We start from the raw sequence: 72,089 nt of genomic DNA on the forward strand, positions 1-72,089 counted from the left end.
AATATGAGGTTGAATATAGATTGAGCTCTCAATGGGCCTAACACAGTGGCAACATGTCACAAAACTTATAAGGACAGGACATGTTTGAGTTGTCACAGTTGTCACAATGGCAATGTTATATCACAAAGGGGTTGTCATGTCACAATGGTTATGAAGTCAAAATGTGTATTTGATATGAACCCACATTTGAAATACAACGAAATCACATAATAGGCCTTCATAATGTATATATGTTGTCACAATGACAATGTGGTGTCATAGTGGTATGATGTCATTACAGATTTGTGATGTCCCAATGACCTGATGTTGTCATAATGACAATGTGATGTCACACCAATGCTTATATTGTAAATGCTTTGTGATATTACAATGGCATATCTGATCTCAATTGATATTTCACAATGAGGATATAGATACACAAAAGGTCTGTGATGTCACAAAGGCCATGTGTTTTTTAAAAAGTACTAAAGATGTCATAATGGGTTTGAGAGGTATCAAGATGATTGTAATGTCACAATAGCCATGTGATATCACAATGGCATTGTGATGTCACATTGGTGATGAGGTCACAATGGACAAGACAGGTTTGTGATGTCAGAACAGGTTAATGATATCACAATGGCACTGTGATGTCACAAAGGGATTTTCATGTCACAATGGCTTTGAGGTCACAATGGATTTCTGATATCCACCAATATTGCTAGCTTGTAATAGAATGAAATCACAGAATAAGAATTCACAATATGTCTACAATGTCACTATGGCATGTAATATCATAATATCATATTTAATTTAGTGATGTCAAAATGGCATGTCTAATCTTATTGGTAATTAAATTACCATGAGGATGCAAAAAGTTGCTATGTGCTGAGACCTTCAAAGGGCACATTGTGCTGAATCCATTACACAGGGTTCTTTTTGCTTCTCTTTTTAAGTGTGCTGTGTGTTGTCATCCCAAAAGATTCAATGTTCTGAGTCCTTGAGAGGACAATCACACACACACACACACACACACACACACACACACACAAAACACACACACACACACACACACACAAAACACACACACACACACACACACACACACACACACACACACACAAACACGGAGCATTACTTGCACTTGCTTGGTGCGTGGGGTGGATGGACAAGAGTCTCCCCCAGTGGTTGGGCTTGGGGTATCTTGAGCTGCTGGGGTTGTGGGGAAGCCTTGAGCTGAGGTGAGGCTGCTTCTGCCATGGCCTCGTTGCCCTAGGGCAGAGTCAGAGCAGCACAAAGCCAGGGGTGGAGGCATGGTGGATGTGGGGAGGGTGTGTGACTGAGGGGAGGACAGGGCATGGTTGAAGGGGCACATAGTTGCTGCATCCAGAGGCACATGGGAGCTGGCATACTTGCGCAGCAGGGGCTGGGCAGCCTGGGTGAGAAGTGGGGGCAGAGAGAGAGCAGAGAAGAGCAGGCACATGCACCAGGGGTGGCAGCATCAATGGCTGGCCTCTGCTGCTGTAGGAGCACAGGTCTGGGCCAGGAGCAGAGAGGACACAAAGCCAGTGAAGCAGGCACATCCCTCTCTCAGCCCCAGGGAGGCTCAGAGGCCAGGTAGGCCCTGAGTCCAAGGCCCCTGCACCAGGAGCTCAGCTGTGGAGGGGGCAAGCTCAGCCCTGCCACCTGCCCTCCCCTGCCCCGGCCCCTTCTCCTGCCCTCCCCGTGGCACAACATTTGAAACATGTTGCTGCCAGCTTGGACCCGTGGTGTCTTTTGGAGTCATCAAGCGATGGTGCAACCTTGGCCTCCTTGTGGCCCTGACCGGGTCCCAGTCTCCAGTGGAAGCCCCGCGGGTCTGCAACTCATGACCTCAACCTACCCCCCAACCCCCACGAACCCAGACCCATGAGTCCTTCCCCCCACTTGTGCCCCAAATGTGCCTCCCCAGCACCAGGAGGCCAGCCCTGACTCTGCCACAAATGCGCCCCAGGAGTAGCAGGTTGTGGAGTGGATGTTGATCCTGGGATCCCACCCCCATCCCTAGTGGCCAGTGTCACAGGAAAAGGGCAGATGCAGGGATGGGTGAAGAAGGGACACCACTGAGCCCCTGGCCTAGAGCAGTGAGAGCCACAGAGACATGCATCTGCACTCTTCCTCTCCCTGGGGGGAACCTGGTGGCTTTAATCAGAGGTGGGGAGCAACACCTCCACACCTGCCTTCTTGCTATTTTTCTATTTTTCTGTCAGTGGGGGGTGTTGGATTCAGAAGATAGCGCCCCACTTCTGTGTGAGCCCTTGTCTTTAGTGCTCGATCACCCTTTCTCCTGAGGAGGGTCCCAGAAGAGCCTACTAGGGAGGTGAGGCCACTAGGGGTCAGATAGAAAGTGAATGCCTGGGAAGAACACGCCCCTCCAACACATGTACATCCTGCCTGTCCCCCATCCCCTCTCCTGCTGTCAACAGCATTCACAGAGTGATCACATTTCCCAGCTCTGCCACCATCTGCTGGTGCTCCAGGTCCATCTGGTTTCCTCATCCTCCCCAAGAACCCACCAAGTCACCCAGAAGCATCTAGGCTGGAAGTAGGATGTTTGTCCATGTATGTAGCCTTTAGGACCCCATCCATTTCCCCAACACTGCCCCCACCCCGGGTCAGACACTTCACTGGGGACACAATGACCTCCTGCTTGTTTTCAGTCCAGGCTCTGAAGAGCCACTTGTCTCAGGACTCCTTCACTCAGATTCCTGGCCTAGGGTTTTGGTGAATGGGGATTCAAGGCTGGTTATTCCCAAGGGAAAGTGTCTGGCCCTGGAGAAAGGGAGAGGCAGGGTGGTTTACCATGATTAGAGTTGTGCTTCCTTGGGTCGAGCCCCTGGTTCTGACAAGGGAACTCCCGTGCTCCACCTTGTACATTGCCCCAGATGAGGAACTAACAAACTCAGGAAGGGCACTACTCTGAGTCTGTGTGTGTGTGTGTGTGTGTGTGTGTGTGTGTGTGAGTGTGTGCGCGCGCGCACGCACATGCATGCGCGTATGTGCATGAAAGAGAGAGAGAGAGAGAGAGAGAGAGAGAGAGAGAGAGAGAGAGAGCCCTACTGTGCTCAGGTGAGTGATCCGTTGGCAAATTATAGGTACTGCATGAATGAGTCTACAGTCACTTTTCTGGATGTGTGTGTGTGTGTGTGTGTGTGTGTGTGTGTGTGTGTTTGTGTTCGTTGTTCTTTTTCATCAATGCCAAGTATGAAACCAGCCATAATTTTTGTTTTCACCTTCACTGTTTCATGGCTCCTTTGGGGAAGATTTCAGTAGCAATTTCTCTTCCCCCTTTCCTATACCCCACAGTAGCTGCTTGGCCTGTGTGGGTCTCCCCTAGCAGGCCTGTGTGAACTACAGACCAAAGTGGACACCTTCTGTCTTAAGCCTGAAGGCTTGTGAGACAAGTGTGACCATGGCCGCACTCTTCCAACCAGACAGCCTGCTCTCGTTTGTATAGCTGTAGCTAATTCAAGGGTTGGGAATGTGTCTGCCAAACGTAATTAGGGAAGAGATGGAGGGGGGGAGTAGGGCAGGGGCTGTGAAGTTAGGAGGGTCTGGGAAGTGGTGAATGGTGTGACATTGCAGATGGTTCACCACTACTGAGGATGAGAGGCCAACCTTACTCAGGGCATTGATGGTGTCCATGGGCATCTGGGCAGGGGGCTCTGGGACCCCACTGGTGGTGTAGATTCTCTCTCAGGGGGCATGCACTGGTGGGAAGTCCTCCCTGGAGTTCTGCAGACTCTAATCTGTGTCCTGCCTGTGCTGTTTCCAGCTGGGCAGTGGTAGGCAAGTGCACTCCCCCTGCTGGAGCCTGCTCGGTATCAGGCCATGGCAGTTAGATAGGGATTGCTGAATGTCAGTTTCTGTAACCTGCTGTGGGCTGTTTTGAAAGAAAAGGGGACCATTAACTTTGGAACCGTTTAAGTTTGATTGGGACAACTGAAATGCCACGTTTTCCAGGGTTTTTTCTTGAAGCTGGCAATTTCCACTAACGCCTGGGATTATGGGTCAAATTAGAGGGACCATTTCAGCCAACCATCAATGACGTTCAAAGAATCACAAGCAGAGTTCCCAAGCCAGATGGTCTCCTGCTATGAATGCCGTGCCTTGATTGCTTTTATTGGGCAGTTGTTGATTCTCCTCTGACTCCCTCTAGTGTGACCACCACAGTTGAGTGAAGGGTTAAAATACTTGAGGCAGTGACCATATGTTGCTTGTTTCAGAGCAGAGCAACACGTGGTGCTAAACCACCTGGTTGTGTGCCTTTATAAGACTTGTAAATCCTTAGCTCGGGGCTCTCCTCCTGGGCTCCTCTGTGTCAGAGTGTAGGACGAGGCCCGAGCTGCAGCCCATTAAATTAAACAGCTATAGAGTCTGACACTCGGTGGTCTTCTTGGTGGGGGTCCTGCGACCTAGACATAACATTGAGGATGTCATGGGGAGCAGAGATTGTGACCTCACCATACCTAGCCTGCCAGCTCTGCGTAGAGAGGATTCTCAGCACCTGCACTGGTCTCTGCGAGATTCAGAAACCCAAGATGTCTCGAGGATCCTTCCTCTGCAACATGAAACTTGGGGGCCAGATGTGGTGGGCCATCCTGGCTGGCCCCAGGGGTGGGAGAGTAGGCCGCTTGAGCCTGGCCTTCAGCTCATGGCACCCTCATTCACTCCTGAGTGGGGAATTGAGTGCCACAGAGCTGGTCAGCCTCTGGCCAGAGATCTTTGAGAAGATAGGCATCCCAGAGGCCCCAGAATCCAGCGAGTGCACCATGGATCATGTCTTCAGAGCCAAAACAGTTAAGTTCCTTGGCACCAAGAGGGTGGGAAGAGGGAGGAGGGAGAACTGTGGGAGAGCTACATCAGGCTTTGCCCCACCCACCAGGATGCTTACATGAATGGAATGGGACTATTCTGTAGTATTTTTGTAGACAGATGCCCATTTATTTAGCCAACAAAGAGTTACAGTGTGTGCCAGGTTCCGGAGGGGTCATAGACAATGAGAGTTTCCGGTGCTGGTTCCACAGCACATGAAGAAACCTTGGTTTGAGCTGGATGCTGGTGCTTCATGCCTGTCATCCTAGCTACATAGGAGGCTGTGATGGGAGGATTGATGCTTGAGGCCCAGGCAGGAAAGCCTGTAAGACTCTTATCTCCAACTAACTACCAAAAAGGAAACACCAGAAGTGGATATGTGGCTCAAGCCATAGTCTGTTGGCCTTGAGTAAAAAGGCTCAGGGACAGCACCTAGGCTCCGAGTTCAAGGCCCAGGAGTGAGAGAAAGGAAGGAAAGAGAGAAAGAGGAGGGAAGTCCGGATGGTGAAAAAGAGGAAAGGAAGGAAGAAGGGAGAACATGTGAGCCTTGGTTTGGAGTCCCTGGATCAAGGGAGCCAACCATTCACAATCTATGTGGGGACAATTTCAGAGCCTAAAGCCAGTATGTAGGACCAAGCTACTGACACCTCAGCAACTTTCTGACATCCAGGAGGTGTGTAGTATCCGACTGCAGAGGGAAGCAGCCTCGGGTAGACACTAGGAATCAGGGCAGGTCACCAGGTTTCAATCATCCCTGGTGCCAATGAGTTTATTTTCTGGTCAGATAAGTCCAAGGGCTAGGGAGGTATTGGTGTGAGGGAGTGTTGGGGGGAGGCAAGGGATAAGCAGGAAGATGAAGAGGGAGGACGATCACATGTCAGGAGTGTCAGGAGATTGGAGCCATGATTTCAACTGACATCCTAGACCAAAAGTCATAGAGCCTTTGACCCAGCCACACTGCTATTAAGAGTCCTGGCACATTGGGTTCACCATTGACCACCTGGCTATCGTCCACTGCAGGATGCCTGTGCAGTACATCCTTGGGGACTGGGACTTTCCAGGGCTCAATCTGAAGTTGACACCCCCCCACCTGTTCTTTCCTCCACCAGAGACAGAAGTAAGCTGGCCACTAGCACAGGACATCCAGGGAATGAGGGTGGGAGTAAGGACCCTTGTTGCCCCAGACTTCCTCTAGCAGGCGCTAGGACCCCGTGATTGCCATTCTCAGAGGCAGAGATGGGTCTCTTTGCTGGCTCAGCCTTTAGTCTAGATGGCAGATCTGGGATTCAGAGAGGTCAGACTGAAGGTGGGGCAGGTTTGGATAGAGGCTGGTGGGAAAACCAGAGGCACTGATCTCTGAGCAGGGTTGCTTCTTTGAGGACACTCACAACCCAGGAACATTCCTGGGATAGATCAGCCCTTTTCTCCTTCCTGAGAGGGACCTGGAGCCCTTAAATCTGTGTCCCTTGGCCGAGAAATCCTTTCATTCCCACATCCTGTGGTTGGATAACTAGACCTCACCTCCCTACCCAGTGTAGAGGCAGGACAGTGAGAGATCTTGAGTCTTTGATAAGGCCAGGGGATCCTGAATATGTGATTGTACTTGAACATCCTAAACTGGTGCATGGTACGTACCATCTAAGATTACCATGATGTAGGACATAGAATCTAGAGAATCAGAGCAGGATGGGGTCTGTTCTGGGAGTCTTGAGTATTATGGGTGAGCTTTCAGCTCCTGTATGCCCACTTGCTTCCCTTTCGTGGGTGGGTCTTTGTTAGAAAAAGCTTGAAACTAGGGACTGGGTCCTATCCCTTGTCATTTATACTCAAAGCTAGCACTCTACCATTTGAGCCACAGCTCCACTTCCAACAGGTTTGGGTATTCATAATTGGAGATAAAGAGTTCTCATGGACTTTGTTGCCAAGGGTGTCATCCAACTGCAGTCCTCAGATCTCAGTCTCCTGAGGGGATAGGATGACAGGCATGGGAAAGTATCTTTGTCCGGGTGACACTAGCTCATGACTGTCATCCTAGGTACTCAGGAGGTGAGATCTGAGGATCAGGGGTCAAAGCCAGCCTGGGCAGGAAAAACCCTGAAGCTCTTATCTCCAACGAACAGCCAGAAAAGCAGAAGTGGTGTTGTGTTGTGGCTTAAGTAGTAGAGTGTTTGCCTTGAGTTGAAATGCTCAGGGACAGCACCCAGGCCTAGGGTTCAAGCCCCACAACTGAAAAAAGAAAGAAAGCAAAGCATATTTGCCTGCAAAAGATGGTCCAGCTGTGGGAGGGAAGAAGAGGGGGGTGCTGTGTTTGGGAGACAAGGTGCTCATCCCACTGTACAGACATTTCTAAGAACTCCCCAAATTTACCCCAGCTTGAAGCCACAGCTTCAAGAGGACGTGTCTTGTGGCAGGCAGGGAGTGGGCGAATGGGTGCAGGGGTAGGATTGCTGTGTCTGTATTCTCTCCAATAAAGGATGGATTTGGATGCTTGGTGACAAAGTCTGAAGTGAAGGGTTGCAAGAAGTTTGTGGCCTTATGAGATGGTTTTCCTCTGGGTATGTGAAGGTGGCTGAAACCAGAAGTCGCCAGTGGCTCACAACTGTCATCCTAGCTACTCAAAAGGCTGAGATGTGAAGACCATGTTTCAGAGCCAGCTTCGGAAGAAAAATCTGTGAGACTTGATGTCCAATGGACCACCAAACAACAGGAAGTGGTGCTGTGGCTTAAGTGGGAGCGTTCTCACCTTCAGCTGAAAAGCTGACGGACAGTGACCTGGCCCAGAGTTCAAACTCCAAGAACAACAACAAAAAAAGAAGTGAAGAAGTGGCTAAGTTTTCTGCATAGCAGTGTGTACGATATGAAATGCTATGCTGGTCTATGAGACATTCCAGATAAGTGAGAAGCTCAGTGTTTTTTCTACAGTGGGTCTGAGGTCGGTAGTGCCACCTTCTTGGGGGTAGGATGTGATCCTAATGGAATGAGTTCATGGTTCTATGCTCAGGGACTGCTGAACCCTTGGGCTATCTGTGTGTGTGTGTGTGTGTGTGTGTGTGTGTGTGTGTGGGTGGGTGGGTGGGTGGGTGGGTGTTTGTGTCTGTGTCTGTGTCTGTGTCTGTGTCTCTATCTGTGTGTGTTTGTAGGTAGAAGTGGGCCTTGAACTCAGGGCATAGGTGTTGTTCCTGACCTTCTGAGTTCAAAGCTAGTGCTCTGACACTTGAGCCACAGGTCAATCTCTATCTATTTGGTAGTTCACTGTAGATAAGAGCCTCAGAGCCTTTCCTGCATGGGCTGACTTTGATCTATGATCCTCAAACCACAACCTCCTGAGTAGGTAGGATGACAGACAAGAACCACTTGTGCCAGATTTGTGTGTGTATGTGTGTGTGTGTGTGTGTGTGTGTGTGTGTGTGTGTGTGTGTGTGTGTGTGTGTGTGTGTGTAGAAGTGGGTTGTAACAAGGAGCGCTGGACCCTTTCCTAACTTCTAACTGCTATCTTTGGGGGGTGCATGGATGTTGTGTCTTAGGTTTGGGGCCTGGAAGGCTGAAATGCTTAAATTATAAGACCGAGAGATCTGTATTCCCTAGAGCTGTCTACTACCTTGTCCCTGGTTGGTGGCAGAGGGAGCTTGGGAGGACCTGGGGATGGGACCCACAGGGGGTGGCTCCTCAGTGGGACAGAGAGCATGGCCAGCACTTAGTCAGGATGCCAAATCTGTTAGTATGGAGCTCACTGGATGGGTCAGACTCTGGGTCTTCTCATCATGAGGTCTGATGTGTGAGGCCAGCCCAATTTTAGATCTTGACCTATGATCCTCAGATCTCAGCCTCCTGAGTAGCTAGGATTATAGACATGAGCCTCTGGCACAGGGCCTCTGATTCTTTTTGGTATATTAACGTTTGAACTCAAGGCCTTAGGCTTGCCAGTCAGGTATTCTACCATGAAAGCCAAGCCTTTCTGTCTTGGGCATTTCTGAGATCGAGACTCAATATATGCTCAGGCTGGGCTGGATCACGATCCTCCTGTGACAGGTGTTGGCCACCATGACTGGTTCTCTATGCTAGAAAGGCTAGAAAGGTAGCACCACTCTTAGTCATCAGTTTAGATGGATTGTCCCAAACTCTTAGTCCACAGCAGCTGATTCTTGACCACAGTTGAAGCTCTGGGCCTTGACCATAGGACCTCAGTGTCCTCCTGGGACAGTTGTGAGGAAACAGGGGATCAATATAGGGGGATCACTGGAGCAGGGCCAGGCATAGAAAGAGTGGTCGCCAGATATGGTTCTTGGAAATTCTGTGAGCATATGACAGGAAGATACCCTGTAAGGGCTCAGATGAGGCCTGTTATTTATAGTGCAACAGGTATGGGATTATGAAAGAAAATATGGCTCTCTTTCATCCTTACCCTATCCCCATGAGGAAGTGGATCCTTCACTGTGTTCAGTTTTGCAGCTGGGGAAAATGAGGCATGAAGAAGCTGGGTGACCTATTCATGACCCCCAGTTCAGAGGAAGCTCAGCCTGACTTCTTTGCCATGCTCCCTATGACAATGGCTGCTATTCAGTCCACTTGTTGTGGTGGAAAGTCCACTTCTTGTCAGTCCTGGGGCTTGAACTCTGGGCCTGGGAGCTGTCCCCAAGCTCCTCAGTTCAAGGCAGGTGCTCTAACACTTGATCCCTCAGCAGCACTTCTGGATTTCTGGTGGCTCTTTGGAGATAAGAGTCTCACAGACCATTCCTGCCTGCGCTGGCTAAAAGCCATGATCCTCATACCTCAGCTTCCTGTACAGCATTATGCCTGTGCCATTGGCATCAGGCATAAGTCCAAATCTGTCTTTCTTCCTTTCTTTTTTTCTTTCTTTCTTCCTTCCTTCCTTTCTTTCTTTCTTTCTTCCTTTCTTCCTTTCTTTCTTTCTTTCTTTCGTTCTTTCTTTCTTTCTTCCTTTCTCTCTCTCTCTCTCTCTCTCTCTCCCTCTCTGTCTCTGTCTCTGTCTCTGTCTCTCTCTTTCAGGAACTGGTTTAATGGGTCCTGGAGGAGGTGGCTCAGTGTCTCCATGTGGCAGGGACCTACGGTGACCCTCTCATTCTGGAGGTAGGCTGTGGATCAGGAGCTGTCTTGCTCAGCCTGTTGAAATGGCTCCCTGAGTTAAGCCCCTCTGTGCCTGGGCTAGAAGTTGACGGTTATTCATTGTCCATCCATCCTCTGAGTACTTCCCCACTACCCTCTGCTAAGACAGTTAAAGGAAAGTGGATGAAGAGGCATCATGTCCAACCACACATCACGATCCTGGGCCTCTGATCCTCACCACCATCTATCTGGCCAGACACCGGTTATAAGAAAATGAATTCACTCTGTCTACTTCACTTTGTTGGGGTGTGTCATTTCAGGGAGGGGGCGGTGTGCAGAGGAAAGAATCCAGACCTGACAGTTCTTGGGGTACATTTGTTCTTGTGACAGAGCCAAGTCATTGCTGTGGATAAGGAAGTAGCCACCATCAAACTGATCAGGAATAATGCTCAAATGTAAGTAGGCAGGCTGTTGAAGTATCAAACCCACCCATGATTACTTCCCACTCACAATAATGGGGATGCAGTGCAGGTGGCCGGCACTGGCCCTAGGGGAATATAAATGGATGGTGGCGTTCACCTGCTAGTGGCTCCCACCCATCATTCTGGCTATTCAGGAGGCTGAGTTCTGATGGTCATGACTAAGGGCCAGCACAGGCAGGAGAGTCTGTGATATTCTTATCTCCCCAAAACTACCTCCCACCATACCAGAAAAAGACAGATATGGTGCTATGGCTCAAGTGGTAGTGCCTCAGCCTTGAGTGAAAGAAGCTCAGGGACGACACCGAGGCCCTGAATCCAAGCCCTAGGACTCACAAAAAATGATAAAATAAATGAATAGTGGGCACCTGTTATCTTACTACCAAAAAGAAAGGATTCAGTCTTCTCTCTGGTAATTGTAGCAAAAGTAAGGGGCTTCCTTTGATGCTCCTCTAAACCTCCCCTTCTCTCCATTAGCTCTACAGGCTTCAGTTTCAGGATAGAATTCAGATCATCCCACTCAATGTGACCTTATGTACCCTCCCCTACCCACCTTCCTTGGGGTGGGGATCCTGGATGTACTCACCACTGGGAGGATGAGGCACTGCAGAGATGGGGGTAGGTATTCCCAAAACTCACACACACACACACACACACACACACACACACACACACACACACACACACACACACACTCACCTAGGCCAAATCAGACTAGCCTTTTCCAAAGGCACTTTATCTCCTTGGATTAACTGACCGAGCAGAGGAACTTGATCCCTTGTAAATGACTATTTTAACTAGGGCTTGCTTGTTGGCACGAGATAAACAAAGAAAGGGCCTGATGCCCATCACCTCTGGCTCAGGTTCACGTCTGACACCTGGCTACTTAGGAGCAAAGATCTGAGGATCAAAGATCAAAGCCAACCATAAGCTGGAAAGCTGGTGAGAATCTACTCTCCATGGAACCACCAAAAAGTTAGAAGTGGAGCTGTGGCTCAAGTTGTGGAGCACCAGCCTTGAGCATAAAACTCAGAGAGACCGCTCCCAGAACATGAGTTCAAGCCCACACACAAAAATGGCTCCATCTTGTCACCCCCAGACTGCCTGGGCCTTAAGTGCCCTCTCATAGAGTGTGATACAGCATCTGTCCTGGGTAGTGTATCAGAGCCTTCAGAAATTGGGTGGGGGAAGCCAGGCCTACTACTTCATCTGCTCTTAACCCACACCAGCTGGAAGGCAGAGCTTGAGAAGGCAGGCACCCTGCAGAGCAGAGAAGATTTTGCTCTGCCAGGGTGATTGGAGCGTGTTTTTTAGAAGTAGCACTTGAAAGGGAGTATTGCTTAACAAGGAGAATGTGACAGGAAGCACAGAGAGCAAAGATGCTGTAGATAAATTACAACATAATTGAGCATGTTTATTTCCAGCCAGGGCTGCTGGTGAGAAACTAAATATTGATGTACAAGACTATCCCGAGACAGGCCTGAGGGTTCACAAAAAAACAGCTATACAGGGTTGGGATTGTGTCTTAGAAGTAGTGGGCTTGCCTAGCACACAGAAAACCCTGGGTTCGATTCCTAGGTCCCACATACACAAAAAAAGCTGGAAGCGGCAACATGGCTCAGGGGGAAGAGTGCTTGCCTCAGTCAAAAGAAGCTCCTAGACAGTGCCCAGGCCCTGAAGTCAAGCCCCAGGAATGTGAAAATAAAATAGCACTCCTATGGACCTTGGTGACAGGTGGTTGGCTATGCCCTGTAGCTCTTAGTTGATCCATCCATGCTTAGTGTCTCCTTCTTTGACAGAGGGGAGCTGGACATTTCATCTGCCCTGGACACCCCTGGAGGTGGTTATCAGCAACACTCCCAACGTCTTCCACCGGGACATGGAGTAGCTGGTCCCAGAAATCCTCAGGTACAAGTTGGATGGGGTGTGGGGGATACAAAGCAGCCCCCAGAAGCCCTAGCAGGTCTGACCTGTCCCAGAGGACCAGTCCATCCAGAGGAGGTAGATGGGAGCTTAGAGAGGAGTAGAGATGTGGAGGGGGCTCTTTAATGCCCATGGCCCTAACCAGATTCCAAGCCTCCCTTTGCTTTTTGTGAGGGAGATAGAAGGGTGTCTAGGTGGTAGTGTATAGAGGAGGACTAGATGGAAATTCTAAAGACTGAGACACCATAACCCTTGTGCTGGTGTCTCACGCCTGTCATTCTGGCTACTCGGGAGGCTGAGATCCAGAGGATCTCGTTTCCCAGCCCAAGCAGGAAAGTCCCATGAAAGTGTCATCCCCAATCTCCAAACAGAAATAGCGCCATGGCTCAAAAGGTACAGAACTGGCCTTGAGCAAAAATCATCATCAGGGACAGTTCCCAAGCCCTGAGTTCAAGCCCTTCAACAACAACAAAAAAAAACAACATTAAAAAAAAAACCAGATAGACACCCCTTGCTTGCAAGTGATGATAAAGCAATGGGGGTACTGTGGTTATGAGACCAGATGCTAGCCTAAGTGTACAGAAATTTCTAAGAACTCTCCAGGGTTGCCCCAGTGTGAAGTAACAGCAGGGTGGGCATTGCCTTACCAACAACTCCAGAGGTCGTGGCCTGTCTTAGGCAGTGAGTGGGCTAATGGGAGCAAGGATGGAAAGGTAGTGTCAATTATATTCTCTCCATCCATGGAAATATAGTTTTGGATGCTGGTGTCAAAGTCTGAAGTGAAGAGTTGCATGTGGTTTGTAGCCTGACAGGTTGAGTTTCACCTGCTATAAGAAGGTAACTGAAGCCGGGTGCTGCCAGTGGCTCACAATTGTCATCCTAGCTATTCAGGAGGCTGAGATCTGAGGCTTGCAGTTCAAAGCCAGCTTGGGCAGGAAAGTCTGTGAGATTTTATCTCCAATGAACCACCAGAAAACCAGAGGTGGTGCTGTGGCTCCAGTGGTAGAGCTCGCACTTTCAGCTGAAGAGCTGAGGGACTGCTTGCAGGCCCATAGTTCAAACCCCTGAGCGACAACCAAAAATAAGGTGGATGAGTTTTCTGCATTGAGTTGTGTACAGTAGGAAATGCCATGCTATGTTATGAGCCATTCCAGACGTGTGAGAGGCTGAGATTTGTCTACAGTTGGTCTGAGGATGGTAGTGCCATCTTCTTGGGGTTTGGGATGTTCCGGTGCTCAGGGACTGATGTGTGTGTGTGTGTGTGTGTCCCTCATCTTTCTCTGTCCCCTTCCTGGGTGCCTTTCTTCTTCTTCCTGACCTCGGATGTTGCCCCTCTTCCATTACAACCTTCCCTTTAGCCTCCTGTCAGGGTCTACAATGAGTCCTAAATTGCCAGAGACCTGCATATTCTAGCTTTTCATTGGGGCCCAAGTCCGGTTGTCCATATCTCTGGCCACCGCCAGGGGATTCTGGGTCAGCAGGGCCGGCTGGCATAGGTTCTCCCTTACATCTAGAGGGGTGGGGTTCAGTCATGGGATGTCTTGTCCTTTTCCTCAGCTGGGTCTCTGGGTGCATGTCCCTACCAGCAGGCTGGCAGTGGAGTGGGGGAAGGGTGGTTGCCAACTTGAGCTTGATAGCTGACTGAAGGCTGCCCAAGCAAGAAGGATCTTGGATTGCATGGGAGGTGAGACCCGGGTGGCTTGGAAGTCTGTTGTTGTCTAGGAAATGTCAATGAACATTATCACAGCAAATCTATTTTCCAGCCCCAGCTGGACCTCTTAGGTCTTCTAGACAATTCCGGATACCCAGAATACAGAGGCACAGAATAAAGATTCAAGGGCCAGGGAACTGGGGGATGAGAGACTGGTATGGCCAGTACCTCAATGTTCTGGGGCATTAGCCTTGACCTGGTTATGCCCTCTTTGCGTAAGTTCACTTCTTAACCCGTGGCTGGCCACACACGGGCCATTTGTGGCAGTGCTATGAAAGTGGCAGGAGCGAAAGTGAGATCTAGGATGACCACAATCTGGATTTATGGTCTGTGCGGGTGGGGATGGCAAAGGGTGTCTATTAAAAAAAAAAGAAAAACATCTCAGAGCTGGAACTCAGGGCCTGGGCACTGTCCCTGAGCTAACACTCTACCACTTGAATCACAGATCACTTTTCACCTTCTTTAGTAGTTAGTGGAGAGAAGAGTCTCATGGACTTTCCTGCTTGGGCTGGCTTCAAGCTGCCATTCTAAGAGCTCAGCCTCTTGAGTCGCTGGGATTGCTGATATGAGCAATTGGCTCCTGTTAAGGATGATAGTGGATGCATCTGCTTGCATTCGTGTTTGCGTGCATGCGTGCATGTGTGTGTGCATATGTGTGTGTGTTTACTAGGACTTGAACTCAGAGCCTAGGTGATATCCTTTAGCTTGTTTGCACAAGGTTAGTGCTGTACCACTTGAACTAGGGTAGCTCTGCTTCCCAGCTTTTGGTGATTCATTGGAAAGAAGAGTCTGCCTAGGCTAGATTTGAATCTTGATTGATCCTCAGGTGTCAGCATTGAGTAGCTAGGATTATAGGCATGAGCCACTGGCAGCCAGTTGCAAGAATATCTCTTCATACGCTCTTCTGTTCTAACAGCTGTCTACTTGCCCTGGCCTAGATCTCTGACCTCCACTTCAGCTCCCAGCATCCCCTGACTGTGTGGAGAACATAAAGCTCAAACCTGATCCCATTTCTTTGTCCTCATGGGAGGGTATGTTTCTTCTGTAGCCTGGGGAAGGAGGGTAACTGTAGATGGGTGCTCAGCTGGGGGAGGGGTAGTCTGTTTTAGCCAAGAAGGAAAGTGTGGCCAGATGCTAATAGCTCATGCCCTCCTATTCCAAGCTCCTCAGGAGTCTGAGATCTGAGGATTGCCATTCAGAGGCAGACCAGCTAGAAAAGTCTGTGAGACTCTCTTCTGCAACTAGCCACCGAAAAGCTGGAAGAATAGCTGTGGCTCAAGTGGTAGAGTGCTAGTCCTGAAAGAAAAAGGTGAGGGACAGTGTCCAGGCTCTGAGTTCAAGCCCTAGTACCAAGATGTGTGCACGTATGTGCAAGCATACATACACATACAGACATACACACACACAGACACAGACACACACAGACACAGACACACACACACACACACACACACACACACACACACACACACACACACACACAGAAAAAGGTGGTAATGATGAGCTCAGCTAGAAAACTGGGGGCAGTCCTGAGGCATAGTCATAGTAAACTCTCAAGGCAGATCAAGTAGTTTCTCCCTAAGTCATTCTTGGGCTGAGGGGTCTATGTCATGGCAGTAAGTTCCATGGAACCTGCCCCTCCATCCATTCACGGGGCCTCAGGACCAAGGGAAGGACACTATGGATGCTGGTTTGTAGTCGGCCCACGATTGCCACATGCACTGGCGAGGAAAGTAAGGCTCCGAGCCCTGTGACTCCTGGGATAGAGACTGCTACCAGCAGCAGCCTGCTGGCTGTGGATACCTGAGACTACAAGTCTTTCATGAGCCCAACTCAACACCCGCCCAAGGTGTGCCTGACAGATTCACATTCTTGTGATACTCGAGTGAGTGGGCATTACCTGCTGTGCCATCTTGCAGCTCTGCCCCTCCTGGCCCAGAACCATGGTCTGAAATGTCGATTTATTGCTCAGATCTACAATGCAGCCATGACAGGTGCCATTCTGATGAACAGATTAATGACTTCCATGCTCCAAGGCTCGAACCTTCTCTGATACTGTAGCTTGCTCTGTAGGCAAAGGCCTCCAAAGAGGCTAGTCTCAAGATTTGTAGGATACCTAGACATTGGGAGAGCCTCAGTGGCTCACTGGAAAGTACTCTGCCTAGAGCCACAGAGTGAGGTCCAAGCAGGCCAGGTGTTGGTCATGGGACTTGAACTCTGGGCCTGGGGGCTGTCCCCCAGCTGTTCGCTTACCACTTGAGCCACAGCACCACTTCTGGTTTCCTGGAGGTTCCTTGAAAATAAGAGTCTCCTAGACCTTCCTGCCTGGGCTGGCTTTGAACCATGATCCTCACATCTCAGCCTCCTGAGGAGCTAGGAGGACAGGTGTGAGCCACCAGTGCCCGGCTGATCTGGCCTTTCACCACAGTAGACTAGGAGCTTCTGAAAGCTTTTCTTTATTTTTTTAGGTGCAAGTACTGGGGCTTGAACTCAGGGGTTAGGCTCTGGTCTCTTAATTTTTTTCCTCAAGGTTAGCACTCTGCCACTGGTGCCACAGCTCCATTTCTGGCTTTTGATAGTTCATCATCAAGAAGAGTCTCACTAATTTTCCTCCCCTGAGCTGGCTTGACCCACGATCTCTAACTCAGTCTCCTGAGTAGCTAGGATTTACAGGGGTTGAGCCACTGGTGGCATTGGGCTAGAAGCTTTTCTTAAGCAAGTGTTCTTCCCTGCCTTTGCCCTGACTCCTACATGCAAAGGAGGTCTGACGGTCAGGAGCTGTGAAAAATAAGCTTCCAGCCACAGGAAATGTCTGGGGTCTCTGGTAAAAAGCCAACTAATCTTCCCCCTGGGCCCCATTCTGGGACCCCACCCTCTGCCCTACCTGTGACTCAGGTACAAACCTTGACCCAGCCTTGAATGTCCTCCCAGACTTGTCTGAAGCCACAAAACCTTCATTCCACCCACACCCATCTGCTCTACACCTCAGGACCTTTGCCCATGCTGTACCTTCTGCCTGAGGCTCTCTGTCCTGAATCCACATCTTAGAACTCCTGTGGAATTTTGGCATTGGTTATATCACCTCGTGGAGCAAGTCTTTCCTTCCCTTCTCCCTCTTTTTTTTAATATTGAGTTTCTAGAGATGGGACTTGTGCAGACCGACTGGCAAATGCTCTATCTTGTTGTGTGTGTGTGAGTGTGTGTGTGTGTGTGAGTGTGTGTGTGTGTGTGTGTGTGTGTGTGTGTGTGTGTGTGTGTGTGCATGTGTGTGCCAGTACTGGGGTTTGAATTCATGGCCTGGACGCTATCCAGTCCCTGAGATTTTGTGCTCAAGGCTAGCGCTCTACTACTTGAACCACAGCTCTACTTCTGGCTTTTTGGGTATTTAATTAGAGAAAAGTTTCTCATATAGACTTTCTTGCTTCCAATTGAGATCCTCAGATCTCAGCCTCCTGAGTAGCTAAGATTACAGGGGTGAGCCACCAGCACCTGTCCTCTACTCTACCTCTTATCTATAACTTCAGCCCTCCTCTGAGTCCCAGAGCAAAATATCACACCAGGATGACTTTTTTCTTTTTGACAGTCTTGGGGATTGACCTCAGGGCTCCACATACCCCTGAGCTTCATTTGCTCAAGGCTATCACTCTATCACTTAAGATACCATACCACTTTTGGCTTTTTCTGTTTCTGTGGTACTGAGCAATTGAACCCAGGGTTTGTGCATGCGGGCTAGGTAAGCACTCTACCACTAAGCCACAATCTCAGCCTAAGGCTCCCTTCTAACGGGAGTTATGAGGGTGGGGTTTATTGGCTTACCCCCTTTGGTGTAGAAATCTCTATTTCATATCTTTGCCATTATTTGGGACCAGCCTTTGACTCGGCAATGAAGAATGATAAATGAGTGATAGCCACAGGCCCCAGAAGTCTAGGCTCACATCCTACAGAAGGATAGAGAATATGGAGCCAGAACCTTTGACAACTCTTACAGCCTAGGAACTGTGCTTTCCCTGGAGGCAGTGGCTGGCTGTATGGTGTCCCAATGGGACACCTCGGCCAGAACATAAGACTTCAGTTCTTAAATGGCAGAGAAGGATGCTTTGTTCATGTTGCCCACTCAGACTTTGTATTCTCTGGGGGCTTGTCCCAGCTTGCCCAGGTTGGGGGGCTGGGCATGGGCAACCTGCTGAATACCCATTGTCCATACACAGATACATGGAGTTATTGTCTCCTTTTTTTATTTTTGGCAGGTCCAGGGTTGTACTATGAGCCTAGGCTCTGTCCCTGAGCACCTTGTGCTCGAGAGTAGTGTTCTACCCTTGACCCACAGCCCTATGCATGGGGTTTTTTTTTCCTGTGATCTCTTAGAAAGAAGAGTGTCATGGACTTTCACACCCTGGCTGAATTCAAATAGCCATTCTCTACATCTTGGCCTCCTGAGGAGCTAGGATTACAGACAGGAGCCACTGGCACCTTGCTTACTTTTCTTCTTTTTATTTTTTTAAATCGTAACAATCTGAAATCTTCACGGTGTCATTCCAATGGTTTGCATTCTAATTAAACGACCCAGGCCTGGAGTTTGAATGCTAGGACTGCCATCCACAAATGGAGGGAGAGCCAGACAAACTCATTCCTGTTCATGTGAATGCTTATGGAGTGTTTTGAAAGGAACAATAAATGTGCAGTGGATTCATTACCCTATTTTAAATGACCACACAAAAATTATTGGATTTATGTCTTCCATTCTAACACCATGGTATAATTAAAGATATTGATTAATTTTTAATTAATGCTTTTACAAGTATTCAACCCGGATACTTCATTAAATGGAGGCAAATTTTAATAACTAATAATTGGTAATAACTTATAATTTAATATCCTCACAGTCCCACTCTCTGTATATGTATATATATGTGTATATGTTTATAACTATCTTTCTATCTACTTCAATCTACACATTTATCAATGTATATATATATATATATATACATTGATAATATATATAATAATAATGGTAATAGTGTATATATATACATTGATAAATAAATATATATATATATATATATATATATATGGGGCACTACTGTGGCTTGATCACAGGTCCTCAGAACTTCCTGGCAGCTCAGTTTGCAGGAGACTGGTCTGCTAAGACTGTGACCCTATTTATGGTTTGGGCATTGTAGGTTGTGAGATGAAATCATAGCATGGCCAAAAATTTATTCGTGGAGTAAGAAGCCAATTTTGACACATTATTTACCTTCTCTGTGAAAGTCCTTGGTCTCAGTATGATGTATAATCCATATGCAACTATATCCTATGTGATATGATTTAATAAAAGAAATGTGACATGTGTATATACTAAATACTAAATAAATAAGGGTAATAAATGTCATATGCATTAACCCATGTATGTAAATAGATCTCATATATTAATATTACTTTTTCCAGTGCTGGTGCTTCAATTCAAGCCCTGGGAACTGGTCTGAATTTCTCATCTTCAAGGACAGTGAGCCTTTCCTCTTCACCCTGACCCTGAGTTCACATCCCAGGCCTACTAGAAAAATGGTGCAAATACCAAACCAGTGTCTTATTATTATTGTTATTGTTGTTGTTGTTATTATTTTGGCCAAGCACGGGGCTTGAACTCAGGTCTTGACATCTCTGCCACAGCTGGTGGTGGCATCCTAGGACCCGAGTTCAAATCTCGGGGTGGCAAAAAAATAAAAAAAAACTGTAAAAGAGAAGCATAAAACTGAGAAGTTCAAGGAGGTAGTTTTACTTTTTTTTCCCTTGTATTGTGACCACCCTGGGTCTAAATGACAATGCCCAAAAAGTGTACATTATCTTGCATTGCTGATGTTTGGCGGGGTATTAGGGAAGCCATAGCCAAAACCAGCAACTTAGGCCTGGAGGTCGAATCCCAGGACTGCCACTAATGAATGAAGATTCTCAGAAACCTATTCCCATATATATCCATAGGAATGGAATGTTATAAAAGTAACAATTAAATTAGTAGTTAGCATACGATATTATAAAATTATACACAATTATACCATATTGACTAATTTTCAATTAATACTTTATTATGTATTCAATCATGATACTTAAAAAAGGAAGGGATAATTTAATTGCCAATAATCGGTAGTAATATTGTATATGCAAATTCATAATATACAGACATCTCTCTCTTGTTTTATACATATGCATCTATTTGTCTATCTACCAATCTATACATTTATCTGTTCATACAATTGTCACTCCTGAGGCTTAATGATATAATGTTCGCCTAGTAAGTACAAAGCCCTGTGTTTGATTCCTTTCTACTGTGTACACAAAAAAATCCAGAAGTCGTGCTGTCACCCAAGCAGTCGAGCACTAGCTTTGAGCATAAAAACTTAGGGAATGTGTCTAGACCCTTACTCTAGACTGGCACCAAAAAAAAAAAATGATAGAATGTTCTGACTGTAATGATGTAAGTATTGGACTACAAATACCTCATTACAAGTATAGGACTACAAATACCTCATCACAGAGCAAGCTGGGAGTCTGGTGCTGACAGCTGCAATCTAACCTGACAAAATGTCCCATGATACTAATATCTTATATTCACCACTTAGAAAATTGAAGTGGAAGCTGGGCATCGGTGACTCACGCCTGTCATCCTAGCTACTCAGGAGGCTGAGAGATGACGATCATGGTGCAAAGCCAGCCTGGGCAGGAGATTCCTTGAGCTGAAGAGCTCAGAGACAGCACGGATGCCCAGACTTGAACTCCTCCAACTTACAAGAAAGAAGGAAACCTGAAGTGGAGTGCTGGGACCTTGTGTTAGGGGTAGAGTGTTTTGCATGTTTGAATCCTTAGTACCACATCCCTAGAAAAAAAGTCTGAAGTGGCTCTCTGGCTCAAGTGGTAGAGTGCTATCCTTGAACAGGTGAAACAGGTACAATGCTCATGTCCTGAATTCAAGCTCTAGGACTAGTTTATGCACACACACACACACACACACACACGCAGAGAGAGAGAGAGAGAGAGAGAGAGAGAGAGAGAGAGAGAGCAGAAGTGAAGTTGTGACACAAAATGGTAAAGCACATGAATTCTGCTCTGAGCTCATGGTCATCACCCTGGCCCTGTGTTCAACCCCAAAACCTAGCCACCCAGGGCCTGACTAGGAGAGGACAAAGGTTTCAACACCTGATAAGCTGCAGCAGACCTAGATGACAGGAAGCATTGTGATTTTGCACAAGTGCTTAGATTTAGCAAACATCCAGAATCGTAGGGAGGCACCACCATTGCAAATTAGGAATCTTTTCATTAGGTTCAGCTCCCTAGTTGTCTGCCAGAAGGACTCTTGAATTAATTGTAGCAGTTTGTCCCAACATTGGAACATAGTCTCACAAAGACAAGACAAGTGCAGGGAACTTGGCCTGCCACAGGAGGTGGCACAAATGAAGACTTCCTGTCAAAACAGAGCACTTGGGAGAGAGTTAGATTGGGGTACAAAGAGGCCTTTTTCTCCTGGCCTTCAGAGCCCATCCACACTTATCCTCACTAATTGCCCAGGATAAATTGTTACATAGCTGTACAGGAGTCAAGCTTTTTGTCTGCCTGTTCCAACAGTGAGGCAGACTTCCTCCAGCAGGCTGGGGTGTGCAGAAACCCACAGGATACAATGGGAACAGTGAAGGGAACCCCGGAACATACACTGTCTTGAAAACACTGTCTGTGCTATGAAATCATTCTATTCAAAGCAAATTTCCTAGCTGTGTGCCTTTCTTCATAGCGACCTTGGATGTTCACCGATAGAAATACGTTCATACACACACAGACACATGGAATTAATGGCTCTTTTTTGTGGCTTTTTAATGGCTTTTTTAATGGCTTTTTTTAAGCTTGAACTGTGAGCCTAGACATTGTCACTGAGCCCCTTTTGCTGAAGGAAGCACTTTATTGTCTTAAACCATGATTACCCTAGGCTGGGGTACAGCATTTACACCCACAAATGATCCGGGGATCCTAGGACCCGAGTTCAACTCCCAACAACTGGCAAAAATACATCAAACCAAAAAAAAACCAAAAAAAGGAGGAAGAAAAAACCAAGAAGTTTTACACAACCATTTTATCTCTTTTTTCTTGGCACTGTGACCATCCTGGGTCTCAATGACTCAGCTGGAAAATTGTATGTCACCTTGCATGGCCTAAGGCTCCTGGGCTGTCAGTGAAGCCTGAGCCCCACAGAGACACCTGGGCCCTGAGTTCCATGATCCTGGGACTGCCACCTCCACACGGCTGAAGATCCTAGGACACTCGTTTCTATCTATAGGAACACTAATAGAATGTTTGACAAATACTAATTTAATTACTAATTAGCTAGTCTTTCTAGTATAAGATTGTATGCAATAAATATGTCATTGATTAATTTAACTAGTACCTTATTAAGTCTTCTACCATGAGTAATTAATGGAGGCATAGTTTTAGAACAAATAATTGGTAGCAATAGAATATATAAAAATAAGATATAGAGAGACATCAATTTATATAGTTATACACATATGTAAATACACACACACAGCAATCTACACATCTATCTGTTTATATATTGGCCACTCCTAGGCCTTGATCACAGGTCCTCAAATTTGCTCACCAACTTCACTTGCATCAGACTGTTGTGCTAACATTAACCCATTCATGAAGTACGCCTTCTAGGCCTGGAGTACAAATCACAGAACTGCCAAAAACTTAATCCTGGTGGAAGAAGCCAATTGTCTCACTTGTTTTCCTTATCGGCGAAAGTCCTGGATTTCAGGAATGATGTATAATACATAGGCAAATCTATGTCCAATGTAATATGATGTAAAAAATGTTATATGTGTAATCATACTCATTAAATTCATAAAGATAAATAAAATGCAAAATAAAATGAATAACTACACTAACCACAATATGCAGTAAACGTGCATGTAAATATAAATCATGTTTTTAAAATGTATACGAATATTATTTTTTTTTGAGTGCTATGACTTGAACTCAGGCCCTGAGAACAGGCTTGACTTACTTGTCCTCTAGCACCGTGAGCTTCCCCTTCCCCCACAATGCTGCAGATTTACCCAGACCCTGAGTTCAAATCCCAGGCCTGGCAGAAAAAGTGGCGTGAATTCCAGGCCAAGGATCCTCAATGATTTTAAAATATTTTTAATATATTTATTTATTTATTCATTTATTTTTGTTTTGTCAAGCTCAGGGCTTGAACTCAGGTAGTGGCAACTCTGCCTCAGCTTTGATCACTTTAGGCTGGGATGTAGCCACTGTACCCACAGGTGAACCGGAGTTCCTGGGTCCAAAAGACTGACAGGAAAAAAAAAATGAAAAGACAGATAAAAATCCGGCAACTTGCAGATGGCTCCAGTTTTACATTTGCTTTTTTTGCAAGGTAACCATCCTGGATTTGAATGACATGGCTAAAAATTGTTTGTAACCTGGCGTTTCTGAAGGTTGGCGGGCTACCAGGGAAGCCATAGGCCAACTCGGCAACATAAGCCCTGTGTTAGAAGCCCATTCCTGTCCCTTACCAATGGAGGGAAATCCAAAAAGTCTCTTTCCTATTCATAGGAATACTGATGGAAGGTTGTGAATGTCAAAGTTGAATTAGTTGTTCCTGAAAGATACTACTATTAAACAGAGTGATTTTAGGAGGTCGATGGATTTTAATGAATATTTTTGACACATTAAAATAATACTTTTAATTCCATGGATGGAATAGTTTCAAGACAGAGGTTGATTCAATTAAAAATTCATTAAGGATGGAAACAGTCATATTAATTACATGGAGGCATAATAAATACCCAAGTGTTGGTAAGAATGTAGTCTATATAACTGAAGAATATAGAAACCTTTGACCCTCTATAAAGATCTATATTTATTTGTTTTGTTTTTTTTTCAGGGCTTTTTTGTTAGAATATGCTACAGAGGAGTTACAATTACATGGTCAAGATAAGGAGTACATTTTGTACCAAGCATTGTTGCCTCCTCTTTGTTTCCTCTTCCCATGCCTTCACATACTACCCCCTTCCCCCCACCAGGTCCCCCCCCCCGTACCAAAGTTTTAAAGTTCGTTTTTCGACATAACGAATTGTACATCTCATTGTTGCAATGGGTCCACCTGTATCATTTTTCCTCCACAAATTATACCAACATCAAATACAGCGAAAGCAGGGGTGATACCATGGGGTACAGACATACAATGCAACATAGAAATCATCTTATAAATATGTTAGAAACAATTGCATGAAAGGAAACAAAACAAAAAAAAACATTTGAATACTTATCTTGGGGTTCATTCCCCTAACATCAACTTCATTTGACCTTTTCTGCTTGACTCAGACATATACCAGTTATTGCATATACGGGAACCATGGTACCTATGTTTCTTTGGGCGTGGCTTACTTCACTTAATATAATTTTTTCCAAGTCTTTTTTTCTTTGAAATTGCTCAGTGTCAGGTAGGATGTATAATTCGGGTGCAAATCTATATACTATGTAATAGGATGTCATAAAGGTAAGAAATATCATAGGTGGAATAATTGTCACTACAATAAATGAAAAACAATAATAAGTGATTGAAAAATAAATGATTGAATTAGTAGTGAATCATTCTGGGATAAAATTAGATGGAATAATTATAGGAGGTAGATTAAGTTTAATTAATATTTTATTAATCATTTACAGAATAAAAATTACATAGAGATATGATTAAATACCTAATAATTGATAGTAACACATGATGCATAATTTAACTATATATAGACAGCTGTCTCATTCTATAAAATATGTAATTATATGTATGTATGTATGTATATATATGATAAACAATAACAGGATATTGAGTAATTATTAATTAATGATTTATTAATTATTCAACTGGAACACATCATTAAATGGAGACATAATTTAATACCTAATAATTGCTAGTAATATTATTTATAATTTAATAATATACAGACATCGCTGTGTGTATATAATATTTATATAGAGCAATCTCTAAGTATACCTTGTTCACTCCTGGTTTCGGTGGTTGAGTACTCACCTAGCAAGCACCAAGCCCTTGGTTCGATTCCTCAGTGCCACATAAACAGAATACCGGGAAGTTCTGAGGTCTTTCAATCAATTGAGTGCTAGCCTGGAGCACAAATTCTTAGGGACAGTGTCTAAGCCCCTACTCAAGTCCCAGGACTGCTGCCACAAAAGCTAGGAGTCTGGTGCTGACAGCTGCCACCTAACCTGACTTAGCCAGATGTAAACACTGCAACCCAGCTCCATGGAACCAGACACAACTGGCTCACCCCCATCATCCTAGCTGCTCAGGGGCTTTAATACCCAGTCCTGGCAGGAATTCTGTGAGACTCTTTAAAATGTGGCTCCAAGTGGTAGAGCTCTAGCCTTGAACAAATGTTATTAAAGTAAAATCTCCATGTTTTGAGTTCAAGCCATATGCTTAATCCCCCCCGCAAAAAAACCCACCACTATAAACCATTAGATGTGAACTTGTGTGGTTTGTGAAATGTTCCTCAAAGAATGGTGATAGTGATGAAAGCACACTAATTCAAATAACAGCTTGTGGAATAGAGCTATGTGCGGAGTCCTTCATAAGGTGCTCTGTGCTGAGTCCTGCACATGGTGCTATGTACTAAGTCATTCACAGGGTGCAGTGTGCTGAGTCCTGCATTGGGTGCTCTATGCTGGGTCTTTCATAGGATGCTGCCTGTTGAGTCATGAAAAGAGTGCTATGTGCTGTGTCCTTCACAGGTGCATTCTTTCATTGGGTCCTTGTAAAAGCTATACACGGAGATGATTATGCAGACAAGAATATTGAGGCTCAGATATGTCCCCATGGCAGGGACAAAATTATGTATTACTGAAGACTAGTGAGTTGTCTCTTTCAGACAATTTTTTTTCTTTCTGTTTTTTTACAGTCATGAACCTTGAGCTCGGGGCCTAGGCGCTGACCCTTACCTCTTGGGCACATGCCTAGCACTCCACCACATGGAGCCAAGGACCCCCTTGCAGCAGAGTGCCACTTGGGGTCGATAGCTGAGGTCTGTCATCCAGGCTTCTCAAGAAGCTGAGATGTGAGGATCTGAGTTTCAAACTATCCCAGACAGAAAAGGTCCCATGAGACTATTATCTCCAATTCACCACTAAGAAACCTGAAGTTGAAGCTGGGTGCTTGTCGCTCATGCCTGTCATACTAGCTACTCAGGAGAATGAGATCTGAGTATCATGGTTCAAATCTAGCCTGGGGAGGAAAGTCTTTGAGACACTTAGCTCCAATGGACCACCAGAAAACATGAAGTGGCGCTTTGGCTCAAGTGGTAAGGCACAAGACTTGAGCTGAAGAGCTCAGGGACAGCACCCAGGCCCAGACTTCAACTTCTACAACTAACAACAACAAAAAAGACAGAAGCAAACTAACAAACCTGAAGTAGAGGGCTGGGAATGTGCCTTAGGGGTAGAGTGCTTTGCATCTATGAAACCCTGGACTTTATTTCTCAGGACCACAACACTAGAAAAAGGCTGCAGTGGCTCTGTGGCTCAATTGGGAGAGGGCTATCCTTGTACAAGAGAAACTAGGTACAGTGCTGAGTTCCAGCTCCTGGACTGGCATATGCGCACTCACACAGACACATACACACACACACACACACACACACACACACACACGAACACACACACACACACAGACCAGAAGTGAAGTTGTGACACAAAATGTTAAAGCATTGGTTTTCTGCACTGAGCTCATGGCCAGCACCCAGGCCCTGTGTTCACCCAAAATCTAGCCACACGGCCTAGCTAGGAGAGGTCAAAAGTTTCAATATCTGATGAGCTTCACCAGCCCTAGATGACAGGAAGCTTTGAGATATCCGACATGTGCTTGGATTTCCCAAACTTCCAGAAACCTAGGAGAGGCATCATAGGCATCATGGCATCATCTCCAACAATGAAACATTTCATTAGGTTCAGTGCCCTAGTTGTCTGCCAGAAGGACTCCTGAATTATATTGATCACTGTATCTGAACACAGGAATATAGTCTCACAAAGGCAGGATAAGTGCACAGGACTTGGCCTGCCATGGGAGGTGGCACAAATGAAGGCTTCCTGTCAAAACAGGGCACTGGGGAGAGAGATCGCTTGGGATACAAAGAAGCCTTTTTCTCTTGGCCTTCAAAGTCTGCCCACACTCATCATCACTAACTGACGCAGATGGAGTTGTTTGTTAAACAGCTGAACAGGAGTGAGGCCATTGTCTGCATATCCAGACAATGAGAGAGACTTCTTCCAGCAGGCCTGGGATGCAGAGAAACCCTCAGGCTACAATAGGAACAATGAGGTGAGCCCCGGAACATGCACTGTCATGAAAGCAATCTCTGTGTTATGAAATCATTGAATTGAAAACAAATTTTCTGGATTGGTGCAATTCATAATAGTTACTCTGGAGATTCACCTACAGGAATACATCCATATACACAGAGACATGGAGGTACAGGCTCTTTTCAAAAGGCAGGTCCTGGGGTTGATCTATGAGCCTATGCATTGTCCCTGAGCTCCTTTTGCTCAAGGGTATTGCATTAACATTGAATCACAGCCCCACTTCTGGGTTTTTCTGTGATCTCTTAGAAATAACAGTGGCATGGACTTTCCTATGCTGGCTGGATTCAAACTCAGATTCTGTACATCTCAGCCTCCTGAGTCAGCCACCACTGGCTCTTGCCATTCTTTTCTTCTTCATTTTTTAATCTGTACAATCTGGCTTCTAAACAGGGTCATTCCAGTGGTTTGAATGTATAAGTAAGCTATTCCAATGTTCTTTATAGCTCCTTTCTCTGAGAAGCATTTTCTCTCCTCTTCTCTTCTGGTCACAGGTTTGAAGCCAAAAGTGAGAAATGAGTGTCACAGGATTTGGCAGCTAATTTCCACATTACATGCCAGCTTTGTCACTTAGCCTTGAGCTGCAGTGAATTTACTCTCTAAGGATGAGAGAACCGAAAGCTGGAGCAATCCTCATACTGTCTGCATTGCTCCTTTTGCCGATAAAATGATCTAATAATTATGAGTTTTGTGTGTCCCCAATCTTAATTATCTAGAACACACTAGAAGCATCTGCATGTTTCTGTTTTTCTCTAGTACCTCCCGAGATTTAGACTAAGGTTTTGTGTAGAGGGGCTCCTCAGTGAATCCCTGAGAAAGCTGCTTGCAGTCTCCTGGGGAGATCACAATTCAAAGTCAGCCCGAGTAGAAAAGTCTGTGAGATTCTTATCGCCAATAAACCACCAGAAAACCAGAAGTGGAGCAGTGTCCAAGAGGGTAAAGCTCCAGCATTGAGAAAGCCGAGCAGGAGACACAGGCCAGACCAGGCAAGAAAGCCTGGGAGGCACTTATGTCTAATTAATGACCAGATGGCTGGAAGTGGAGCTGTGGTGGTTGAAAAGCCTCAGCCTTATACGAAACAGCTGAGGAATGCATTGGGCCCTATGTTTAAGCACTGGGATGGCTTCTCTATTCAAAAAGAAAAGGCCAAGTTTATATATCAGTGCACTACCTACTTATTTGTGTATATTACCTCCCTGAGTGCAAACAGACCATATGCAATGCTTCTCCTTTTATTTACTGGTTCATTTTTCAGATATGCTCGTTGCACATACTGCACCATTCTCTTCATTTCAGGCCCATGGCTTTTCTCTTCCAGGGTTCCAGGCCTGTGTCCTTATATGATGCACACTTAAGCTCTCAGCAGTCTTCATTTACATTTTATTATGAGGCCAATGCAGGAACAGTCACAAAATCAGGCAGGGGAACAGAAGATAAGGTTTTGTAGAAATCACTAGTATTCAGAAAATTAAATTTGGGATGTAAAATGGTAGCATACTTATGTAAAAACTACCATGAAGAAAAAGATGGGGATGCGGACTTGGATTACTGAAAGAGTGCTTGCCAAGCATGCAAGAAGCCCTGGGTTTGATTACTGAGTATCACATACACAGAAAAAGCCAGAATTGGTGCTGTGGCTAGACCTGGCAAACAGAAACCTACGTAGGTAGGTAGGTAGGTAGGTAGGTAGGTAGGTAGGTAGGTAGGTAGGTAGGTAGATAGATAGATAGATAGATAGATAGATAGATAGATAGATAGATAGATAGATAGATAGATAATAGAAAGATAAATAGAAAGAAAAATAGATAAATAGATAGATAGATAGATAGATAGATAGATAGATAGATAGATAGATAGATAGATAGATAGATAGATGTGATAGATTAACCTGGTCTTGGATGTCAGGAGGAATGAAGGGAACAATTCCCAGTCATGATGCCTTCTGCAGTGTTACGGCCACCAGCTTCGCCTTCACACAACCACAGAGCAGGAAGACTGTCTCTTTCCCACTTCTCAGGCAGCCAAATGCCCCAGAGCCAAGAGGGCAGAGCCAGGTTCTAACTCAGGTGCGTGGAGACAGAAGAGAAAGGTCCGTGCTTCTCCTTGGACTGGGAATTTGCATGAATGATGTGCAGAATGAAGAAAGGAGAATGGACTGGCAGAGGTAGAAGAATGGTCTTTAAATCTGATATATGGAGAGTCAATACCCCACTCCTTAAGACCAGAGAGCAGGGTTTTTCTTCTCTGTTCCTCCCCTCTCCCCACTAAACTGACTCTCTATTGTTACCCTAAAGATAGCCTGAGGCTCTCTTCACCTGAGGGAGGAAGGTTAATTAGTCATTATTTGAAGAGGGTGAGAAAAGCCTGACCCTGGTGTAACTGTAATAAATGTTTCAGGGTTTCCCCCATTGCTGGCTTTTGCAGCTGACTTCCCTGTTGAGTGTGTACATTCTGCCTCCTAATCCTGCAGACCCAAGTCTCTTCACCTAACCTGACTTTTGCAACCATTTTCTGTCCTTCAATTACCATGTTTCACTGGAGTTTTTCTGCAAACAGTGCTAGGGCTTGGATCCTGAGAACTTCATTTGAATCCAGGATGGTTCAATAATTTTTCTTTCCTGCTTCTATAGCTCAAGAACTCTAAGAACATTTAGAGTGCAAGTAACTTCTTATCACCCAGGGAAACACAGGAAGCTTTTGAACATCTGACCCTTCAGAATTGGAAGTCAGAGTGTCATAGACCTTTCTGCCCTGGCTGGCTTCACCCTGTGATCCTGAGACCTCAGTTCGTGAGCTAGGGTGTTGGGCATGAGCTACTGGTGCTCTTCTAGGTTCATAAATGTAATAACATTGACAATACAAGTCAACTGCTTATCACATAGGGCTCGGGAAGCATATGAAGCCTTTCAAAAATGGACCTTTAAGAACCATGTAGGACACAAGGTTATAATGCTAGAGTCTAAGAGGCTGGGAATATAAATCTGCTACATTTGAACCTGGAGCTCTGACTCCAATTCTGTTGTACATCAGTGTTCTTTTTCCAGAGAATGTTCTCCTAATTAGCAAATAGGAAAATACTTTGATTAAACCTCACTTTTTTCCAGTTGTGTGTCTTGAACTCAAGTCTGGGCACTGTCCCTGAGCCCATCAACTCAAGTCGAACACTCTACCACTAGAGCCACAGCGCCAGGTGGGGTCTTTTGGTGGTTCACTGGAGATAACAGTCTAATAGTTTTTCCTTGCCTAGGTTATCTTTGAACATCTCTCAGCCTCCTGAGAAGCTAGCATTTCAGGTGTGAGCACTGGCATCTGGCATATTGTTTTTGTCAGTCCTGGGGCTTTATCTTAGGGCCTTGGTACTATCTCTGTGCTTCTTTTTTTCAAGGTTAGCCACTTGAACCACTCCACAGCTTCTGGCTTTTCCTTTGTATGTGTCACTGAGGATTCAAACCCTGGCATTCATGCATGCTGAGGGAGCAAGCTCTTTACCACTAAGCCACATTTCTTGCCCCACCCTTAAAATTTTATACCTCAATTTGCCTATCCTCAGGAAAAGGCTTCTGAGTATAAATCATCTTAAGAAATCTATAGGAAGATGTCCAAAGATAAGAAAAAACTCAGGGAGGATGTGAAGGGATGAGAAGGGGAAACAAAGGAGGAGGCTACAATGCTTCATAAGAAATGTACTCATTATCTTGCACATGTAATTGTAACCCCTCTCTACAGTATTTTCACAAAAAAAGAAAAAGAAAAAAAAGAAAAAGCTCATACTTGGAATAGACTCTAAACATGTGAAGACTGTGACAAATGGTTCCATTCAATTATGTACTATGTTTCAACACTTAATAAAATATTAATGAAAAATGAGTCAATGTCCTAAATTATTGTGTATAATTTTATAATAGATGTGCAAAATGTAATAAATATTATGTGTATAATAATACTAAATACAATAATCAATAAATAAATGAATCAAATAAAAATAAAATAAAAATTAATAATAAAAATAATAATATGAAATTAACATATATGTAAGTATATATCATACATTCATTACACATGTATAGAAATATTTTTTCCCATTGCAGTGCCTTCATTCAGGCCCTGGGAACTCTAGCCTGAATTTCTTTTCCTCAAGGACAGTGAGCTTCGCCTTCACCCATGTTGCAAAAGAGTTACCTGGATGGTGAGCTCAAATCCTAGCAATAGCAGAAATACTGGCCCAGTTCCAAGACAGTGACTTAATTTTTTTTAATGGAAGCAGTTATGTTTATTCAGTTCCATACTGAACATTAAAAATAGGCAGTGTAGAATTTTGTACAGCTATTCAGATTTCCTTCGTTTACCTCCAAAGTGCTTCTCTGAAAAGTAATATGTTTCTTTTTTGTATGTTCTTTATTGTAAAAATGTTGTACAGAGGGGTCACAGTTACATGAGCAAGGTAATGAGTACATTTCCCATTGAGCATTGTTGCTTCCTCCTTTGTATTCCCCTTATCATCCCTTCCACCCATCTTGACAACTAGCTCCCCCTGCCGAGGTCAGTGACTTAATTTTTCATTTTTGGTTGGCATGGGGTTTGAACTCAAGTAGTGGCAACTCTTCCTCACATTGCTACAGATTTACCAAGATCCTGAGTTCAAATCCCAGACTTGGAAATAAAACTGGCAGAAATTCCAAAGCAGGGACCTTTATTTTTTTTAATTTTGTTAATTAATTAATTAATTAATTAATTTTTTGGCCAACCATGGCCCTTGAAAACAGGTCATGGAAACTGCCTCCGCTTAGATCTCCCTAGGCTAGGATGCAGTCTCCGGACCCATAGCCGATCCTGAGATCATAGTCCCAGGGGGCTGTCAGGAAGAAAAGAAAAAGCTGGAAAACACAAAAAGTGGCGAGCTGCAGAGGACTGGGTTTTTATGATTTTTTTTCTTTACACAGTGACCATCCTGGGTCTGAATGGCACTGCTGTAAAGTGGACCTGACCTGCCATTGCTGTTGGCTGATGGGCTCTCAGGGAAGCCATAGGCCAACCTGTCAACATAGACCCTAGCTTCAAATCTCAGTCCTGACACCAATGGCAGAAGATCACAAGAGACTCATTCCTATGCATAGGAATACTGGTTGAAAGAGTAGTTCATGCCTTGGTCTAGTCTAAAATTGGATGCAATAATCCTAGAATGCTGATTGATCTTAATTAATAGTTTATTAAGCATGAAACGAATAATTTTCCTTCACTGGCAGTATAATAAATAACTAAGAGTTGGTAGGAACGTAGTAGGTGTCATTCAATCATAGATAGACGGCTCTGGCACTCTTTACTAATATATATTTATTTGTATACCACCGTCTGCCTATCCATGTATCGCTCTTTTGGCCAAACACAGGGGTCAATCTCAGCATGTGGGAACCCCCTCACAGCTTCATTGGCAAAAGGCTGCCATGCTCAAACTCACCCATTCATGAATTGGGCCTGCTAGGCCCTGAGTTCAGATCCTAGCATTGCCAAGCATGATGGAGAACACATCTAAAATCTAGATGCTATATGATAGGATGTAACCAATGTAATAAATGGTATAAGTGTAATCAGAGTCAATAAAATAAATGGTAAATAAATGAATAAAACAAGAAATAAAATGAATAGCCAGACCAAACACAATATGGACTGTACATCTGTATGGAAGTATAAATCCTACTCTTAAAATGTATATAAGGTGTATCTTTCCAGGCCTGAAACTTGAATTCAGCCCTGCTATGAGGAGGGAATGGTGGGAGATCATGAGCTACTCAGTTCTGGACCTAGGAAGAGTCATGGTATGCTATCAATCTCATCCTTGAATGAGTAGTTCGTGCATGATGTGAGTAGGAAATGATAGGGAAGACTCATGGGGAATCAATTAATTATAAAGAAGAGTTGATGAAGGTGACAATAATCATCACAGTCATGAAATGGAGGCATCAGGAAAGATCCAAGAATCGGTAGTCCCATGGTAGATTGGATTCCATCACAGGACACCATCTCTCCTACCCTATACAAATATGTACTTATTTGCATACTACTTCAGCTTATGAATGGATGACTATTGTGTTCTCCACTCTTCCCCCCCTGAAGGGGGACATTTCAATCTCAGGTCCTGGGAATGGCCTAGCTCCTTCGTGGCTCACAGGCTGGTGTGCTCATGTGGACCAAATTTCCAATTGGAACTGCTAGGCCCCGAGTTCAGATCCCAGCCCTGCCAAAAGATTCATCTTGATAATAGAAGCCAATCATTGCACTTGTTTTCCTTTCCTGTGCAATTCGTGGGTCTCAGCTAGGATGGAGAATGCATGGGCCACCCTGTGGCCATGGGAATAAGTTGTTATCCATGTCAGCCCTGTTATACCTGTCATCATATACCCAAGAAAATACACAATACATCCATGAATAACATACAAAAGAAAGAGAATAACTACACTCAATGCACGATGCAGTCCACACATGGATGTGAATATATATGTCATGATTGAATGATGCATTGAGGACTATTTTGGCCTCCTTGGGGCTCAATCTCAGTTCCTGGGAATGACCCAGCTCCTTAGTGGCTCACAGGCTGGTGTGCTCACCTGGACCCATTGTGCAGTTGGGCCTCCTAGGCTCTGATTTCAAATCCCAGCTCTGCCAAAAATTCACCTTGATGTGAGAAGCCAGTCGTTGCACCTGTTTTCCTGTGTTGTGCAAGTTCTGGGTCTCAGCTAGGATGGAGAATGCATAGGCAACTCTATACTCATTTGAATAGGTTGTAATCCAGTTCACCACAGTTATATCTGTCATCCTATACCCAAGAAAATACAAAATAGCCGGGCACTGGTGGCTCACGCCTGTAATCCTAGCTACTCAGGAGGCTGAGATATGAGGATCGCGGTTCAAAGCCAGCCGGGGCAGGAGAGACCGTGAGACTCCTATCTCCACTAAACCACCAGAAAACCGGAAGTGGCACTGTAGCTCAAGTGGTAGAGCACTCGCCTTGAGCTGAAGAGCTGAGGGACAACACCCAGGCCCAGAGTTCAAGCCCCACGACCGAAAAAAAAAAAAAGAAAAAAAGAAAATACAAAATACATCAATGAATGAGAAACAAAATAAAGAGAGTGACTACACTGAATGCAAGATGATGCCCACCTATGTTTGGAAACATAGATCCTCTGTTTAATTATGAATTTATGACTATTTTGCCCCAGACCAGGGCTCGATCTCAGGTCCCTGGAATGACCTAGCTCCTTAGTGGATCACAGGCTGGTGTGTTCACCATGACCCATTCACCAATTGTGTCTGCTAGGCCTTGAGTTCAAATTCCACCACTGCCAAAAGATTCATTCTGATGTGAGAATCCAGTGGTTGCACATGTTTTCCTGTCCTGTGAATGTCCTGGGTCTCATCGAGGATGGAGAATGCTATATAGGCAACTCAGTAGCCATGACAATAGGTTGTCATCCATGTCAGCACAGTTATATCTGTCATCATACTCAATAAAATATACAATACATCCTTGAATAAGACACAAAATAAAAAGAATAACTAAACTGAATGTAAGATGCATACCACACCTGTAGGTAAAGAGAGATCTTATCTTTAAAAAAGGTGGGCTTGCTGTGCTGGGGCTTCAAATCAGGCCTTGGACCAGGCCTGAAATTCTATACCTCAAGGATGGTGAGCTTCCCCTTCTCCCCCAGTGCAACAGAGCTGCCCAGACCTGAGTTCAAATCCAAGCACTGACAAAACATTCATGCTGATGTCAGAAGCCAGTTGTTGCACACGTTTTCCTCTGCTGTGACTGTCCTGTATCTCAACTAGGATGGAGAATGCATAGGCAACCCCTTAACCATGGGAACAGGTTTTCATCCATGTTAGAACAGTTATACCTGTCACCATACTTAGTAAAATATGCAATACCCCCAAGAATTATAGACAAAATAAGAAGAAGTGCACCGAACACAAGATGGTGTCCACACATGTATGTCAATATAGATCCTATGTTTAAGTAATGAATTTATGACTATAGTGGACCACCCTGGGGATCATTGTCATATACTAGGAATGTCTGAGCTCCTTAGTTGCTCACAGGTTGGTGTGTTCACCTTGACTTATTCTCCAATTGGTCCTGCTAGGCCCTGAGTTCAGATTCCAGCACTACCAACAAGTATATCATGGAGTAAGAAGCCGAGTGTGAAATTTGTTTACCTTTTCTCTGAGAATCCTGGGTGTCAGGCATGATGGAGAACATTTCTATAAATCTAGATGCTCTGTGATAGGATGTCATCAGTGTAATAAACGGAATGGGTTTCATCAAAGTACAATTGATGTTAAATAAATGAATAAAACAAAAAATACAAGGAACAACCACATCAGACTTGTATGGACTGAACATCTATAAGTAAGTATTAATCCTATCTTTACAATGATCACAAATAGTATGTTTTCCAGGACTGGGGTTGAATTCAGGCCTAGTGAACAGGCCTGACTTTCTTATCTTCAAGTACGGTAATCTTCCCCTTCATCCACATTGCTGCTGATTTACCCAGATCCTGAGTTCAAATCCAAAGCCTGGAAGAATGAATAGCAGGAATTGCAAGCCAATTAGCTGACATTTTTATTTTTTATTATTTTTTTCTCAGCACAGGGCTTGAATTCAGGTTGTGGTAACTCTGCCTCAGCTCTGATCACCCTAAGCTGCAGTGCACCCACTGGCCCCATAGCTGCTCCTGGGATCCTAAACCCCTAGCCCTTGCCTGGAAAAAAATGCACAGAAAAAATGTGGCCTTTTTATGTTTTCTTCCTTTGCATGGTGACCCTCCTGGGTCTGAATGACACTGTTGCAAAGGGTACTTCACCTTGCATTGCTAAAGGCTGCCAGCCTATTGGAGAATCCATAGGGCTACGTGGCAACATAGGCCCTGATTTCGAATCCCCATTCTGACAACAACCAATGGCAGGAGATATTAAGAAACTGGTTCCCATCCATAGGAATAACAATGGAATGGTGTCAATGAATGATGCTCCTATAAAATTAGACAACATTATTTCAGGAGGTTGATTAATTTTATTTAATATTTATGAAGCATTAAAAGAATATAATTACTTACAGGAATGCAATAAGTTCAGGACACTAATTGATTTCATCAATATTTTAAGGATGAAAATAATAACATTAATTATATGGATCCATAATAAATACCCAGGAATTGGTAGGAATGTAATCTGTATAACTGAAAAATGTATAGACATCTCTGGCACTCTATAAAGATATATATTTATTAGCATAAAGCCATCTGCATGTAAATCTGTTCTTATTTTGTTAACACCTGGGGCTCGATCTCTGATCCTGGAAACAGCCTATCAGCTCAATTTGCCCCAGGATGGTGTGATGACACTCACCCATTCATGAGTTTGGCCTTGTAGGCCATGAGTTCAGATGCCAGCACTCCCAAACAATGAATCGTGGAATAAGCAGCTGATTGTAACACATGTTTTCCTTTTCTGTGAATGTCCTCGGTGTCAGGTATGAAGTAGAATACATATGTAGACCTATATCCTATTTAATCAATGTTATCAATGTTCTATGTGCCATAATAGTCAATGACATAAACAGTCAATACATGAATAAAACAAAAAATAAAATAACTATACTTAACACCTATGGAGCCAACATATTTATATAAATATAAATCATATAAGTAAGTTGTACATGGATAGCATGTTTTCTAGTGGTGGGGATCTATTTCAGGACTAAGAATCAGACTTGAATGTCTTGACTTCAAGGAAACCAGCTTCCCTTTCCCACACAGTGCAACAGAGTTACCCAGATCATGAGTACAAATCCCTGTCCTGGCAGAAAAATGGAACCTTTATAGTATGTATGGCCCAATTCTTAGGTATTTCATTATGCCTCCATTATATGTATGTGATTGTTTAAATGCTTAATAAAGTATTAACTAAAATTGATCAGTGTCCTATAATATAATTGTGAATAATTTTATCCTAGAATCATTCAAGATCTGCTCATGCAATCATGACATATATCACATTCCATTGGTAATCATATGGATAGGAACAAGTTTCTTAATATCTCCTGCCATTTGGAGGTAGCAGGACCAGGATAGGAACTGTAGGCTCCAGCTCCCACGACTTCAACCTGTGGATAGGGAACTCACCAGTCTTTCCAAGAACATCAGCAAGACCAATGATGAGGCAGGCACCAGTGGCTCTCAGCAGTCCTCCTAGATACTTACTAGGCTGTGACAGGAGAATCATGGTCACCCTAGGTAGGAAAGTCCTTGAGACCCCTGTCCAACTTCATTGCCAACAAAGCCAGAAGCCCTGTGTCTCCAGTGTGGAGGGCCAGCCTTGAGCAAAAGGAGTTCACAGACTGCCCAGATTCTGAGTTTAAGGTCTGGAACTGGAAACATACACAACAATCTGTGCAGCTTTTTGGCTAAAGCAGGTCACCCTCTTGTACCCAACTGAATTGGACAGAGTTCTCTGGGAAAAGGGCTGGGGGAGCCGCTGTCATCTTTACTCCACCCATGCTGCTTGCATCACAGAATTCCGGCCACACCCACATTCTTTCATGTTTCTTTCTGAACAATGGGATAAAAGAATGGTGGCTATGCCCACATTCTATGCTGCCAGGTAGCACAGGGATTCATTCTGTTGTTTGACACCACTACCAGCAATTAAGGAAGGCAGTGGTCGCTGAGTGGTGCACAAGGGAATTTGAGTATAGTGGGATATTGATACTCTGCCCGCGCCCTGGCCCCCTCCCCTGCTTGGTTTCATACCTCAAGCAATGGCTTGCTGCCACCTAGCCTAAGGCCTCCACCTGGTCCCTGCCCCAGGTCCTCTGCTCTGGGCCCATGTGTCTGCAATGCTGCTGCCATTGCTGCTCACCCCACCCGGAGCAGCCACCAACAGCTTCTCCCAGCAGCACAGGTATATGGCCACCCCAACACCATCCCTACCCCAGTTCAGACACCATCTAGGGGCATCATGATCCCCTGCGTTTTTCCTCTCCCCAGCTCTGAGGATCCACCTTTCTGTCTTGGGAATTTCTGAGATAGCGACTCAATATATGCTCAGTCTGGGCTGGTTCATGGTCCTCCTATCTGTGACAGGTATGCTCCACCAGGCCTGGTCCTCTGTAGTTGGGATGGTAGGCATGTAGTGCCATGCTCAGTCATCGGTTCAGATGGATTAACCCAAACTCTTACTCCACAGCAGCCAATTTTTTTTTTTTTTTGGTCGGCCGTGGGGCTTGAACTCTGGGCCTGGGCGCTGTCCTTCAGCTCTTCAGCTCAAGGCGAGCGCTCTACCATTTGAGCTACAGCGCCACTTCCGGATTTCTGGTGGTTTATTGGAGATAGGAGTCTCACGGTCTCTCCTGCACGGGCTAGCTCTGAACCGCGATCCTCAGATCTCAGCCTCCTGAGTAGCTAGGATTACAGGCGTGAGCCACCAGCGCCCGGCTACAGCAGCCAATTTTTGACCACAGGTGAAGCTCTGTGTAGGGCCCCAACCATAGGATCTCAGTCTCCTCAAAGAACAATTGTGAGGAAACAAGGAATTTATACAGAGGGATTTCGAGCATGACTAGGCACAGAGGGAGTGGCCTTCAGACAAACTTCTTGACAATTCTGGGAGCATATGACAGGAAGATACCAGAAAATTGCTCAGGTGGGGCCTGTTATTATTCTTGCAACACCTCTGGGATTATTAAACAAAACATGGCTTTCTTTCATCATTACCCTATCCCTCATGAGGAAGGAGATCCTTCACTGTGTTGAGTTTTGAAGCTGGGGACACCAAGGCATAGAGAAGCCAGGTGACCTACTTATGACATCAAGTTCACAGGAAGCTCAGCCTGACTTCTCTGTGATGCTCTCTAGGACAATGGGTGCTATTCAGTCCACTACTTGTAGTCGAAAGTCCACTTCTTGTCAGTCATGGCACTTGAACTCTAGGCCTAGGAGCTGTTCCCAAGCTCCTCAGCTCAAGGCTAGCACTCTACCACTTGAGCCCACAGCTTAACTTCCAGTTTTCTCATGGTTCTTTGGAGATAAGAGTCTCACAGTCGTTCCTGGCCGGGATGGCTTTGAACCATGATTCTCAAATCTCAGCCTCCTGGCTAATTAGGATTAGAGTTCTGAGCCACCAGCACTGACTTAAGTGTAATTATGACTTGCTTTCTCTCCATCACACAAAGGAACTGGTTGAATGGGTGCTGGAGGAGGTGGCCCAGTGTCCCCATGTGGCTGGAAACCAAGGTGACCCTCTCATTCCGGGGGTGGGCTTTGGGTCAGGAGCTGTCTCCCTCAGCCTGTTGAAACAGTTCCATGATGTAAGCCTCTCTGTGCCCTGGCTAGACCGTGATGGTTATTCATTGTCCATCCACCCTTACTGGACTTAGTATTGTTTTCAACATCATTTTGTAGCACCTAGCTAAAATTATGATACATAGTTATGGAATGAAAATGTAATGCCATATTAATAAACTCATTTAGGGCACTGGGATTGTGGTTTCATGGTACGGTGATTGCCTAGCATTCATTGAACCCTGGGTTCAATTTCTCAGTGCCGCATAAACAGAAAAACACTGGAAGTGGTGTTGTGCCTCAAGTGGTAGAGTACTTACCTTGAGAATAAAAAGAAGCTGGGGAATAATTCCCTATCCCTGAGTTTAATCCCCTAGACTGGCAAAAACAAAACAAAAAACATTTAGTTAGTAAATGCAAATTAAAGAAACCATACTTGGAATATATAATTGCTCCTTCCATACTGACACCAGAAAATAGTCCCTAATTCATGTACTTTACTCATATTAGGATACTGTGTTCAAATAAAAAGTTTTGTTTATTAGGTCACAGCAATTAATGCCAGGAAAGTGCTTAGATGTCAGGTGAAGATTAATTCTGGAAATTCAACGATTCCAGGCTTTTGTGTGATCATTGCTAATCACAAAGAGAAGGGAAGTCAAAGTGTGATTTGGAAATCTTTTTGGTCAATCATGGCACCAAAAAGGCAGAGGCTAATTAACAGTTGTGACAGAAGAGAAGGAATAATTCCAGATGGAAGGAATAAAATGGTAGCTAAGGTATACCAGAAGCTGTTCTAGGGAACCATTTTTGATTATTGAAGAACTAGTTATCAACTAGGATTGTTCCTCATTGCCTATAGCATTATTAATCTTTTAGGACAGTTCTTAAGCTCTGTGTGATAAATGTATCTCCTTCACTGCTGTTCTTTCATACCTGATCTCCTTTGCTTTCTAAAAAATCTCAGTCTTTCTGTATTTATCTATGAACATTTCCTGATACTACACATATACAGATGGCAGAAGATACTAATGTAAGGGTCCCATAGCTCATTAGTCATTAATGTAACAACATGGAAAAGGAGGACATATTTATTGCTAACTCAAATTTTCTGAAAAGCTGCAATGTCATCATTTGGTTCAAATTTCCATTCTTTGTCTGCATATTTGCACATAAATGCAAATGTGAGATGGATACTGGTGGTTAACACCTGTAATCCTAGCTATTCAGGAGGTTGAGACCAGAGGATTGTGGTTCAAAGCCAGCCTGGTCAGAAAAATCCATAAGACTCTTATCTTCAATTAACCACCAGAAACCCAGAAGTGGTGCAGTAGCTTAAGTGGTAGAGTGCCCAGAGTCAGATTTTAAGCCCCAAGACCAACAAAAAAAGTGAAATATGACTTTAAGTTTCCCCAAAAGGAAAGACAAGGTCAAAAATCTTCCCAAATAGAAGAAATAATTCCAAAATGATTCAATGCACCTACTTTTGCTGAGCTAAAATTTAAGTTATGGCTTCTTTGCTGTACATATTCTCTTATTTTAAAAATTGTCAAATATTAGTTTGACAATAAATTGCAACTAATAATTTTTTCTTTTCTTTTTTTTTTGGGGGGGGGTCCGGTTGTGGGGCCTGAACTCTGGGCCTACGTGCTGTCCCTCAGCTCTACAGCTCAAGGCTAGCACTCTACCACTTGAGCCACAGCTCTACTTCCGGCTTTTTTTCTTTTTGCTTATGTGGTGCTGAGGAATTGAACCCAGGGCCTCATGCATGCAAGGCAAGCGCTCTACCACTGAGCGACCTTCCCAGCCCTCAATTAATATTTCTTGTTTCAAAGATAAGTCCATACAGTTGATGTCAGTTAGCTTTCTTACTATCTTCGTTCAAAGCCAACCCAGGCAGGGGAGTCTGTCAAACTCTTATCTGTAATTAAACACCAAAAAGCCATAGGGGAATTTTGGCTCAAGCAGTAGAGTACTAGCTTTGGAGGCAGGTGGGCAGGAAAGACAACTGTTCATGGACAGGGTATAACCTCTGGATTCAAGCCCCAGAACCAACACAAACTAAACAAACAAATAGGAAAGAAAAATAACCCCACATATTTTTTGGGACCATTTTTAAAGGAGTACTGGTCTGAGAAGAGGCTCCTTTTGCTGATTATATTTACTGGATCCTGCTTTTTCGGAATCCTTATTGCTCTGGAGAACTCAGGACCAGACTAAAGGAATTGATAACTGTCTCCTGCAAAAAGAGAATCATCTCAGGGGTGAAATATCCATCCATAAGACACTTTAAAATCTCCATGTCTTTGTTTCTTTGCTGTAGAACAATTTTAAAACAACGTTATTTCCTTTTGTTCTATGTTGGCCTTCAAATGGCACATTATTTCTTTTTGTAATACTCTCAACTAGAAGTTTACAGAAAAGTTTTATATGAGTATAGAATACACTTGAAAAAGTCAGGAACAGAGTTTCCTTCAAGCCTTGGGATTCTTTCTTGTACAGCAAAAAGGAAAGCACAAGTTAACATGAACGTTGTCATCCTCTATGTTCATTTCCTCTCCTGGGAGTTTCCACATCCAGTAGCAGTTATTTCCACTAACAATTGATGGTGCTGCCTGAGGTATGATGAAAATTTGCTAGGTTCACTGAAATAACATATGGACACCTTTGGACCTGAGTTAACACGTGTTTCAGAGACAACTTAGTAAAAAGAAAATATGAAATTTATGTTGCTTATAAATACATTATCAATCAGTACCTTGAGTTCAAACTTTGTAATTTCTCTGTATATTAAGGCGAATTTTTAATGGGAAGAAGATTCTCAGGTCATTCTTTTTGTGAGTGTATGTGCTGCGCATTATTTCCCAAGTGTACATGAGTTAACAGTAAGAGAAACAATAGCAATAATAGGAGAAAGAGAAGTTCTGTTTTTAAGTATAAGGGTTCAATACACTATAGAAGACTGTACAAATAAGACAACAATGAAACAATAAAGCCAAGTCCAATATGTAGATTTATGGGAGTGATATACAGAAAGCATTATTCCTAAGTGGAACAAAAAGTATGAGGCCACTCCCTTTCTAAATCACACTTACTACTCATGCAAATTTGTTAAAAGTAGAATGGAAGAATAATTCTTTTTCCAATGCAAGTCAGATATAAGAGCATGGACTTAACTGGGGAAAAAGTCCATCTTGAGAGAGCAGGGATTATACTAGCAAAGAACTGTTGGCTAAGATTACATTTCTTTTTCTTTACTTATATATATTTTTTGTTGGTGGTGGTGGTCTTGAACTCTGGGCCTGGGCACTTTCCCTCTGCTATTCAGCTCAATGCTCTACCACTTGAGCCACGGTGCCCCTTCCAGTTTTCTTGTAGTTAACTGGAGAAAAGAATCTCTGGGACTTTCCTACCTGGGCTGGCTTTGAAACCCGATCCTCAGATCTCACCGCCTCCCAGTTTAAGATGACATTTCTAACAGTGTACACTCAGTATATGCAATGTGTATATTCATCTACCTTCATGTGAATTCTTGAGTGAAAAATCTTGTATACAGCTTATACGTTACACTCCCAAAAATGTTTGTAGTTTAAAAGTTGATATTACTGGATAAATAAAACTTAAGAATGTGAAGGAGTCTGGGAAGTTCAGTTTGCATCCAGCCTGGGCAGAACACTCTTTGTGACACTACCTATAATTAACCAGCCAAAAGCTGGATTGGAAGAATGACTCAGGTGATGGAATACCAGTCATGAGCAAGACTGATGGATAAGAGCTTGGGGCTTTTGCAAACATACATACAAAAATACACATACACACAGAGGCACTTACATGTGCACACACGAATACACAAATGAAACAACTCTCAGAATATGTAGAAAAGTTAGAAAACAATAGAAAATATGTCCTGAGTAACACTAGAATTAAGTGATAATTTTTAAAATTAGAAAGTCCTCAAGTGAATTACCTTCAAAAAAGTTTTACATAGGTAGGTACCAGAGATAGTAAGAGAATCAAGTAATCATTATTAATGGGATCAGATCCATGGAGGAGTGAATCAGAGATCCCTGCAGGTGCATCTGAAAATGTTCATATCTTGTGTGAAATGTTAGAACATCTTTGAAAATAGTAGATAAACAGTATGAACAGTCATTCTCCTGGATAATATCACTGGAGTAGTTCAGAATTGCTAGTCTGTATCTAGATTAAATAAACCAAGAAACTATGGCAGGGCAATGTGATACAAGGCTAGAATTCTAGCACTCAGACTAAGATAAGAGATTAGAGAGTGCAATTAGATAGCGATAGCTTCCATGAACCAGGTACTATAATTTTGTCTTGATAAAACAAACCATTCAAGAAAGGAATATACAGTTGGAAGATTGGGCTAATTTTGTTATTATGTTTTGAGAAGTCAAGTTTCCTTTTGCAATGCAACTCATATATAATCCCCAGTTGAGTTTTAAATATTCTCTTCATTACTAAACATTCCTAGGTGCAAAATGGCTCATGATTCCCATCCAAAATTTGAAAAAGTAAGTAATCATCATTCAGTTGGATTCCAAAGAAATGATGAAGGATTACAAAAGGTTAAGCCTGGAGAAATAGCAAATTTCATCTGTAAGACTTTGAAGATCTTGCCAAATTAGAATTTAGATTTAAAATAAATATTTTGGTTTTGTTTGTAATTTCATATTCTATAGGATAGTACAAAATTCTTTTTATGTAGATGGTTTAATTGGCAAATTCACAAATGATTCTGGCATTCTATTTGCCCAGAATATTCTTGCAAGAAAGTTATAATTAGAAATTAGTTAATAGATAAATCCAATAGTTCATGTATAAAATGAAAATGTGAATAATGTAGACAGAGTTGCCAACAAATGGATGGTATTAATTTATAAATTTAGAAAAAGAGCAATTTTTTGAGGCTTTGGTATAACATGGTATGAAAGGAATGATTCTGTGAGATCTTCTTTCTTCTACCTATATGTAACACAAGAAGCAATTTCCTTAATTACATGCCTCTGTATGCAATGAGAAAAATGCTAGGTTTGGGGTTTGTTTTTATTTTTGTTTTGTTTTATTTGTTTGTCCTAGGGCTTGAACTCTGAGCCTGGAAACTGTCTCTGAGCCTGTTTTTGCTCAAGGCTCATGCCCTACCACTTCAACCTCAGTGCCACTTGTGTCTGGCTTTTTCTGAGAAGTTTATTGGAGATACGACTCTAAGGTACCTTCCTGCCTAGGTGGGTTTGGAACTGCAATATTCCAATCTTAGCATCCTGAATATCTATGATAGTTTAAAAAGTATAAATATAAATAATATTTGCAAGTGTTCTAATCTCAAGAATACCAGTGGGGGAAAAATTCATGCAAAAATTCATGCACCAGTTTATTGTGGTGTTCACTCCAGAACAAGGAGGGCATCATATTAGCAGAGTTTTAGTATTTTTTTCAAAATAGAAATAAGCTATATTTTATGCAACTTATTTTTTAAGTTTAATTTTATTGTCAAAGTGATGTACAGTGGGGTCATAGTAATTGTAAATTAGTGCATAAATAACTTTTCAAACTTGTTACCCCCTCCCTCATTTTTCTTACAGTTTTTCTTCACCCTAATAACCTCACAAGTTGTAATGTACATTTCCAACATGTTGTCTTGTGAGTATTGCTATTGCATTGGTTTGCCCTTTGTCCTTTGTCTCTCCATTTTGTTGTTCCCCTTCCCTAATTTAGGTAAATGTATACACAATAAACAGGGTACCAAAATCAAGTACAGCTGGGGATAAACCACAGGAAAGCCCAAAGAAAATAGAAATCACATCGTACATTAAAAAACAACAATCGCAAATAAAAATCTCTGTTTCCATATCTTGGAGTTCATTTTGCTCAACATCAGCTTATATGGTCATATATACACATAACAAAGCCACTGGAAAATAATAGTTTCGTGGACACAATATCATGAAAACAACATGTTAAGTGTTTTTGAAGGTAAAGGTGGAATTAGGATTGGTGAATTCGTGATTCTGATAAAGAAATTTCAAAAGAGTTTAAAAATTATGACAGGTTGTATACTTGTTCAACCACTTGAACTTTACTTTCCACTTTGGAAATTAGTATGGAAGTTCCTCAAAAGACTCCACATAGATCTCCATTATGACCCAGCAATCCCACTTTTGGGTATTTACACAAATGTTCACAAACAAGACCACACTAAAGCTACCAGTACGACTATGTTTATTGCAGCACTATTTACTGTAGCTAAGATATGGAACCAACCGAGATGCCCCTCAGTAGATGAGTGGGTCAAGAAAATGTGGTATATACACACAATGGAATTCTATGCCTCCATCAGAAAGAATGACATTGCCCCATTTGTTAGGAAATGGAAAGATTTGGAAAAAAATTATATTAAGTGAAGTAAGCCAGGTCCAAAGAAACATAGGTCCCATAGTTTCCCTTATTTGCAATATCTAGTATATGTATGAGTCAAGCATAAAAGGTCAGATAAGGTGATGTTAGGGAAATGAACCCTAAGATATGTATTCAAATGATTTTTTTCCTTTCATGAGATTGTTTCTAACACATTTATAAGATAATTTCTTCATTGCTTTGTATGTCCCTCCCCCACAGTATAACCCCTGCTTTCACTGTATTTGATGTCGGTATAATTTGTGGAGGGGAAGGGGAAAAACAAATATCTTAAATTGGGATACAGGTGGACCCATTGCAACAATGAGATGTACAATTCGTTATGCCGCAAATGAACTTTACAACTTTGGTGTGGGGGACGAGGGGGAGCGGGGAGGATTTGGTGGGGGGCAGGGGGAGAATGGGAAGGGATTGGAAGGAGGAGGCTACAATGCTTAATAAGAAATGTACTCATTATCTTGCCCATGTAATTATAACCCCTCTGTACAGTATTTTCAAAATAAAAAAGAAAAAAATATGACAGGTAAAGTTCAATTGTTCAAACTTTTTAATAACTTAGACTATTAAGAAAATTTAAAATTGCTTGGTAAAATAGGCTTTCATGCAAAGAAATCCATTGAGACTTAGCTGAGAGGGAGCAATGTGGGTGAAGATGGCTCATTTTCACTCTAAAAAAACCTCAATAACCTTGCTATAAATACTGTAGATTCCTTTGAGAATTGTCCTTACCCAGGAAATATACTCTCACTGTGTGAAACATGGTTCTATTGGAATTTAAATTCAAAGTTCTTAAAAAAAATAAGACATCAAAATTTGTGAATTGACCTTTGATTATCAAACAATAATTCTCTGAAAAAGATAATTTGGGTCAAAATATTTATGGAGAAAGTGCTCTCCACAATGAAAGAATGTATTGGATTTACACTTTTCTGTTTGCAATACTTTCCACAATGTCTTTACACGTGAAGCACTGAAACACAGAAAAACATCAGACTGTATACTTCAAACCAATGATTTCACATTTCTAAGTAGCTCACAAAATATAATATCCTTATTAACATGACATAGTGAAGACTTCCCTTATTACATAAGCCAAAAAGTATTGGGATCAGAAAAGAATTGAGCAGGGTTGGGAAGGTGGCTCGGTGGTAGAGTGCTTGCCTTGCATGCATGAGGCCCTGGGTTCGATTCCTCAGCACCACATAAGCAAAAAGAAAAAAGCCGGAAGTGGTGCAGTGGCTAGAATGCTAGCCTTGAGCTGAAGAGCTGAGGGACAGCGCCCAGGCCCAGAGTTCAGGCCCCACGACCAGATCCCCCCCCCCAAAAAAAGAAAAGAATTGAGCAAATTGAAAAGGTAAGAAAAGACGTTCTTAGAAGTCCTAGCTAAGCATATTAGGCTTCAGCAGTGGAGGGAGGCAAAACTTTTTGATATAGATTGTGTTAATATTTTTGGTACCTAAAGTGATTTTACAGAGCCTATCTGGCTCACTACAATTCAGAACAGACTGAATGAGGACATGAAAATAAATTCCACATACAAATAAAAGAGTTTAAAAAGAGAAACCATGAAGATGTTGCAGTGTGGTAGGCCTTATAGTCCTTCAGCTTCACAAGACTTGAAGCCAAGAAGCTGTCATTAATTGGAAATCAGGCAAGAGCTAAGAGGAGGACATCAAAGTAGGACAAAGAAGTATTGTCCATTGTAAGAGACACTGTCATACAAGGTATGGGTGATTTAAGTCTGGTCTTCTTCATGCACCTTGTTGAGCAAATGCAAGACCACGAGAAAAATAATCTATTGAAGTAATTTTACAAACAATAACTTCACTGTTCCTGATATGGTATCTAAGGAGAGTATTAAGAGAGAAGATAAAAGTGGAGTATACTTCGGTTTCCTCTAAGCGTCTTGTTAGCAAAATATATCTTCGAGTTTAGAAGTGATTGAACCAAAAATTGGTGGAGTACTTATTTTTGTGGGCACTTTAGACACAGGAAGACTTTAAAGGTAAAAGAAAAAAGAAAAACGAATAGCTAAATATTTGTGATCACAGCTACTTGGACTGGTTTTTTGGAGACAAATTTCTACATTAAAGTGTGTCCTCATTAACATAGATGTTGGGTTTTCATGGCAACCAAATACAAGGGTGAAGTTTAATGGAATTGCTTATACAAGTAAACAGCATGATAGAAAAAAATGGCAAATAATATTTAGAGAATTACTTTGACCAATTACTTGCCAGAACAAAGAAGGAAAGATATAGTTGAAAATCACTTGACTTAAAGTATGAAAAAAGAGTAGTGAAGAGAGATGAGAGAAAAGATAGAGGAGTGTTTTGTCTCCAGTGGAGCAATGGGTTCTTGATCTTGTTTCTTCCATTCTATCTTCACAAGAAATCAAGTGTGTCTCAAGACTGGAGTTTCCAGTTCAGACAAAGAAAACTCACAGAAGAAAATATTTGCAGCAGATATAGGTGATTTATAACCTTAGACAATCTATTTAAATCTGTTCAAAATTCTCCCTTACCCCAAACTGCCCTTTTGAAGAGCTTCGTTTGCTTTTCCCAAGAATTCCCTTCATTAACTATTTAAAATTTTGAGAGGTCATATTCATAATCTCTAGAGATTGCTGTTTGGTTGTGATTTTGTGTGTTTTTGTTTGTTGTTGTGTTTTTTTAACTGAATTTCAGAAGTTGGTGCAAGTGTGTTACAATTAAATATGTCCATCTAATTGTCCAATGCTCCTGGATTCGAGACACTCCTTCTATCATTCTCAACCAACTCCTTCTCCAAGATTTATTTCAAATTTACTACGTCCTTTATCACATGTGTACATTGAGTATTCTAGCTTGACTTGCCTCTTGTTCCATTTTACTTTTTTTCTTTTTTTATTGTGAAAATACGGTACAGAAGGGTTACAATTACATGGGCAAGATAGTGAGTACATTTCTTATCAAGCATTGTAGCCTCCTCCTTTGTTTACCCTTCGCATCACTTCCCATCCTCCCTCTCCCCCCATCTAGTCCTCCCCCGTCCCAAGTTGTAAAGTTCGTTTTTGACATGACAACTTGTACTTCTCATTGTTGCAATAGGTCCACCTGTATCCTTATTTAAACGACTGGTTTTTTCCCCTTCCCCTCCACAAATTATACAGACATCAAAACAATGAAAGCAGGGGTTATACTGTGGGGGAGGGACATACAAAGCAACAAAGAAATAATCTTATAATTGCATTAGAAACAAATGCATGAAAGAAAAAAAAAACATTTAAAATACATATCTTAGGGTTCATTTTCCTAATATCACCTTATCTGACCTTGTCTGCTTGACTCATAAATATACTAGATATTGCAAATAAGGGAATTCATGGGACCTATGTTTCTTTGGGCTTGGCTTACTTCACTTAATATAATTTTTTCCAAGTCTTTCCATTTCCTAACAAATGGAGCAATGTCAATCTTTCTGATGGAGGCTCTTGTTCCATTTTTCATTCATTCTATGTCTTTACAATTATTCCTCTCTGGTTTCAACTTCCTGATAGTCATTCTGTTAAACTGTCTGTTATTACTTTGAAAGGTTTATATACGTTCCATGGAGTTTCAATCTTGCATATACTTGAACTGATGTCAGCTTATATTTCCATATTTCATTCATCTGCAATAACAATTTGCAATACTGGATACATGAAGCACCTAGACATGATTTTATTCTCATCCATTTAGTACATTAATCTTCAGTCAACAAGAAAGTTTAAAAATGGCTTACAATGTCTTTCTAACTACCAGTTTTTATAAATGGCTTTGTACAATGTTTTGCGATTATTTTATTTTACATGGGATACTATTTTCTACTACCTACATGTTTTGCAAAAAGAAGAAAACTACAATTTACCACTATAGAAGAATATGATGGAAATAGAAGACAGATTTTATTTATCACATCTTTGAAGAGTACCCATATTCAAGACTTAAAATCAAATTTCTTACTATGTTAGACAGATAGGGAAAAACATAAAACAACATATGATAAGGGAACTATTCGTGACTTTTTGAAATGTACCTTATGTGATTAAATTTATTTTATTAACTAATGTTTGGGTTTGAAATATGGGTGGCTGATCTGTTTAACACATTTCTGGAAGGCACCTACTGGACAAGACAAATGGTGGGGGGGTATTATTTCTACACTTTAATGAATGGTTGAACCTGTTGGCATTAGTGCTAGATAAACAAATCAACTCTATTGTAATTTGCTCCCTACACATGAAAACCTTGTAATGTCACTAAGTATCATCTACTTGTCAAATGTTATTTTGGTGAATGATTTAAAAAAGTTTGAAAAGTAATATACTTTCAGGAGATTAAATGTAGGTTATCATTGGTTTGAGAATGACAACATTTTTATATTACCGAACCAAGTTTTACTGAAGTACCAATGTTTTGAAGCACTAATGACCTTCTCAATTAATGTTTTACTGAATTATATTTGAATTCTAAGTCGTTTACCTAGCCTGGGTAGACCAATTATGGATCTATCGTTCCAGGAAATATTTTTTGGCCTACTTACTCTGGACTGAAATTTTTCATTAATCATTAGGGAAGGGGTATTAAAAATAATCTTGTGACATTTGTGATCTTGTTCACTCATATGGGCTGGTCATTTGTAAATTGAAAGTTTGAATTACTGTACTTTTTCTCAGATTTTGTGATATCATCTTTCATTTTAAGTTGCCTTGCACTTCACAATTGCTAACTGCTACTTTTTGTGTCTTAAGGAATTGGGGCCCTGAAATATTATAGGAAATGAGAAATTGAGATGGATTTTCAATTACTTTTTTTTGGTATGTTGCATGGGCTTAGATGAGGAGTCTTGCCCTTGTTATCTCATGATGGGGATAACTGGGACATGGGATCCTAGGACCTGTGGGTCCTGCAGAAGAATAATACATCTTAGAAATCATGTCAGAAAAATTTGGGTATAATCAGTAGGAATGCTTCAGAAATATGGAGAAAAACAGTTTGGAACCAGCGAGTTAAAACAATAAAGAGAACAGCAGAGTAAAATCCCTTATAGATTAGAAGAAAACAACAAATTTTTTTACCATGTGAATTCAAAAGACCAAGAACACTTAGAACTTATCACAAGTTTATACCAAAGACATTGCATTGATACTTTTTATACCCTAATATATATTCTAAACCTATTTATTTATATTCCAATCTATTTATTGGCATAAATATCAATTTATTTGTCAAATTATCAATTAATTTTAGTAAGATTTACTGTGTGAAATATAAAATCAGCACATATAAATATAAAATATATAACTATATATAATATAAGTAAATGTTTTGCATTTTTCTGTTATGGTTAGGGTATCAAAAGCAACTCTGTTTTAAAGTATTATTTCATTATCTGTATCTCAGTGTTTGGTAGAGTTAGACCTAATGCTTTATCATTTGTAGATGTACAGCCTAGAGGCAAGAGGAAACACTGTGATTAAATATTATCAATTTAGGAGAAATATATGGACTTCTCCTGGAGCTATGGAAATATTTGGTGATAGAAAGTCAGTAGTGTGAGTTCCTGCCTGGTTGGATGGTAGACAGGCCAGGACACTAGGTAATCATGCATATGAACAATTTTTTCATCTTTTTGACTTTAGCTACTTTTGAAATGGTAGGTATAATAAACAATTACATTTTTATAAAATACCTTCTAGTCTGAACAGTTCTGTCTGAACTGTTCATCTCTCTATGATCCCTTGTAACATTTTAGTTTTGTTCCAGTAAGACAATCTATGCTGTCAGGGTAAGATATTCTGGTTGGTCAGTTCCTACAATGAAGAAGGGTAAAGGGTCAGGTAGACATTTGTGCCAGTAAGACCTCATTTGGGAAGTTTTGAGCTGCAGAAATTTAGAAGTAGCTCTTAAGCGAGGCTTATATTAAACCCATTAGCTACACAAAGGTAACTCAGTTGATATATAAGTACTTGAAAAGCCATCACCTTTTTTTGGGGGGGGGTCTGGTCATGGGGTTTGAATTCTGGGCCTGGGCGCTGTCCCTCAGCTGTTCAGCTCAAGGCTAGCCCTCTACCACTTGAGCCACAGTGCCACAGGCTCCCAGCCCTAAATTATCCTGATTAATTTTCAGATAGAATCTGGATTCCTACTGTGTATGATCATGGGCACAGTACATTTGATGTTATTCTTCCTGGAAATTAGAATAACAGGTGCCTGGCATAGTGTATAGATCTTTCTGTCCAGTCTGGGCTTTATCCACTAGCCTCACAACAGTAGACTCCCATATAGTCAGGATTTTCATAAGCTTATCAAAGCTGGCTTTTAAAAAATCTTTTCATTTCCTGCATGTTCTTGAATACTGAATTAATTTGTGTTTTCTTGTGTTGTTTTGTTTCATTTGAATGTATGTGTTGACTTATTCCTCACTTTTCCTTTTCTTTCACTCACATTCTTACCTAAAATGCTGAGAAACCAATTCTTCTTTCTCAAGATAGTCAAGGTGAACATTATTTGGTCCAAAAGAATTTAAGTAATATTTAAACACCTTCATATCTATGAATGGTATACGAATGCTAAGCGCTGAGAAGGGTCTTCTTATTTTCACAGGCGTCTTTGGCATAAACAGACAGATCATGAATTATATGAAGATAATAAAACTACAGATAACTGCCAGGAGGAGAGAAATCTATTACTAATTGTTTGATAGAGGCTTCCCTTCTCGTGAAAGAAATATGCTGCTGGATGCAGGAATTCACAAAATCATATTGCTAGGAAGAACCTAAACAATCTCCTAACACTACAGAGTTGAGGGAAATGAACTGACCTCCTGCATAATTTACTTTTAGGTCAAATAAATTCAGGCTTCCAAGAGAGTAGACTTTAGAGAAACATGATGAGTTGTATGTAAATAGGTGCTTAGCTGATTTTGTCAATTGGTGAACTAATACAGGGAAAGTACAGCAAGGTAAAAATATAAAGAACTCTACATTGAAATACTCATTTGTATGTGTGTGTGTGTGTGTGTGTGTGTGTGTGTGTGTGTGCACGTGCCTGTCACACACGTGCATGTGCATGTGCTCATGCATGCATTCATCATTCCTGAGGCTTGATAGTGCCTGGGCACTATCCTTAAGCTTCTGTGCCCAAGGATAGTGGTCTACCACTTTGAACAGTGGTCTTCAGATCTCAGCCTCCTGAGTAGCTAGCTAAGCTGATTCAGCCTCTGAGTAGCTAGCTAAATTCTTCTTGTACTGTATGGTTCATTGCTCTTTTATTCTTTCCTGAGGTAATCACAAGCCTAAGTCATAATATGTCTAATTGCTTTAAAAATACTATTACTGCTTGGCAGCAGGGGCTCCAATCTGTACTCTGAACTACTTAGGAGGCTTGAGAACAGAAACCTGGCCAAATTTTAGTGGACTTTCTTCTCAATCTATAGCTGGGTGCATTGGATCATTTCCACCATCCTGCAGTATCTAGAGACTAACATTGGAAGGACTGCAGGATTAAGGCCAGCTAAGGTAGGAAGCTAGAAAGTTGGTGTGCAACTCTGATGCCATTGATGATGGGAAGGCTAAAAGGACAGATCAGATGCATGTTCTTGTGGAAAGGGGAACACTTATCCTAAAATTTACCACTGATATGACCCAGCCTAGCAAGAACTATACCCCAAATTGAAATCCCCATAATTGCCCACAACCAAAATAGGTATATACATTAACATCCAAAAACGTATTACAATCTGTTCTTTGCTCAAATGTAATCTTTATCTGATTATCATATGATGTGAAAGAATAGTTTCTTTATTAACATATGATATATTTTAAAAGACCTAGCAAATACTTTCTCACGTATTAAGTGAAAAGAAATGGCAAATTGCCTCATTCCTTAAATATTTCACTACCACTAAAAATTCATCTAATGATTATTATAGTAATATATTCTGATTTGTTACTTTATTTTGTAACAGTTTTTAAACTTTTGGCTTCTCTGCTGAAGTTTAAGTATTCAAATAGTATCATCAAAGTATATTCCTCGGGTACTTGGGGAAGTTTTTTACAAGGTTTTTAACCGATGGCTTCTACAAATTCTTAATTGGTATATTATTTGGTTTATTTTTAATTTCAATTTAATTTCATTGCAAAGGTAATGTACAGAGGGGTTACAGTTACATAAGTAAGGAAATGAGTACATTTTTTATGGAAAAAAAATTGTTATCCACTCCATCGATTTTTTTTTGTACACTCAAACAACTACTGATGCTTTTGCTGTTGCTATTGATCAATGGATACTTTTGCTTTCTTTGTTCATGCATTTTTTTATTATAAAATTGATATACGGTGGGTTTACAGTTACTTAAATCAACTAAAGAGTACATTTTATTTTCTATATTTCAAATTTTGAACTTAATTATTTTCTTTTTTTTTTGGGTGATTCTTTTTTCAGAGTTGTAGGATTAGTTAATTTAATTTTGCATGATTTTTACACATGTAAATTATTCAGACACATATATGTTGCTTTAATAATATTTAACATGTGAATTTCTAAGATTATTTTCTTAATTTTATATGATTGGTGAATTTAAATAAATTTATTTTCTTAAAGTTCTAAACATTTTCCAGTTATATTTTTCAAGAAGCACAATCTTTATTAAGAAAGGCTTCATTTACCTGGTGACTTTTTTGTAAATATTTGTACTTGAATTAAAAAAAAAAGTTTAACCTGGGCATGGTTATTTGAGGCTTCCATTTTCTAGCTATGATAGGAAATGCAAGTAAGGTTTGTAAATAGGGAGAGCCTGAGAAACTATGAGACCTTAGTACAAAAATATCCAGAGTGGGGCTGGGAGGGTGGCTCAGTGGTAGAGTGCTTGCCTTGCATGCATGAAGCCCTGGGATCGATTCCTCAGCACCACATAAGCAAAAAGAAGGAAGCTGGAAATGGTGCTGTGGCTGAATTGCTTAGGGACAGCACAAAGGCCCTGAGTTCAGGCCCCACGACAGGACCCCCAAAAAATATCCAGAGTGAAATGAATAGAGATGTAGCCATCCCTAGCTCGATATAGAGCACCTGGTTATCATATTCTAAATCTTGAGTTAAAACTCCAATAACATCAATCTTTTGTAAAAAATAAAAGGATACATGTTTCAAAATGTTTATTGTTTAAAACTATTTGCAAAGGTTGTCATGTCTTCTATTTCTTAATTTTCAATTTACTTAATCTATAAGAATCCAGTTTATCGTGACTATTTTATTCTACTAAATTTTAAATAGTGCAAGCAATATTATGATTCAATATGTTAACCAACATTTACTATTTGTGATAATTTACTCTGTTAATATGATAATATCAATATTCCAAATGTGTGCATGTGTTGTGTGTGTATGTGTGTTTATGTGGTTTGTGTGTGTGTGTGTGCTTTTTGTGTACTTTGTAATGCTTAGGTGATCATTCTACTGTTTCACATATGCTGGGCCAAGTTTTTACCACTGAACTGTACTGTCTAGTTAAAATGTAAATATTGTTTTAAATTATGACTTTTAAATTTTCATGCCTAGTATGTTTTTTTTCAAAATTATATATGATAAAATGTGATCCATATTCTATCCATGATAGCAATTTTTATTGTTTTTTAGAATATTTCCACTGCTTTTCTACTTCCAAACTCTTGTGTTTGTTATTGATAAAGGTTTTAATTTGCTTCTTTTCTCTCTTCATTCTTTTTTGCCTTTAGAGTTCATCTAGTCTTTCTTTTATTTTTTGGAAATTAGTGATCATATTCCTATTACAATTTCTTTATATTGTAGCAGGTCTATACAATGCTTTATTTTCTATTTTATTTTTTCCCATCTTCTCTTACTCTTAGTCCACATTTTTAGGTGGAATAAAAAGAAACTTGATTCAGAATACTTTGATTATTTTCCTCCTTCTCTTCTCTGAAGTCTTTCTGTTCTTTGAAACACAATAGCAATTACATATATCTCCTATGTGGTCCATCATTCTATTCTATCCCCTCTCACTCTCCTCTGTAGTACAGCTCAAGTCGTTATCATTCAACTTTATTATGCTATAGTGTTAACTAAATCTTAACTCATTCCTAAATTAATTTTAGATGCTTCAAGTATTCTCTAAAGACAATTTTCTATATATAATATCTGGCGTCTTGTGTTTTCACAAGGTGCAAAATATGAGTGACTATCGAACATCTAGATATCTCTGTAGAATGTTGGTCCACCTGTTCAATAAACTCGTATGTAAATTCAAGGAATACAGGTCAGTCAAAACGATTTTGTAAAATAGTGTAGCTTGAGCCCTCATACTAGTTTAGAACCTTATTACCAGGTTTAATAGTGAAAGAACAGACACATAGAAGAACATAACAGATTTATCAAAAATAAATTCTTAGTTTTATGGTCAATAGATTTTGAAGAGGATGCCACATCTTTATGAAATAAAAATAGAATCTTAAATGTGTATTGGCACTAAGCCTCTCTAGATTTAAAATGATCTTTGACTACTACCTCAAACCTTATACAAAAATTTAAAATAAAAAATGATTATCAACTAAATGTGCGATGTAAAAACGTATAAAACATAAATGTACAAATTCATGACATTGGATCAGTAAAGGTTTCTAAAAATTTGACATGTAAAGCATTAGAGGCTAATGATAATCAAGAATTAACTGGTTAATATCAACTGATAACCTTTCATAATTCTATGAAAGTAATGAAAACATATCCAACAGATAGAGGACACATATTTATTAATGCTGCAATGTTAATGCTACAACGATCCTGAGTCTAAAGTAATTCATATCTTCTAATTCTATATAAATTTTTTCCCGAAAAATAAATTTCTTAAAGAACATATGTAAATTAGTAGTTAATAGGAGGAACATATGAAATAAGCTCCTCTTTAGTATCTAATAAAAAAGAAAACGAAAACTCACTAGTATGACCATAATATAAAAAGATGACACAAAATATAGTAATGCATTTGTGGAGAAATTGATATACTCCACATAGCACAATGATTTGTATAATACTGCAATCATTTTAGCAAGCAAGTTTTCAAGTCTTCATAAGATTAAAGAGAATTGTATATTATCCAGCCATTACACTTCTATGTATGTATTAAAGAGAAGTAAAAAAAAAATGTTTGGACAGGGAATATAGTTCATTGACAGTGCACTTGAATAGTATGTGTGAGACCCTGGAAATAATCCTCCAAAACAAATTTGAAAAGACACACTATAGAGGATATATGCTGGACAAATTCCTGTAACTGAATTTTATATCTATTTTAATATCTGTTCTAAAATTTACAGCATTTCTAGTTGAAGAAATGTAAGTTTGTGAAACATAGGCTTGGAAAACCTATGATTGTACAATTCACTTCCAAAGCACTAAAATGTATACAATAAAAGGAGATAATATATTGCATGTGAATTTCATGTCAGCAAAAAAAAAAAATTGTTAAAAACACTTCACACAAATTGCAGAATACCTGAAAAGATTCTTTTGGTGTTGTGATTTCTGTTTATTTTGAGGGTTGTTTTTGGTCCTTTTTTTGAGTTTATGCAGAGATAACTCAATCAAAAAGTGTATGTGATAACTGGACTATCTAGGGATTATGCATCACTTAGAAGTAATTGATAACCTTTTCTGGAAGAAACTTTTAGCAAATGACAAAAGACCCAAATCTATGCATCCGCATTTTATGAAACCTATATGCTACTTGCTCAATCCAAATGCTTTTCTCTACTTTGCTAGGAAAAAAGTATTCTCAAGATAAGAGCCAACAGCAGTGAAAAGAAACAAAATACACAATCATGTTGAGTTATTTGTGAAAATAACAAATGAAATAAAACAATTCCACTTAAACAACTCCAATGTTAGTATCTCTGAAGATGTTCCTGATTGGCTAGCATCCATTGATTTTTTTGAAGTTTTAATTTCTACGAACATATGAAAACTAGAACACGAAAACAAATATAGTCTTAGAGCAAACCAGCCTTGGAATAATTTTCTTAATTGTTTTGAAATTACAAAAGAATTGATACCATTGAGGAAATGATCCTTTCCTATAGAAATCATTGATAAATGTTTATCACTTATTATAACTGAAATACAAAACAAGAGTAATTTTATATAATCATTACAAATATCATTTTATTACTATCATAAAGTAGAATAAAAGACCAGTCTAAATATATTATCATTATTCTTAATTTCTAATCATTACCTAGATATCTCAATCTAAATAGTCATGTCTTTAACATAGATGTATCCTTACCAGAACTCTGTGCCATTCTCACTCAGCTAGCTGAATTCAGAGTCTGCTGAGTGAGCCTACCACTCTCAACCAGAACTTCCCTATCTCCGGAAACATACAACAGAGAACAATCAGATCTCAGTGAATGGGGTGACATCTCCTCAACATTTGTTGACCCAGGGGCCTTCCAAGGAGGAAGAGAAGTCCAAGTAATTTTGGGGCAAGGGAAATCAGTCCCTAGAGGCCATCCCCTCAGACTGGCAGATTCTACCCCATACTTCCACCTCCCTGGGCCAAGACCTAAGGCTTGGATAAACCCCAAATGACAAACAGAACCCTCAACACAAAGACACAACTTACAAAGGCACATTGCAGCTTTGCAAATTGCCAACCAAAAAGTGCCAGTCTACAGACTTAGAGTTTCCCAAAAAAATGTCCATCCTAAACAGCAATCTACCCAGAGAGGCCTGGGGATGTCTACTCACAGACCTCATTGGCAATCTTATAGCATGTTTACCAAGACACCTTGCCAACCAGAGTATAAACCCCTCAGGAAATCAGAATTACAGATAGAGAACTTGCTGGCAACCAAATAGATACAACAGCAATGCCTTGACTTAAGAGCTGGGTTTTTTTAGATTCTGTGGTGGGGCGTCTAGAGGGTCCTATGAGGCAGGTTCCAGATGAGCCCCCAGAAATATTGTATGGACTTGGGACCCCCAAAGACCACCGGAGACACTGACCAATGTGAACAGCAAAAGAGTCATTTATTTGCAAGCTTAAGCTTGGTCCCCCACACACCAGGTAACCGGTGATTCTAAGAGTCCCCGAGCACAAAATCAGCACAGCTTTTATAGTATTAAACAAACAAGTTTAAGGAATTTCCACACAAATAGTTACATGATTATTTTGAGTCCACAATAACCGCTCTGCCCTTTTTCTGGACTATTAGTATGTTCTGTTCCTGGAATACTTGGGCAACTGCTCTGCTTTCTTAATGGTGGGCAGGGCTGGTGGCAGCCTGTGTTTTTTTTTCTTTCTCTTGAGGTTACTCTGAGGGAAGCCTAGCAAAAGATAGTGGGGTTAATCTCAAATTGGAGTTAGTTTAGCTCTTCAGCCTGAATAAACCATACCATACCACATACAAAGCTCGGTAAAACACAGGTCTGGTTTACACTGTTGGACAAATAGGAGGGTATGTCTAATGCTATTGCAGGTGTGTCTTAAGGTGTGTGGAGTTTTTCATCCTGATGATCTTGAATTGATGATATAGACTAAGAACAGAATTACCTGGGCAGATACGTGCTGATACCTATATTAAGTCACAGCTTAACAAAGAACAATATTTACAATGAAATATATTGAAAAACAAGACACCTCAACCAAAATTATTTTTTTCCTGAATCAGTGTATTTTTTACACTATATATCACATGTACAAATTCCTCATTCCCTTCTATCTCATTATGTTATCTTTCTTTCTTTTGTTTTTGTTTTCAGAACCATGGTATAACAGGCCATTTCTTATATTTCTGTCTTCTAGTCTTCAGAAAGTCTGCAGTTAAATAGTTAAATAGGCTTACGTTCCTTTTGTTCGAAAATAAAAAGCATATTGGTTGGGGTCTTCATCATAATTTTGTTATGATCTCAAATACATTTTATTTCTGGCATTTCACCTGTATAATCTCATTTCAAACATTTCCAAAGGGCACTTTAGTGGAAGGAGGAAATTCAAAGTGGATTCTGGTAGAGAATTTCTGTTACTAAAATCTCTGGTACATATTAAGGTTAGCAAATCCAAAATTATTCATTAGAGAGATGAGTTGATACTCATCTTTTAACACACTAACACTCTTTTCTCAACGAAACCAGAGGATTTAAAATAACTAATATTTTTTTAAGTTAATGGGCACAAATGTGCACGAATTTTCTAGAAATAAAATGATCACTCATGAAACCTTACTGATATTTCAAAGAATGCTTTCCAATAAGAGGATTCACCTTCACACATTTTCACACAATATGTATCTACCGGGTAACAGAATCCCAAACTAGACTAAGGCATCTAAGAGCTATCTAATTGTTGTTGCCTTTTTGCAATACTGCTTTCCTATCATATTGATTAGTATGAATTCTATGGACAGTATAAAATCACATTTGTAATAAAAGTTACTAGATGGGACCTTCATGGATGAAGGTAGTGCGGGATTTCTGGTGGAGCCCTGGCAGGTGGATTGGTTTTCAATGGAGCAAGGACTAGTCACTGAGGAGGAGACTGTTTGGGGCAGAGCTTTTAGAAGAAAGAACAAGGCTATAAAGGAGGAGGTTATTTAGAGGAGGGGTGCAGTTAGAGCACTGTGAGCCCTTGTGGGATATGTAGGGTGAGGTTTCCCATAAGGCAGGGCAGGAAATGGAGGCAAGAGGCTGACAGAAGGTGGGGATTCTGGTTCAGGAATGCGGAGATATGAGGGTGAGGCTTTTCAGGGTCTGGCTTTGAGAGGGCAGGGTAACACTAGGAAGACGTGGGCTAGTAAGGGGTGGGGTTTCTGGTGGAGAATGGCAGGTTTTTGGGAAATGTATTAGGGTAGAGGTGGGGTTTCTGGTAGAGCAGAATGTAATCACAATGTATGGAGGTGTTTTTCAGTACCAGGGCTTTGTGAGAGCAGTGATATGATCCAGTGCATTAGACTAGTTAGGATGCGGTTCCTGGTGCAGCCAGTCACCACTACGAAAAGATTAGTAAGTTTGGGTGGGGATTTTAGTCTTGGAAGGCAGGACATGGACTTTGGACAGGGTTTCAGGTACGGCAAAGTAATCTTCCAAAAGGGACTATGGAGGGACAAGGATTTACATTTGAGCCTGGTTTGGCTTCCAGAAGGAGGCCAACTGGTGCAGTGGTTTCCAGTGGAACAATGTGGGTGTCGAGAGATGGGACAATGTGGTGGGGGTTTTCTAGGCTTCCAGAAGGAGGCCAAATGGAGCAGTGATTTCCAGTTGAACAATGTGGGTGTCCAGAAATGGCATAGTGTGCTGGGGGTTTCCTAGTGGGGTTTTTCAGGAGCAGGGCACGGTTTGGAGCCATGGGGCTAGTTGGAGGAGGGGCTTTGAGAAGGAGTGGAAGGGCTGCAATGGTGTAGGATAATTATGGGAAGGGTATCTGGTGTAGTAGGGTGTGGATCTGAGGGAGGAGCCAATAGTGGGTGGGTTTATCTGTGGAGCAAGGCAGGACATTGAGAGAATAGATGTGGGAGGTGGAGAGGCTTGTGTTGGAGCAGGGCTGGCTTTCCAGGCAGGAGGTGGGCTGTGCAAGAAGCTTCTGGCCAAGTAAGGCGGGGCTTCAAGGGCAGTTATAGGGAGGTGAAGGGTTTTTGGTATAGCAGGATAGGCTTTGTGGGAAGAGGTAGGCTCAGGGCTGTGTTTGAGAGGTTAGGCCACTTAGAAGTAGGCTAGTTATGGGCTGAATTACTGATGAAACCATGAGGAGCTTGAGGGAGAAGGCTGGTTGTAGTTGGGGTATAAAAGGGATGGGAGGAGCTTGGAGGTACTAGAATATGGGAGCAATGGGACTATGAGGGACTAGAGTAGTTAGGGGCGGGGTATCTGGTGGATGAGGTGGGCATTGGAGGGACCACCCTGATGTAGGCTGGGTTCTTGGTGCAGTAAAGCAGGACATGGAAGGAGATATGGATGTGGCCTTGTTTCTGGTGTTGCAGAACAGGGATTCCAGGAAAGGGTGGAGTGGAAGAGGGATTTCCCTATTGTAGAGGAGGGCTTTCAGGAAGGAGTCTGGTTGCAGTCAGGCCTTTGAAAGTTTATAGCAGGTCTACCAGGGGGTACGTTAGTTAAGGTTAGGCTTTTTAAAGAGGAAGCTTCCTGGAAGTGGGTTTCCAGTGGATCCAGTCAAGTTTTATGGGAAGGGTGAATAGGAAAGGAGCAATACTTAGTGAAATGTGTGTCTACAAAAAATAAACAGTTACCACTAATAAATACCACATAAGAACATCATTTTCTGTCAGTGTAGACTTATATAACTTTTATGTATGCGAGAGTTACTGGAGAAAGTAACCAAGTAATAATTCCTTCCTAGTGAAATTTTTCCTTATTCCAGTCGAGTGAAAATAAAACCACAGGTCAAATCAGGCTCAGAGGCACACAGTAGACTAAGACAAATGAAGGACTAGAATTGATTCCCAAGCACCAACATTAAGTACCTCAAATAAAAGTTTAAAATGTCTCACTTGGTCATAATTGACAATATTGTCTTAAAATTGTGAATGAATAGAACTTTTACTTTGACCACTTTGGAAATCCTAAAACTAAGTAAATAGTAATGTTTTAACTTTATACAATATTGGAAAGTATACAAAAATAATTAGGAAAATATAAAATTGTACACAGAATGTTCGTTCTCCAGTATCAATTCTAATCTAAAAGAATCTAAAACCAGAAAATTATCATATAGTGAGTTTGCAACATGGTTTCTTTTCAGTCATCAAAATGGTGACTTAAGCAATGTGACTTTATCACTGGATGCATCGATGTTAAAACATATCTAAGAATGTGAAACATTATTTTACAGACCCTGAAAAACTCAGAAGGATCTATGAAATGATGTTGGAATAAAGTTAATGACTAATTACAGTAGTAATTGCTCTTCATTAGATAGGCCTATAAATACTTTCCAGAAGAAAAGGCTACATTGAAAAATAAAGAGTGAAAAGGAAGCAGGCAGGCAGACCATGAAGTAAATATTATCCAATGAACAACATCTATTGAATCTTGATTGCAATCTTCTTTTACTTAAGTTAGTTACTGACCTATGTTCTTCTCTAATGCCAAATAACATAGTCATGAAAATGCAGTAATCATTTCCAAGACATTAGACTTTACAGAAAGAATTCAATGAATGTATTGATAGAAAGTAAATATAGATGTATGAGCAAAAGAGTGAAAAAAATATCCCCAATCTCTGGCCCTCCGCTGTGAGAAGGGTACAAGATGAAGCACAAGGAGAATGGACAGAAGTACAGTAGTGCATAGCAGTAGTTCCCAAGATGTAAAGATGAATGTAACAGAGAGAAAATCAACAAGATCATCACAGGACTTAGCATGGGAGAGAGAGACAAGAACAGTGAAAATGCAAGGAGAATTACAAAGGATGCCCTTGCATATGTGGCAGAAGAGTGCATAGCATTGAGGTCTAAACTATGTGAATGTATTATAGGAAACTACCTGTACTCATATGGTGCCACAGAAGTGAAGAACTTACAATTCACAAGACATTGAATAATCATAAAGGTCTTGCTTCAGTAGTGCAATTAAAACTTGATAAATTCTGTTTTGAAACACCTTACAAACAATAAAAACAAGACAAGAAGATTCAAATTGTATATAAGTGACTTGACTGTTTGCAACAATAGAGTGCAAAAAATCAAATCACATAATGTGGATGCAAAAGCATAACATTATTAAGATAATCTTTTTATTTTTGGGGGCTCCGGTCGTGGAGACTGAACTCTGGGCCTGGGCGCTGTCCCTCAGCTCTTCAGCTCAAGGCTAGTGCTCTACCACTTGAGTCACAGTGCCACATCTGGCTTTTTTCTTTTTGCCTATGTGGTGCTGAGGAATCGAACCCAGAGCCTTAGGCATGCAAGGCAAGTGCTCTACCACTGAGCCACCTTCCCAGCCCCTATTAAGATAATCTTTAAACAACACATTTTTTATGGGAATAGTCCTGATTATAAATGATTTGTTTTCCTTACTGGTTTAGGATGTACAAAATCAACAAAAAAACAAAAACAAAACAAAGCAAAAAAACAATACAGGATACCAGTGACTCATCCCTATTCCTAGATAGTCATGAGCCTGAGATTGGAAGATCATGGTTCACAGATGGCTGGATTAGCAATCCATGAGACATTTATGTTCAATTATTCAATCAAAGCAGAGTGAAACCTTGGTTCAAATAGTACAGACTCACTCAATTATGAGTGAAAAAACCAAGCAAGATTTTGAGGCTCCGAGTCAAGTTTAATTACTGTGTGTGCGTGCATGCACGCTCACACATGCACACACACACACACACACACACACACACACACACACACACACACACAAATGGAATGAGAGAGGAAGAGGGAGAGAGAAAAAAAGGAACATTAAGAGTTTTAGGATTATCCTAAGCATATATTAATTAATAAAATGAGGGAAATCATGGAACCTATGTTTGTTCGAGTCTGGCTTCCTTCACATAATATGATTGTTTTCCAAATCTTTCCATTTTTTATGAAAGGGGCTTTGTCATTCTTTCTGATATAAGCAAAAAATTCTTTGTGTATGTATACCACATTTACTTGATCTATTCGTCTATGGAGGAGCATTTTGATTGGTTCTAAAAATGCTGCCAGAAACGTAGTTGTAGATTTAGTGTATTTTAGCTTGAGATCATTTCGACAAATGCCCAGGAGTGGGATTGCTGGTTCCAGAGCTATGTACATTTGACCTTACAAAATAATGCTAATTGAAATGAACTCCGACATGGAAAAAAGTCTTTTTTTTTCAGATGTCAACCTTCATGTCGGTAAAGTAGAACATCTATATCTTATGTTATTTCATTTGTCTTCTTTGTCTTTTGCCATTGGTTTATCCCTGGCAATCTCTGTCTTGATTCTGGTACCTTCAACTTTGTATATACGTTTATCTGATTTGGAGAAGGAAAGGGAAAAATTATAGCGTTAAAAGAAGTCCAAAGATTTCAACAATGATATTCAAAAGACACTATATCAGAAGTGAACTTTACAACTTTGGGGTGGGGGGGAGGTGTGGGGGATGGGAAAGGATAGGAGAAAAACAATGGAGTGGGTAACAATATTCAATAAGGAATGTACCTTACTAATGTAACTGTAACCACTCTGTACAGTATTTTTGAAATAAAATAAAATTTAAAAATTGAACCTATCCTTGAGAAAACATAGTTTTCAAAATAACACATCTGTCACAGTACTTGTGAGGGATTCTGAAGTCAAGCTGTTAGACTTGGAAAAGGATAGATTGGGAAGCCATCGCAAATAACAATCAAAAGGCTGAGAGCTATGCTCTGGAAAGGTCAAAGAGTCAAGAGAAGACAAGGGTATGAGTTATTATCTCAAGACTATTTAAGTTCGAGCTGTTGGACACTAAAAGATTAAGATTTGGAGACAAGATGGATGTCTGTGTTATGGTTCTAAAGACTATTGCTCCCTTCTGCTCCCTAATAATAAGATTCAATTATCACTATGTATACAAACAATACCTCATCTTAATAGTTGAAACCACAAGCTAGATTGATGCCTTAGTTTGTGGACGTACCTATAGGCACTGACAAGTCCCTGCCTTTTTTCTTGAAATTCTTCAGCCACTGGATGTCTCATTTCTCATTGCCTATTTGGGTGGGATTTGAGACTCCTTCTTCTCCTCACCCAGCCACGAGGTCCCTGGGGCCAAACTCCACACCTCACAGACACTCCTCAGAACCCAGCTGCCTTTGGGGCTGCTGCTTCCTGAGCCATTGGCCTACTGCCTCCTTCCTCCCTTCACCAGCCTCTGCCAGGGCCTCCCATACTCTCCCTACTACCCCCATCCACAACCCCCAACGGCCTTCCCTCCTCTCCACACAGCTCCCAGTGCCAAACCCAGCAGGTCCACTGCTCTGGGGAAGACAATTGTGGGCCTGGCCCAGCAGAATCAAAGGTTCCACAATGTGCAGCCGGCTTAGAAATGGAGACAGCATAGGTCTCTGATCAGTGTCTTTCACTTCACTTACACAAGTATTAGTTGTATTAATTTGATATTTAATTTTCGATTTTGTAACTTCTTACTAAGCCTTTGAAGAATAGCTGGTAGAAATATAGTCCCAAAATTCTAATTGTCTCTTGTTCAATTCAAGATTCAGAGATGTTTAAGTAGTTATAACCATCATGAACTCTCATTTCCATGGCAGAGTCTATTCAGAAAATAATTGCTTACGCATCTGTAATCAATTATTTACAAAACTTGAAAGTTTTAAAGTTTCAAATACTACAGGAAGATCTTTGATTGATGGTGAATGGATGTGAGTAGGTTGAGGTGTTGCATACATTCTTGTGTGTTTGTGTGTGTGGGCGTGTGTATGTGTGTGTGTGTAGAGGGGAGTATGTGTATGTGTATGTGTATCATTGAAATCAAGGATAAGGATGTTGAGCCTTGGTCTGAGCTTGTCTCCTTTTTCTGAGATATAATTATGGTGTTTTTTGGTTGGTTGTATGATCTGATTGCTTGCCTTTGCCTAATGTGCACATTCCAGCTCAATTTTTCAATTAAAACTTTTTATTATTGAGCATATAAGGATCTGATATTGCTTTGTCTTTAGTCTGTTATCTAGGATCGTTTTTTCTTCTTCAAAAATTATCATTCAATATAAATTTTAACTCCTGACTGATTTTCCCTTTAATTTGCAATTGGAAATAAGCATTATAAGACCTTTGATATCTGTATTCATGAAGAAAAATCATTTTGAATTCTCTGTTTAATGTAATAACACCTGGACAGATTTATTTGCACCAATATCTTAAAATTTATTTTGTAGTTTTAGTTTAAAATACCTCTTCCATGTTTATAGAGTGGGGAGACAAACAATTCCTAGTAACAATGATAACTGTTTTATTTGTTAAAATATTTGATAATTCATAATTTTGAATATGTCTAGTTTCAAATGAATGCATTTGTTCAATAGGTTTGCTTGATAGACCCACGCACAAAAATACCAGTACTAGGGGCTGAGGAGGTGGATCAGTGGTAGACAGCTTATCTTGAATGCACGAGACCCTAGGATTGATTCCACAGCACCACCTAAGCAGAAAAAGCTAGATGTGGTGCTGTGGCTCAAGGGTAGAGCACTAGTCTTGAGCTGAAATGCTGAAGGACAGTGACCAGGCCCAGAGTTCACCACCACAATAAATTAAATAAATAAATGAAACTCATACTCAAGTACATTAATTTCAAAGGTTGATTACCATTTTGGGTAGTGGCAGGGTGCCAAGATACAGCACCTGACAAATACTAAATACAGAAAGTAAAACATTAGCTCTTCCAACAAAATGTAGAATTGCCACTCAAAGAGAAACCAGTACTAAAAATGAAATACGTTTTATAACATTTCTTAAGAGATTATGTCTTTATGTTAATTATCAAATAAATTGACCTTCAAAAACTCCATTGGTGGGCCTGAGTCTTAAGGAAACCTACAAAAACTGGAGGAGAAAATCATCAATCTGTATTTTTTAAATTGTTATTGTTAAGGGAGTGTACATACAGATAAACATATTGTAAGTCAGGTAATGAGTTCATTTCTTGTTTGACAATCCCATTCCTCCTGTCCCTATCCACAGTGGTATAGCTCATTGTGAATACAGTATCACAGAGTAAAAATGCTGCTTTTGTTTCCCTGTTCTTCTTGAATATCTCTGACTCCCTCAATGCCCATAAATGGATAATAAAGAACAGAAAAATCGCTCTTGTTTCCAAATCGTGGAATACATTTCAATAAAAACATCAGTAGTTTTATGAGAGTGTCAGGCTCTGTACACACATCCGAAACACATATACTTCCTGCACCCCGTCATAAATCCCACCGACTCTTTTTTTTTTTAATTTAATTTTATTTTATTTGTGAACATACTGTACAGAGGGGTTACAATTACATGGGCAGGATAATGCGTACATTTCTTACCAAGCATTGCAGCCTCCTCCTTGGTTTACCCTTCTCATCCCTTCCCAGCCGCCCCCCTCCCCTCCCAGTCCCAATCGTTGTCCTCCCCCCACCACACCCACCCGCACTGACGTTGTAAAGTTCGTTTTGGACATGACAACTTGTACTTCTCATTGTTGCAAGAGGTCCACATGTATCCTTAAACGACTTGTTTTTCCCATCTCCTCCACAAGTTATACTGACATCAAATATAGTGAAAGCAGGGGTTATAATGTGGGGGAGGGACATACAAAGCAACAAAGAAATAATCTTATAAATGCGTTAGAAACAAAAGCATGAAAGAAAAAAAAACATTAAAATACATATCTAAGGGTTCATTTTCCTACCATCAATTTATCTGACCTTTTCCGCTTGACTCATACATATACTAGATATTGCAAATAAGGGAAACCATGGGACCTATGTTTCTTTGGGCCTGGCTTTCTGCACTTAATATAATTTTTTCCAAGCCTTTCCATTTCCTAACAAATGGGGCAATGCCATTCTTTTTGATGGAGGCACAAAATCCCATTGTGTATATATACCACATTTTCTTGATCCATTCATATACTGAGGGGCATCTGGGTTGGTTCCATATCTTAGCTATGGTAAATAATGCTGCAATAAACATAGTTGTGCTGGTAGATTTACTGTGGTCTTGTTTGTAAACATTTGAGTAAATGCACAAAAGTGAGACTGCTGGGTCATAGGGGAGCTCTATGTGAAGTCTTTTGAGGAACCTCCGTATTGCTTTCCAAAATGGTTGAAAAAGTTTACATTCCCACCAACAATGCAGTAAGGCTCCCTTCTATACACATCCCCTCCAGCATTTGTTGTTGTTAGAGTTCTTGATTTTTGCCATTCTAACTGGAGTGAGATGGTATCTCAATGTTGTTTTGATTTGCATTTCCTTTATGTCTAGGGATGTTGAGCATTTCTTCATTTGTCTATTGGCCATCCTTCTTTCTTCTTCAGAGAAGTTTATCTTTAAATCTTTATCCCACTTATTTATTGGGCAGTTGTTTCTTTGAGGATTTGTTGTTGGTGGATTTAATTTTTTTTAAATTTAATTTAATTTTATTTGTGAACATACTGTACAGAGGAGTTACAGTTACATGGGCAGGATAATGCGTACATTTCTTACCAAGCATTGCAGCCTCCTCCTTTGTTTACCCTTCACATCCCTTCCCAGCCTCTCCCCTCCCCCCCTAATCCCAATCCTTCTCCTTCCCCCCCTTCCCCTCCCTTTCCCGCCCCCCCCCCCCCGCACTAACGTTGTAAAGCTCGTTTTGGACATGACATCTTGTACTTCTCATTGTTGCAACAGGTCCACCTGTATCCTTAAACAACTGGTTTTTAACTTTTTAAGTTCCAAGTATAGTTTAGATATGAAACCCTAGTCTGTTGTATGGCTAGTGAAGATCTTCTCCCAATCCGTGGGCTTTCTATTGATCTTGCTAGCTATGTCCTTTGCCATGCAGAAGCTCTGCAACTGCATGCAATTCCATTTGTCCAACCTTTCTTTGATTTGTTGTGTTTCTAGGTCTCTATTCAGAAAATTTCGGCCTGAGCCAAGGAGACCTAGGGTTTCTGATATTCCATCCTGTAATGTTTTCAGAGTGTCTGCTTTGAGTTCAAGGTCTTTGATCCATTTGGAGTTGATTCTGGTGCAGGGTGATATATAAGGATCTAGCTTTAGTTTTCTAGAAGTAGTTAACCAATTTTGGCAGCACCATTTACTGAAGAGGCTGTCTTTCTTCCATTCTATTGTTTTAGCTCCCTTATCGAAGATTAGATGGCTGTAGGTCTGTAGGTTCATTTCTGGGTTTTCATTTCTATTCCATTGGTCCTGAGGTCTGTTCTTATGCCAATAACAATCTGTTTTGATTACTATGGCTTTATAGTAGAGTTTGAAATTTAGTATTGATATTCCTCCAGCAGTGTTCTTTCCGTTGAGGAGCGTTTTTGCTATTCGGGGTCTTGTATTGTTCCATATGAATTTTTGGATTGTGTCTTCTATTTCCTTGAAGAACCAGGTTGGAATTTCGATAGGTATCGCATTGAATTTGTAGATAGCCTTGGGAAGTATTGCCATTTTCACGATGTTAATATTTCCAATCCAGGAGCATGGGAGGTTTTGCCATTTTCTAAGTTCTGTTTTGATTTCCTTTTTCAAGATTTTAAAGTTTTCATCACAGAGGTCCTTCACTTCTTTGGTTAAGTTAATTCCTAGGAATTTTATTGTTTGTGGGGCTATTACAAATGGAGCTGCTTTCCTAATTTCAGGGACACTTTTCTCATTGTTGGCCTACAGAAAAGCCATTGATTTTGGGGGATTAATTTTATACCCTGCTACTTTGCCAAAGTTTTGAATCAGCTTGAGTAATTTGGCAGTGGAGTCTAGGGGGTTATTTAAATACAAGATCATGTCGTCTGCGAAGAGGGAGAGTTTTATTTCTTCTTTCCCTATTTGGATCCCCTTTATGCCTGCATCTTGACTAATTACTGTAGCTAGGCATCTAATATTAGATTGAAAAGAATTGGGGAGAGTGGCCATCCTTGTCTTGTTCCTGAGTTAACAGGAAATGGCTTAATTTTTCACCATTAAGTATAATGCTGGCTGTAGTTTTGTCATATTCAGCCTTTATTGTATTGAGGAATGTTCCATGGATTCATAATTTTTCCAAAACCTTCATCATAAAGGGGTGTTGGAGCTTGTCAAATCCTTTTTCTGCATCTATTGAGATAACCATCTGGATCTTATTCTTGCTGCTGTTGATGTGATGATAATATTTGTGTATATTAAACCAGCTTTGCATTTCTGAAATGAATCCTGTTTGATCGTGGTGTATGTGTTTGTGGATGAATTGTTGAAGTCGATTGGCCAAAATTTTGTTGAGAAGTTTTGCATCAATGTTCATCAAAGAAATGGGTCTATAGTTCTCTTTCTTTGATGAGTCCCTGCCTGGTTTTGGGATGAGGGTTATGATCGCTTCATAGAATGTGTTCGGTAGTGAACTTTCTCTTTCAATTTCATTGAAGAGTTGGAGGAGTATTGGTGTGAGTTCTGCTTTGAAGGCCTTGTAAAATTCTGCTGTAAAACCATCTGGTCCTTGACTTTTCTTAGCTGAGAGGTCTCTTATTGCTGTTGCTATTTCAATGCTTGATATGGGCCTGTTAAGCTGGTTTAACTCATCTTGGTTTAGTTTTGGCATATCAATATTTGCTAGGAAAAGGTCCATTTGTGTCAAGTTCTCAAACTCATTAGCATAAAGCTTTGAGAAGTATTCCCTTATAATGTTCTGAATCTTGATTGTTTCCGTGGTGATGTTCCCATTCTCATCTCTGAGTTTATTAATTTGGGTGTGTTCTCTTCTTTTTCTCATAAGATTTGCTAAGCGTCTGTCAATTTTGTTAAGTTTTTCGAAGAACCAACTCTTTGTTTTGTTGATTCTTTCTATAGGTTTTTTCGATACTAATTCAGTTAATACTGATTTAATTTTAAATATTCCTTTCCATCTACTGGATTGGGGTTTATCTTGCTGCTCTTTTTCAAGGAGGGTTAGATGTGTTATTAAATTGTTGGTTTCAGATCTCTCCAATTTGTTGATGTAGGAGCTTAGGGCTATAAACTTGCCTCTGAGTACTGCCTTTGCTGTGTCCCAGAGGAGCTGGTAATTTATGTATTCATTTTTGTTGAATAGCATGAACATTTGAATTTCCTTTCTAATCTCTTCCATGACCCACTCGTGATTCAGCAGTGTGCTGTTCAGCCTCATGTGTTACCGGACTTTCTTTGGTGGCTTTTGGTGTTGAGTTCTAATTTTC

Source organism: Dipodomys spectabilis, unplaced genomic scaffold (assembly GCF_019054845.1).
Source record: "Dipodomys spectabilis isolate Male_0828 unplaced genomic scaffold, ASM1905484v1 ptg000121l, whole genome shotgun sequence".
NCBI classification, from domain to species: Eukaryota; Metazoa; Chordata; class Mammalia; order Rodentia; family Heteromyidae; genus Dipodomys; species Dipodomys spectabilis.